The following is a 71,563-nucleotide window of genomic DNA, read 5'->3' on the forward strand; positions in this document are numbered from 1 at the left end:
AACCAAGGTATCAATCCAGTAGGAGGCCACGCTCAAGTCCCTCGTACCTGCACAAAACGATAGCTACTCGCAACCAACGCGATTAGGGGTTGTCAATCCCTTCACGGTCACTTACGAGAGTGAGATCTGATAGATATAATATTTTTTGGTATTTTTGGTATAAATATGCAAAGTAAAAAGTAAAGTCAAAGTAAAAAGCAAAACAAGATTAAAGTGATGGAGATTGATATGATGAGAATAGACCCAGGGGGCATAGGTTTCACTAGTGGCTTCTCTCAAGAGCATAAGTATTCTACAGTAGGTGAAAAATTACTATTGAGCAATTGACAGAATTGAGCATAGTTATGAGAATATCTAGGCATGATCATGTATATAGGCATCACGTCCGTGACAAGTAGACCGAAACAATTCTGCATCTACTACTATTACTCCACTCATCGACCGCTATCCAGCATGCATCTAGAGTATTAAGTTAAAAACAGAGTAATGCCTTAAGCAAGATGACATGATGTAGAGAGATAAATTCATGCAATATGAAATAAACCCCATCTTGTTATCCTCGATGGCAACGATGCAATACGTGCCTTGCTGCCCCTTCTGTCACTGGGAAAGGACACCGCAAGATCGAACCCAAAGCTAAGCACTTCTCCCATGGCAAGAACTACCAATCTAGTTGGCCAAACCAAACGAATAATTCGAAGAGACTTGCAAAGATAACCAATCATACATAAAAGAATTCAGAGAAGATTCAAATATTATTCATAGATAGACTTGATCATAAACCCACAATTCATCGGTCTCAACAAACACACCGCAAAAAGAAGATTACATCGAATAGATCTCCACAAGAGAGGGGGAGAACTTTGTATTGAGATCCAAAAAAAGAGAAGAAGCCATCTAGCTACTAATTATGGACCCGAAGGTCTGAGGTAAACTACTCACACTTCATTGGAGAGGCTATGATGATGTAGAAGCCCTCCGTGATGACGGCCCTCTCCGGCGGAGCTCCGGAACAGGCCCCAAGATGGGATCTCGTGGATACAGAAAGTTGTGGTGGTGGAATTAGGTTTTTGGCTCCCCTTCTGATCGTTTGGGGGTACGTAGGTATATATAGGAGGAAGGAGTACGTCGGTGGAGCACGAGTGAGGGGCCCACGAGGCAGGGGGCGCGCCCTAGGGGGGGGCGCCCCCCACCCTCGTGACCGCCTCTCTGATGCCTTGGCGTAGGGTCCAAGTCTCCTGGATCACGTTCGGTGAGAAAATCACGTTCCCGAAGGTTTCTTTCCGTTTGGACTCTGTTTGATATTCCGTTTCTTCGAAACACTGAAATAGGCAAAAAAACAGCAATTCTGGGCTGGGCCTCCGGTTAATAGGTTAGTCCCAAAAATAATATAAAATTGTAAAATAAAGCCCAATATAGTCCAAAACAGTAGATAATATAGCATGGAGCAATCAAAAATTATAGATACGTTGGAGACATATCATCAGCCGATGAACAAGAAGAACCAAGGCACTAGATATGTTGACTTTTTGCGTAGACTCCCCGGCAACGGCGCCAGAAATCCTTCTTGCTACCTCTTGAGCTTGCGTTGGTTTTCCCCGAAGAGGAAGGGATGATGCAGCAGAGTAGCGTAAGTATTTCCCTTAGTTTTTGAGAACCAAGGTATCAATCCAGTAGGAGGCCACGCTCAAGTCCCTCGTACCTGCACAAAACGATAGCTACTCGCAACCAACGCGATTAGGGGTTGTCAATCCCTTCACGGTCACTTACGAGAGTGAGATCTGATAGATATAATATTTTTTGGTATTTTTGGTATAAATATGCAAAGTAAAAAGTAAAGTCAAAGTAAAAAGCAAAACAAGATTAAAGTGATGGAGATTGATATGATGAGAATAGACCCAGGGGGCATAGGTTTCACTAGTGGCTTCTCTCAAGAGCATAAGTATTCTACAGTAGGTGAAAAATTACTATTGAGCAATTGACATAATTGAGCATAGTTATGAGAATATCTAGGCATGATCATGTATATAGGCATCACGTCCGTGACAAGTAGACCGAAACAATTCTGCATCTACTACTATTACTCCACTCATCGACCGCTATCCAGCATGCATCTAGAGTATTAAGTTAAAAACAGAGTAATGCCTTAAGCAAGATGACATGATGTAGAGAGATAAATTCATGCAATATGAAATAAACCCCATCTTGTTATCCTCGATGGCAACGATGCAATACGTGCCTTGCTGCCCCTTCTGTCACTGGGAAAGGACACCGCAAGATCGAACCCAAAGCTAAGCACTTCTCCCATGGCAAGAACTACCAATCTAGTTGGCCAAACCAAACGAATAATTCGAAGAGACTTGCAAAGATAACCAATCATACATAAAAGAATTCAGAGAAGATTCAAATATTATTCATAGATAGACTTGATCATAAACCCACAATTCATCGGTCTCAACAAACACACCGCAAAAAGAAGATTACATCGAATAGATCTCCACAAGAGAGGGGGAGAACTTTGTATTGAGATCCAAAAAAAGAGAAGAAGCCATCTAGCTACTAATTATGGACCCGAAGGTCTGAGGTAAACTACTCACACTTCATTGGAGAGGCTATGATGATGTAGAAGCCCTCCGTGATGACGGCCCTCTCCGGCGGAGCTCCGGAACAGGCCCCAAGATGGGATCTCGTGGATACAGAAAGTTGTGGTGGTGGAATTAGGTTTTTGGCTCCCCTTCTGATCGTTTGGGGGTACGTAGGTATATATAGGAGGAAGGAGTACGTCGGTGGAGCACGAGTGAGGGGCCCACGAGGCAAGGGGCGCGCCCTAGGGGGGCGCGCCCCCCACCCTCGTGACCGCCTCTCTGATGCCTTGGCGTAGGGTCCAAGTCTCCTGGATCACGTTCGGTGAGAAAATCACGTTCCCGAAGGTTTCTTTCCGTTTGGACTCTGTTTGATATTCCGTTTCTTCGAAACACTGAAATAGGCAAAAAAACAGCAATTCTGGGCTGGGCCTCCGGTTAATAGGTTAGTCCCAAAAATAATATAAAATTGTAAAATAAAGCCCAATATAGTCCAAAACAGTAGATAATATAGCATGGAGCAATCAAAAATTATAGATACGTTGGAGACATATCATCAGCCGATGAACAAGAAGAACCAAGGCACTAGATATGTTGACTTTTTGCGTAGACTCCCCGGCAACGGCGCCAGAAATCCTTCTTGCTACCTCTTGAGCTTGCGTTGGTTTTCCCCGAAGAGGAAGGGATGATGCAGCAGAGTAGCGTAAGTATTTCCCTCAGTTTTTGAGAACCAAGGTATCAATCCAGTAGGAGGCCACGCTCAAGTCCCTCGTACCTGCACAAAACGATAGCTACTCGCAACCAACGCGATTAGGGGTTGTCAATCCCTTCACGGTCACTTACGAGAGTGAGATCTGATAGATATAATATTTTTTGGTATTTTTGGTATAAATATGCAAAGTAAAAAGTAAAGTCAAAGTAAAAAGCAAAACAAGATTAAAGTGATGGAGATTGATATGATGAGAATAGACCCAGGGGGCATAGGTTTCACTAGTGGCTTCTCTCAAGAGCATAAGTATTCTACAGTAGGTGAAAAATTACTATTGAGCAATTGACAGAATTGAGCATAGTTATGAGAATATCTAGGCATGATCATGTATATAGGCATCACGTCCGTGACAAGTAGACCGAAACAATTCTGCATCTACTACTATTACTCCACTCATCGACCGCTATCCAGCATGCATCTAGAGTATTAAGTTAAAAACAGAGTAATGCCTTAAGCAAGATGACATGATGTAGAGAGATAAATTCATGCAATATGAAATAAACCCCATCTTGTTATCCTCGATGGCAACGATGCAATACGTGCCTTGCTGCCCCTTCTGTCACTGGGAAAGGACACCGCAAGATCGAACCCAAAGCTAAGCACTTCTCCCATGGCAAGAACTACCAATCTAGTTGGCCAAACCAAACGAATAATTCGAAGAGACTTGCAAAGATAACCAATCATACATAAAAGAATTCAGAGAAGATTCAAATATTATTCATAGATAGACTTGATCATAAACCCACAATTCATCGGTCTCAACAAACACACCGCAAAAAGAAGATTACATCGAATAGATCTCCACAAGAGAGGGGGAGAACTTTGTATTGAGATCCAAAAAAAGAGAAGAAGCCATCTAGCTACTAATTATGGACCCGAAGGTCTGAGGTAAACTACTCACACTTCATTGGAGAGGCTATGATGATGTAGAAGCCCTCCGTGATGACGGCCCTCTCCGGCGGAGCTCCGGAACAGGCCCCAAGATGGGATCTCGTGGATACAGAAAGTTGTGGTGGTGGAATTAGGTTTTTGGCTCCCCTTCTGATCGTTTGGGGGTACGTAGGTATATATAGGAGGAAGGAGTACGTCGGTGGAGCACGAGTGAGGGGCCCACGAGGCAGGGGGCGCGCCCTAGGGGGGCGCGCCCCCCACCCTCGTGACCGCCTCTCTGATGCCTTGGCGTAGGGTCCAAGTCTCCTGGATCACGTTCGGTGAGAAAATCACGTTCCCGAAGGTTTCTTTCCGTTTGGACTCTGTTTGATATTCCGTTTCTTCGAAACACTGAAATAGGCAAAAAAACAGCAATTCTGGGCTGGGCCTCCGGTTAATAGGTTAGTCCCAAAAATAATATAAAATTGTAAAATAAAGCCCAATATAGTCCAAAACAGTAGATAATATAGCATGGAGCAATCAAAAATTATAGATACGTTGGAGACATATCATCAGCCGATGAACAAGAAGAACCAAGGCACTAGATATGTTGACTTTTTGCGTAGACTCCCCGGCAACGGCGCCAGAAATCCTTCTTGCTACCTCTTGAGCTTGCGTTGGTTTTCCCCGAAGAGGAAGGGATGATGCAGCAGAGTAGCGTAAGTATTTCCCTCAGTTTTTGAGAACCAAGGTATCAATCCAGTAGGAGGCCACGCTCAAGTCCCTCGTACCTGCACAAAACGATAGCTACTCGCAACCAACGCGATTAGGGGTTGTCAATCCCTTCACGGTCACTTACGAGAGTGAGATCTGATAGATATAATATTTTTTGGTATTTTTGGTATAAATATGCAAAGTAAAAAGTAAAGTCAAAGTAAAAAAGCAAAACAAGATTAAAGTGATGGAGATTGATATGATGAGAATAGACCCAGGGGGCATAGGTTTCACTAGTGGCTTCTCTCAAGAGCATAAGTATTCTACAGTAGGTGAAAAATTACTATTGAGCAATTGACAGAATTGAGCATAGTTATGAGAATATCTAGGCATGATCATGTATATAGGCATCACGTCCGTGACAAGTAGACCGAAACAATTCTGCATCTACTACTATTACTCCACTCATCGACCGCTATCCAGCATGCATCTAGAGTATTAAGTTAAAAACAGAGTAATGCCTTAAGCAAGATGACATGATGTAGAGAGATAAATTCATGCAATATGAAATAAACCCCATCTTGTTATCCTCGATGGCAACGATGCAATACGTGCCTTGCTGCCCCTTCTGTCACTGGGAAAGGACACCGCAAGATCGAACCCAAAGCTAAGCACTTCTCCCATGGCAAGAACTACCAATCTAGTTGGCCAAACCAAACGAATAATTCGAAGAGACTTGCAAAGATAACCAATCATACATAAAAGAATTCAGAGAAGATTCAAATATTATTCATAGATAGACTTGATCATAAACCCACAATTCATCGGTCTCAACAAACACACCGCAAAAAGAAGATTACATCGAATAGATCTCCACAAGAGAGGGGGAGAACTTTGTATTGAGATCCAAAAAAAGAGAAGAAGCCATCTAGCTACTAATTATGGACCCGAAGGTCTGAGGTAAACTACTCACACTTCATTGGAGAGGCTATGATGATGTAGAAGCCCTCCGTGATGACGGCCCTCTCCGGCGGAGCTCCGGAACAGGCCCCAAGATGGGATCTCGTGGATACAGAAAGTTGTGGTGGTGGAATTAGGTTTTTGGCTCCCCTTCTGATCGTTTGGGGGTACGTAGGTATATATAGGAGGAAGGAGTACGTCGGTGGAGCACGAGTGAGGGGCCCACGAGGCAGGGGGCGCGCCCTAGGGGGGCGCGCCCCCCACCCTCGTGACCGCCTCTCTGATGCCTTGGCGTAGGGTCCAAGTCTCCTGGATCACGTTCGGTGAGAAAATCACGTTCCCGAAGGTTTCTTTCCGTTTGGACTCTGTTTGATATTCCGTTTCTTCGAAACACTGAAATAGGCAAAAAAACAGCAATTCTGGGCTGGGCCTCCGGTTAATAGGTTAGTCCCAAAAATAATATAAAATTGTAAAATAAAGCCCAATATAGTCCAAAACAGTAGATAATATAGCATGGAGCAATCAAAAATTATAGATACGTTGGAGACATATCATCAGCCGATGAACAAGAAGAACCAAGGCACTAGATATGTTGACTTTTTGCGTAGACTCCCCGGCAACGGCGCCAGAAATCCTTCTTGCTACCTCTTGAGCTTGCGTTGGTTTTCCCCGAAGAGGAAGGGATGATGCAGCAGAGTAGCGTAAGTATTTCCCTCAGTTTTTGAGAACCAAGGTATCAATCCAGTAGGAGGCCACGCTCAAGTCCCTCGTACCTGCACAAAACGATAGCTACTCGCAACCAACGCGATTAGGGGTTGTCAATCCCTTCACGGTCACTTACGAGAGTGAGATCTGATAGATATAATATTTTTTGGTATTTTTGGTATAAATATGCAAAGTAAAAAGTAAAGTCAAAGTAAAAAGCAAAACAAGATTAAAGTGATGGAGATTGATATGATGAGAATAGACCCAGGGGGCATAGGTTTCACTAGTGGCTTCTCTCAAGAGCATAAGTATTCTACAGTAGGTGAAAAATTACTATTGAGCAATTGACAGAATTGAGCATAGTTATGAGAATATCTAGGCATGATCATGTATATAGGCATCACGTCCGTGACAAGTAGACCGAAACAATTCTGCATCTACTACTATTACTCCACTCATCGACCGCTATCCAGCATGCATCTAGAGTATTAAGTTAAAAACAGAGTAATGCCTTAAGCAAGATGACATGATGTAGAGAGATAAATTCATGCAATATGAAATAAACCCCATCTTGTTATCCTCGATGGCAACGATGCAATACGTGCCTTGCTGCCCCTTCTGTCACTGGGAAAGGACACCGCAAGATCGAACCCAAAGCTAAGCACTTCTCCCATGGCAAGAACTACCAATCTAGTTGGCCAAACCAAACGAATAATTCGAAGAGACTTGCAAAGATAACCAATCATACATAAAAGAATTCAGAGAAGATTCAAATATTATTCATAGATAGACTTGATCATAAACCCACAATTCATCGGTCTCAACAAACACACCGCAAAAAGAAGATTACATCGAATAGATCTCCACAAGAGAGGGGGAGAACTTTGTATTGAGATCCAAAAAAAGAGAAGAAGCCATCTAGCTACTAATTATGGACCCGAAGGTCTGAGGTAAACTACTCACACTTCATTGGAGAGGCTATGATGATGTAGAAGCCCTCCGTGATGACGGCCCTCTCCGGCGGAGCTCCGGAACAGGCCCCAAGATGGGATCTCGTGGATACAGAAAGTTGTGGTGGTGGAATTAGGTTTTTGGCTCCCCTTCTGATCGTTTGGGGGTACGTAGGTATATATAGGAGGAAGGAGTACGTCGGTGGAGCACGAGTGAGGGGCCCACGAGGCAGGGGGCGCGCCCTAGGGGGGCGCGCCCCCCACCCTCGTGACCGCCTCTCTGATGCCTTGGCGTAGGGTCCAAGTCTCCTGGATCACGTTCGGTGAGAAAATCACGTTCCCGAAGGTTTCTTTCCGTTTGGACTCTGTTTGATATTCCGTTTCTTCGAAACACTGAAATAGGCAAAAAAACAGCAATTCTGGGCTGGGCCTCCGGTTAATAGGTTAGTCCCAAAAATAATATAAAATTGTAAAATAAAGCCCAATATAGTCCAAAACAGTAGATAATATAGCATGGAGCAATCAAAAATTATAGATACGTTGGAGACATATCATCAGCCGATGAACAAGAAGAACCAAGGCACTAGATATGTTGACTTTTTGCGTAGACTCCCCGGCAACGGCGCCAGAAATCCTTCTTGCTACCTCTTGAGCTTGCGTTGGTTTTCCCCGAAGAGGAAGGGATGATGCAGCAGAGTAGCGTAAGTATTTCCCTCAGTTTTTGAGAACCAAGGTATCAATCCAGTAGGAGGCCACGCTCAAGTCCCTCGTACCTGCACAAAACGATAGCTACTCGCAACCAACGCGATTAGGGGTTGTCAATCCCTTCACGGTCACTTACGAGAGTGAGATCTGATAGATATAATATTTTTTGGTATTTTTGGTATAAATATGCAAAGTAAAAAGTAAAGTCAAAGTAAAAAGCAAAACAAGATTAAAGTGATGGAGATTGATATGATGAGAATAGACCCAGGGGGCATAGGTTTCACTAGTGGCTTCTCTCAAGAGCATAAGTATTCTACAGTAGGTGAAAAATTACTATTGAGCAATTGACAGAATTGAGCATAGTTATGAGAATATCTAGGCATGATCATGTATATAGGCATCACGTCCGTGACAAGTAGACCGAAACAATTCTGCATCTACTACTATTACTCCACTCATCGACCGCTATCCAGCATGCATCTAGAGTATTAAGTTAAAAACAGAGTAATGCCTTAAGCAAGATGACATGATGTAGAGAGATAAATTCATGCAATATGAAATAAACCCCATCTTTTTATCCTCGATGGCAACGATGCAATACGTGCCTTGCTGCCCCTTCTGTCACTGGGAAAGGACACCGCAAGATCGAACCCAAAGCTAAGCACTTCTCCCATGGCAAGAACTACCAATCTAGTTGGCCAAACCAAACGAATAATTCGAAGAGACTTGCAAAGATAACCAATCATACATAAAAGAATTCAGAGAAGATTCAAATATTATTCATAGATAGACTTGATCATAAACCCACAATTCATCGGTCTCAACAAACACACCGCAAAAAGAAGATTACATCGAATAGATCTCCACAAGAGAGGGGGAGAACTTTGTATTGAGATCCAAAAAAAGAGAAGAAGCCATCTAGCTACTAATTATGGACCCGAAGGTCTGAGGTAAACTACTCACACTTCATTGGAGAGGCTATGATGATGTAGAAGCCCTCCGTGATGACGGCCCTCTCCGGCGGAGCTCCGGAACAGGCCCCAAGATGGGATCTCGTGGATACAGAAAGTTGTGGTGGTGGAATTAGGTTTTTGGCTCCCCTTCTGATCGTTTGGGGGTACGTAGGTATATATAGGAGGAAGGAGTACGTCGGTGGAGCACGAGTGAGGGGCCCACGAGGCAGGGGGCGCGCCCTAGGGGGGCGCGCCCCCCACCCTCGTGACCGCCTCTCTGATGCCTTGGCGTAGGGTCCAAGTCTCCTGGATCACGTTCGGTGAGAAAATCACGTTCCCGAAGGTTTCTTTCCGTTTGGACTCTGTTTGATATTCCGTTTCTTCGAAACACTGAAATAGGCAAAAAAACAGCAATTCTGGGCTGGGCCTCCGGTTAATAGGTTAGTCCCAAAAATAATATAAAATTGTAAAATAAAGCCCAATATAGTCCAAAACAGTAGATAATATAGCATGGAGCAATCAAAAATTATAGATACGTTGGAGACATATCATCAGCCGATGAACAAGAAGAACCAAGGCACTAGATATGTTGACTTTTTGCGTAGACTCCCCGGCAACGGCGCCAGAAATCCTTCTTGCTACCTCTTGAGCTTGCGTTGGTTTTCCCCGAAGAGGAAGGGATGATGCAGCAGAGTAGCGTAAGTATTTCCCTCAGTTTTTGAGAACCAAGGTATCAATCCAGTAGGAGGCCACGCTCAAGTCCCTCGTACCTGCACAAAACGATAGCTACTCGCAACCAACGCGATTAGGGGTTGTCAATCCCTTCACGGTCACTTACGAGAGTGAGATCTGATAGATATAATATTTTTTGGTATTTTTGGTATAAATATGCAAAGTAAAAAGTAAAGTCAAAGTAAAAAGCAAAACAAGATTAAAGTGATGGAGATTGATATGATGAGAATAGACCCAGGGGGCATAGGTTTCACTAGTGGCTTCTCTCAAGAGCATAAGTATTCTACAGTAGGTGAAAAATTACTATTGAGCAATTGACATAATTGAGCATAGTTATGAGAATATCTAGGCATGATCATGTATATAGGCATCACGTCCGTGACAAGTAGACCGAAACAATTCTGCATCTACTACTATTACTCCACTCATCGACCGCTATCCAGCATGCATCTAGAGTATTAAGTTAAAAACAGAGTAATGCCTTAAGCAAGATGACATGATGTAGAGAGATAAATTCATGCAATATGAAATAAACCCCATCTTGTTATCCTCGATGGCAACGATGCAATACGTGCCTTGCTGCCCCTTCTGTCACTGGGAAAGGACACCGCAAGATCGAACCCAAAGCTAAGCACTTCTCCCATGGCAAGAACTACCAATCTAGTTGGCCAAACCAAACGAATAATTCGAAGAGACTTGCAAAGATAACCAATCATACATAAAAGAATTCAGAGAAGATTCTAATATTATTCATAGATAGACTTGATCATAAACCCACAATTCATCGGTCTCAACAAACACACCGCAAAAAGAAGATTACATCGAATAGATCTCCACAAGAGAGGGGGAGAACTTTGTATTGAGATCCAAAAAAAGAGAAGAAGCCATCTAGCTACTAATTATGGACCCGAAGGTCTGAGGTAAACTACTCACACTTCATTGGAGAGGCTATGATGATGTAGAAGCCCTCCGTGATGACGGCCCTCTCCGGCGGAGCTCCGGAACAGGCCCCAAGATGGGATCTCGTGGATACAGAAAGTTGTGGTGGTGGAATTAGGTTTTTGGCTCCCCTTCTGATCGTTTGGGGGTACGTAGGTATATATAGGAGGAAGGAGTACGTCGGTGGAGCACGAGTGAGGGGCCCACGAGGCAGGGGGCGCGCCCTAGGGGGGCGCGCCCTCCACCCTCGTGACCGCCTCTCTGATGCCTTGGCGTAGGGTCCAAGTCTCCTGGATCACGTTCGGTGAGAAAATCACGTTCCCGAAGGTTTCTTTCCGTTTGGACTCTGTTTGATATTCCGTTTCTTCGAAACACTGAAATAGGCAAAAAAACAGCAATTCTGGGCTGGGCCTCCGGTTAATAGGTTAGTCCCAAAAATAATATAAAATTGTAAAATAAAGCCCAATATAGTCCAAAACAGTAGATAATATAGCATGGAGCAATCAAAAATTATAGATACGTTGGAGACATATCATCAGCCGATGAACAAGAAGAACCAAGGCACTAGATATGTTGACTTTTTGCGTAGACTCCCCGGCAACGGCGCCAGAAATCCTTCTTGCTACCTCTTGAGCTTGCGTTGGTTTTCCCCGAAGAGGAAGGGATGATGCAGCAGAGTAGCGTAAGTATTTCCCTCAGTTTTTGAGAACCAAGGTATCAATCCAGTAGGAGGCCACGCTCAAGTCCCTCGTACCTGCACAAAACGATAGCTACTCGCAACCAACGCGATTAGGGGTTGTCAATCCCTTCACGGTCACTTACGAGAGTGAGATCTGATAGATATAATATTTTTTGGTATTTTTGGTATAAATATGCAAAGTAAAAAGTAAAGTCAAAGTAAAAAGCAAAACAAGATTAAAGTGATGGAGATTGATATGATGAGAATAGACCCAGGGGGCATAGGTTTCACTAGTGGCTTCTCTCAAGAGCATAAGTATTCTACAGTAGGTGAAAAATTACTATTGAGCAATTGACAGAATTGAGCATAGTTATGAGAATATCTAGGCATGATCATGTATATAGGCATCACGTCCGTGACAAGTAGACCGAAACAATTCTGCATCTACTACTATTACTCCACTCATCGACCGCTATCCAGCATGCATCTAGAGTATTAAGTTAAAAACAGAGTAATGCCTTAAGCAAGATGACATGATGTAGAGAGATAAATTCATGCAATATGAAATAAACCCCATCTTTTTATCCTCGATGGCAACGATGCAATACGTGCCTTGCTGCCCCTTCTGTCACTGGGAAAGGACACCGCAAGATCGAACCCAAAGCTAAGCACTTCTCCCATGGCAAGAACTACCAATCTAGTTGGCCAAACCAAACGAATAATTCGAAGAGACTTGCAAAGATAACCAATCATACATAAAAGAATTCAGAGAAGATTCAAATATTATTCATAGATAGACTTGATCATAAACCCACAATTCATCGGTCTCAACAAACACACCGCAAAAAGAAGATTACATCGAATAGATCTCCACAAGAGAGGGGGAGAACTTTGTATTGAGATCCAAAAAAAGAGAAGAAGCCATCTAGCTACTAATTATGGACCCGAAGGTCTGAGGTAAACTACTCACACTTCATTGGAGAGGCTATGATGATGTAGAAGCCCTCCGTGATGACGGCCCTCTCCGGCGGAGCTCCGGAACAGGCCCCAAGATGGGATCTCGTGGATACAGAAAGTTGTGGTGGTGGAATTAGGTTTTTGGCTCCCCTTCTGATCGTTTGGGGGTACGTAGGTATATATAGGAGGAAGGAGTACGTCGGTGGAGCACGAGTGAGGGGCCCACGAGGCAGGGGGCGCGCCCTAGGGGGGCGCGCCCCCCACCCTCGTGACCGCCTCTCTGATGCCTTGGCGTAGGGTCCAAGTCTCCTGGATCACGTTCGGTGAGAAAATCACGTTCCCGAAGGTTTCTTTCCGTTTGGACTCTGTTTGATATTCCGTTTCTTCGAAACACTGAAATAGGCAAAAAAACAGCAATTCTGGGCTGGGCCTCCGGTTAATAGGTTAGTCCCAAAAATAATATAAAATTGTAAAATAAAGCCCAATATAGTCCAAAACAGTAGATAATATAGCATGGAGCAATCAAAAATTATAGATACGTTGGAGACATATCATCAGCCGATGAACAAGAAGAACCAAGGCACTAGATATGTTGACTTTTTGCGTAGACTCCCCGGCAACGGCGCCAGAAATCCTTCTTGCTACCTCTTGAGCTTGCGTTGGTTTTCCCCGAAGAGGAAGGGATGATGCAGCAGAGTAGCGTAAGTATTTCCCTCAGTTTTTGAGAACCAAGGTATCAATCTAGTAGGAGGCCACGCTCAAGTCCCTCGTACCTGCACAAAACGATAGCTACTCGCAACCAACGCGATTAGGGGTTGTCAATCCCTTCACGGTCACTTACGAGAGTGAGATCTGATAGATATAATATTTTTTGGTATTTTTGGTATAAATATGCAAAGTAAAAAGTAAAGTCAAAGTAAAAAGCAAAACAAGATTAAAGTGATGGAGATTGATATGATGAGAATAGACCCAGGGGGCATAGGTTTCACTAGTGGCTTCTCTCAAGAGCATAAGTATTCTACAGTAGGTGAAAAATTACTATTGAGCAATTGACATAATTGAGCATAGTTATGAGAATATCTAGGCATGATCATGTATATAGGCATCACGTCCGTGACAAGTAGACCGAAACAATTCTGCATCTACTACTATTACTCCACTCATCGACCGCTATCCAGCATGCATCTAGAGTATTAAGTTAAAAACAGAGTAATGCCTTAAGCAAGATGACATGATGTAGAGAGATAAATTCATGCAATATGAAATAAACCCCATCTTGTTATCCTCGATGGCAACGATGCAATACGTGCCTTGCTGCCCCTTCTGTCACTGGGAAAGGACACCGCAAGATCGAACCCAAAGCTAAGCACTTCTCCCATGGCAAGAACTACCAATCTAGTTGGCCAAACCAAACGAATAATTCAAAGAGACTTGCAAAGATAACCAATCATACATAAAAGAATTCAGAGAAGATTCTAATATTATTCATAGATAGACTTGATCATAAACCCACAATTCATCGGTCTCAACAAACACACCGCAAAAAGAAGATTACATCGAATAGATCTCCACAAGAGAGGGGGAGAACTTTGTATTGAGATCCAAAAAAAGAGAAGAAGCCATCTAGCTACTAATTATGGACCCGAAGGTCTGAGGTAAACTACTCACACTTCATTGGAGAGGCTATGATGATGTAGAAGCCCTCCGTGATGACGGCCCTCTCCGGCGGAGCTCCGGAACAGGCCCCAAGATGGGATCTCGTGGATACAGAAAGTTGTGGTGGTGGAATTAGGTTTTTGGCTCCCCTTCTGATCGTTTGGGGGTACGTAGGTATATATAGGAGGAAGGAGTACGTCGGTGGAGCACGAGTGAGGGGCCCACGAGGCAGGGGGCGCGCCCTAGGGGGGCGCGCCCCCCACCCTCGTGACCGCCTCTCTGATGCCTTGGCGTAGGGTCCAAGTCTCCTGGATCACGTTCGGTGAGAAAATCACGTTCCCGAAGGTTTCTTTCCGTTTGGACTCTGTTTGATATTCCGTTTCTTCGAAACACTGAAATAGGCAAAAAAACAGCAATTCTGGGCTGGGCCTCCGGTTAATAGGTTAGTCCCAAAAATAATATAAAATTGTAAAATAAAGCCCAATATAGTCCAAAACAGTAGATAATATAGCATGGAGCAATCAAAAATTATAGATACGTTGGAGACATATCATCAGCCGATGAACAAGAAGAACCAAGGCACTAGATATGTTGACTTTTTGCGTAGACTCCCCGGCAACGGCGCCAGAAATCCTTCTTGCTACCTCTTGAGCTTGCGTTGGTTTTCCCCGAAGAGGAAGGGATGATGCAGCAGAGTAGCGTAAGTATTTCCCTCAGTTTTTGAGAACCAAGGTATCAATCCAGTAGGAGGCCACGCTCAAGTCCCTCGTACCTGCACAAAACGATAGCTACTCGCAACCAACGCGATTAGGGGTTGTCAATCCCTTCACGGTCACTTACGAGAGTGAGATCTGATAGATATAATATTTTTTGGTATTTTTGGTATAAATATGCAAAGTAAAAAGTAAAGTCAAAGTAAAAAGCAAAACAAGATTAAAGTGATGGAGATTGATATGATGAGAATAGACCCAGGGGGCATAGGTTTCACTAGTGGCTTCTCTCAAGAGCATAAGTATTCTACAGTAGGTGAAAAATTACTATTGAGCAATTGACATAATTGAGCATAGTTATGAGAATATCTAGGCATGATCATGTATATAGGCATCACGTCCGTGACAAGTAGACCGAAACAATTCTGCATCTACTACTATTACTCCACTCATCGACCGCTATCCAGCATGCATCTAGAGTATTAAGTTAAAAACAGAGTAATGCCTTAAGCAAGATGACATGATGTAGAGAGATAAATTCATGCAATATGAAATAAACCCCATCTTGTTATCCTCGATGGCAACGATGCAATACGTGCCTTGCTGCCCCTTCTGTCACTGGGAAAGGACACCGCAAGATCGAACCCAAAGCTAAGCACTTCTCCCATGGCAAGAACTACCAATCTAGTTGGCCAAACCAAACGAATAATTCGAAGAGACTTGCAAAGATAACCAATCATACATAAAAGAATTCAGAGAAGATTCAAATATTATTCATAGATAGACTTGATCATAAACCCACAATTCATCGGTCTCAACAAACACACCGCAAAAAGAAGATTACATCGAATAGATCTCCACAAGAGAGGGGGAGAACTTTGTATTGAGATCCAAAAAAAGAGAAGAAGCCATCTAGCTACTAATTATGGACCCGAAGGTCTGAGGTAAACTACTCACACTTCATTGGAGAGGCTATGATGATGTAGAAGCCCTCCGTGATGACGGCCCTCTCCGGCGGAGCTCCGGAACAGGCCCCAAGATGGGATCTCGTGGATACAGAAAGTTGTGGTGGTGGAATTAGGTTTTTGGCTCCCCTTCTGATCGTTTGGGGGTACGTAGGTATATATAGGAGGAAGGAGTACGTCGGTGGAGCACGAGTGAGGGGCCCACGAGGCAGGGGGCGCGCCCTAGGGGGGTGCGCCCCCCACCCTCGTGACCGCCTCTCTGATGCCTTGGCGTAGGGTCCAAGTCTCCTGGATCACGTTCGGTGAGAAAATCACGTTCCCGAAGGTTTCTTTCTGTTTGGACTCTGTTTGATATTCCGTTTCTTCGAAACACTGAAATAGGCAAAAAAACAGCAATTCTGGGCTGGGCCTCCGGTTAATAGGTTAGTCCCAAAAATAATATAAAATTGTAAAATAAAGCCCAATATAGTCCAAAACAGTAGATAATATAGCATGGAGCAATCAAAAATTATAGATACGTTGGAGACATATCATCAGCCGATGAACAAGAAGAACCAAGGCATGAAGAAGAACATGTTGCTACACCCCAACCAACCCTAAAGTTGTTCTCGAGGAGAACATGTCCGTCCCTCCAGCTACTCGAGTGGAGGTTGAAAACTCTGAGGCGGCCACTAACACCCACACTGAAGCCAATGACATTGTCATGGCCGAAGCTAATGTGGCGCCTGAAGCCAATGCTGCTCCTGACGCAAATATGTAGCCAGAAGTCAATGCCATTGCTCATGTACCGCCTCCACGGCCACACACCCTTGAGCAAGCATTCTATCAAGGCCAACTTACCGCCGTCCGCTGGCCCATTCTGGTTCCTCCACCTGCTGTCGGTCCGCAATTTGACTGTCATGTGGAGCACAGGCCTCAGGTCCAGAAGCCAAAGCCAAGGCTGCCAAGGTTTCCAGGTACTGCAACTTCACCAGGATCATTTAATCTGAATGGCTTCAAGGCACACAACACATTCTTTGACAGTGCCAAGAACCCCTACATAAGGCCAAGAATCTCATCAGATCGATTCTGGAGTTATCAGCAGCGCAGTTACTATTCCTGCATCTTATACAATCAGGGGCGCATTTTCCCTCATATGCATCTAGACAACGAAGCCATGGCTGGCCTGCCTTGCCTAAAAGAAGCCCTTGACTGCTTCAGAGATGTTGTCCTTCTACAGTTTGTGACTGCCAAGGAACATTCGAATGAAGAGCTTTTGCTACAAATCTCTTTACTCGTTCCGTAATCCAAGGTAATGGAGCCTCCCACCACCCCCACCCCTCCGGCGCTAGGCTCTCCGGCGATCTCCCATCCCAACCACTAAACCCCCCATCCAATCCGACCATCCTCTCCGGCGTCCTCTCCCCATCAAGGAGATTCCCATCTTTGATGGATTCTCCTTCTAGATCCACCCTTGGCTTCGACTTCTCCAAGGGTTTGGCTTTTGCAGATGCGATCTACAACTCTCTTGGTGTTACGGTGCACCCCGTGGAGGATTCTGGTCATTTCATCATGGTTGTCTTATTTAGTAGGCATGATTTTTGCCTCTCTGATGATTCGGTGGCCGCGGCCTTGGAAGCTGCCCTTGGGGGTTCAGCTATTGAGTTCTTGGTTTCACATATTCAAGGCAAGGTATTCTCCTTCAACGTCTCATGCAAAAAAGTTGGTCTTCAAATTTTAGCACTTCGATCTTTTGCGTGTATGCATTTCAAGTGTTACTTCCATCTTTGGGGACATGGTGGCCCTAATTGGAGAAATGAGGTTTTAATCTGGAGAAAATAATGTGATGCTGAATGGATTTTTGTTAGTCCCACAAAACGTAGATCTACGTTGGGCATGTTGGCCATGCATAAACCTCCAGTCAAATCTGCTTCCAAATCTTCTGGTCAGTCTAGAAAGAGGATCTCGTTTGCTACATTCCAAAATTATCCTGTGTGCAAGGGATATAGATATCCGGCTACGCAGAATTGCATTCAGACGGCAATTGATGGAGGTTACTCGGTTTCTTCTCATGAACGTGTCCTCATACACACGCCGCCGGCACCGGAATTGCAATGGACGGCGGCGGTCCCTCCGATCACCTTCGGTTCTGTGGATCCTTCTTTTTCGACTACCAAGTCTATCCATGCGGTAACTTCGGCACCTTCTTTGGGCGGGTCTAGAGAGATTTCAAATGTTCCCCATTCTGGCCCGTCATCTAGCTCTGGGCCTCCTCTTGGGCCCATAGGACTTGGGTCTGTTCCAGAGCCCATTCGGGATACCCCAATTCCCCCTTATGTTTTATTCCCCGAGCAGGATATTCGGACGAACAACTTGCAAGATCGTAATGTGACCCCAACTCCCGAGCCTAGATTTCCTGAGGCTGATTTGGAGGATTTTCATTCTATGGTTGAGGATATGGCGTTCCGTTATTGGAAATGTCAAAATTGTTTTTCTATGTCTCATCCTACGGTTGCGTGCACCAATCAAACGAGATGCAGACGATGCTTTAAACAGGGCCACAGGGCCAAATCTTGCACCGGATCTGCGCCTGCTGAGGGTTTTAGATGGGTCCCACGCGTCATTGAGGCTACGGATGCTAACCCACCACCGTTTTCCTCGCCCGGTGCCTCGATTTCCCTCCAAGGCTCTGCTCTATGCTCATTGAGCAGTCCCATCGAGCGTGCCCAGCCTGCAACTACTTCCCCCCAATCGATACCCCCGACTCTGCAATCTCCTACAACGCTGCTGCCATTGCTTACGCCGCCTCCGCCTCCACCAGTTGAGCAGAGACCAGAAACCCCACCACCGCCACCTGAACCGACGCCAGAAATCCCACCGCCGCCACCTGCTTCGATGGCCAACTTTCCGCTCAACCCCTGGGAGTATGTTCCGCCAGGCTTCGACATCATCGACGGTGGCCCTCTCCATTTGCCGCGCACTTTCTATGCGCCTGCCACTGCTCCTGATCGGAGGCATGAAGAGTATGCTATCGCCATCATTGAACCTGAGCCCCTGCCTGAAGAAATCCAGTTGTATCGCAACATGGTGAGTGATTTTGTTGTCAATCAGCTAGGTAGAGATGTGCTTGATGCGCAGCCTTGGATTCAGGGGGTAGGGTTGTTCCGTTTCCATAGTGCTGCATCCCGCTATGTTATGGTGAATCATCCTCCCTTCGATCTAGGCAACGATTGTTTTGTTCGATTTATTCCGCATGATGAGGGCACCAACTACAGAGCTACTCAGGGCTTCCGTAGAGGTTGGGTCATGCTTCTGGGTGTTCCTTTGGACTATCGTCGCACTCAGTACATTGCGGGTGTTGTCAGTACCTTTGGTCGTTTCCATGTTTGGCATCAGGATGATCAGATGATGGTTCGTACTCTGGCATATGTTTCTTTTCCTGCGCCATCACTTGTCCCTCGTGGAGTGGTCTATCGTGAGTATGGTGATTTTGGAGCTGTCAGAGTATCGTGGTCTGCCCCGGTTTATGTTCTGTCGGCAGATTTTGCAGATGTTCTTCCTGGTGACGAGGATCCGATGCCTTTCAATGGCAATCCGCACCCTTTACCTGGTCAGATGCAATTAAACAATAACAATTGGGTTATGCCTGAGTATCCGGAGATTGGTTGGAACGATGTTCCTCCGCCTGATGAGAACTTTCATGAGCCTGCTGACAATAATCATGCGCCTGTGGATGCTGTTTTTCCTGATGAGCCTATCGAAGAAGATGTGCAGTCGCAGGAGTCAATGATCTTGCAAGGTTTTGATGGCTCGTTCAACAATGCTGAAGATTTTGACCTTAATGAGGTGCCTGCTGACCTACCTGAAGATGATGTAGTTCTGTTTCAACCTCCTGTTGTTGCTCATCAAGTTCAGCAAGCACCAGTTCAGCAAGTTCTTCACATTGGTCAAGTGCTCACTGTCTTTGGGCCAGTTCTGCCACCAGAGATGCAATGGACTTGTACTTTTTCCAGCATGATGCAGTGTTTTGACACCGTTACAATCCCTAAACCCATGATGCAGCCCCTTCTGAAGTTTCTCATGCTCTCCAATCAGTCCTGGGACTTCTCTGTGCCTGATGATCTGCTTGGCTGTCGTCTCTTGTCTCCTTCTTCTGTTAGTCAGCCTGCAATATGTTTATCCCCTGTCAAGAGGCCGGTGGCTCGTGCTCTCTATTTAGATTCAGTCTCTGACCCTGTCACTGAATCGTTTCAGTTCACTGCCACAGTTAAGATTTCCAAGAAAAGAACTCGCAAGTCTGCAGCTAATCAAGTGTTGGTCGAATCTGAAGTTCGTTGCAGTGCGAGGCTCAGTGCTCTCCGAGATGGTTTTCGTCAGATCCAAAATAAGCCAGCTACTCTGCCTCAGAGTTCCAGGTTCAAGAAACTGAAGAGAGCTCTTCCTACTGATCCTGCTCCACCTCCAGCTGCGTCAGATAATCCTCAAGTAGATGTGCCACCTCCTACATCTATCTCTGACCTTCAGCGTATTGGAGCGCACCTGCAGATTACCCCTGAGAATATCTCCACGGAGAAGCTTGTAGATGATCCGTCCAAGTCTCACACCAGCAGCAACTCCGATGATAAGTGACAACCTCAGCTGCTTGGGTCCTTGGCGTACCTCATTAATCGTCAATTTTATGCTCTTTGTTTCATTTGTGTTGAACTATCGTGTGCACTTGGCTTTTGGGTCGGGTAGATCACTGCGTGGTCTCCTTCATGCTGCTCGTATTTTGGTTTGTAATGAATTGCAACGTGTTTAGAGACTGGAAAGTCCTGTGTTGGAATGTACGTGGACTTAACTCTGAAGCCCGTCAGTTAGCAGTCAAGCAAAAAATCGATGAATCTGGTTGTTCAATTATTTGCCTTCAGGAAACCAAATGCACGCATATTGATCAGCGTTTCCTTAGGAAATTTTGCCCACGGCGCTTTGATAATTTTGTGTATGTACCATCTGTCGGTGCATCTGCTGGAATTGTGGTTATTTGGAATTCCTCCTTTTTTGCTGGAAAGTTAGTTCAAGCTAAACCCTATGGCATCATCGTGGAGTTTTGTTCTATGCATACGTCCGAAGTTTGGACCTTGGTCTCTATTTATGGTCCTTGTCAGAACCCGGCTCGCGATGATTTTGTGCAATGGTTATACAATTTGGATATCCATTTCGATGACAACTAGTTGTTGGTGGGCGACTTTAACTTTATGCGCTCGCTGGATAATCGCAATTTACCTGGGGGTAATGTCAATGATATTTTCCTCTTTAATGAAATTATTGGTGGTCTTGTTGAACTGCCAATTAAAGGTCGTCAGTATACTTGGTCCAACATGCAGTCTATTCCTTTGTTAGAACAGATTGATTGGTTCTTTACATCTGTCTCCTGGACTAATAATCACCCAAATACTTTGGTTTTGCCATTGGCACGTACTGCCTCAGACCATGTTCCGTGTGTAGTTAATGTTGCAACCTGCATTTCAAAGGCAAAGCTGTTTCATTTTGAAAATTATTGGGTCAATCTTCCAGGGTTTATGGAATGTGTTCAGGACGTTTGGACTAAGCCTTCCAGGATTAAAAAATGTGATGCTGGTTCTATCTCTGCCAAGTTTAAAGCTCTCAGAGTTGCTCTTAAAAAATGGCATGTGAATCTTTCCAAGATTAAAGCTCTCATTGCTAATTGTAACACGGTCATTTTATATTTTGATGGGCTGGAGGAACTGCCTCTTTAACTTGGCCTGAGTCGAATTTTCGCCGAATTGTGAAATTGCATTTAGAGGAAATTCTTCACTTACAGTTTATGTACTGGAAGCAGCGTTGCACCATCCGTTTCATCAAGATTGGTGAAGAGAACTCAAAGTTCTTTCAGGCCATGGCCACTGAAAGGTACCGCAAGAACACCATCTCCTCTATTAAAAATACTGCTGGAGATGTGGTCTCTGACCATCAACAACTTGCTGGAATGTTTTGGTCTGAATTCAAAAACTGCATGGGTCACGCTCAAGGTATTCAGATGGGCTTTGACTTGGAGAATCTCCTAACTAGAGTTGATGGGCTGGAAGACTTATCCAAACCCTTCTCTGAGGAAGAAGTGGATGAGGTTATCAAACATTTACCTCTTGATCGTGCTCCTGGTCCGGATGGCTTTACGGGTCTTTTCTTAAAGAAATGTTGGCGTATCCTCAAAGCTGATTTTTTGGATTTGGTTAAAGAGTTTTATGAGGGCAAATGTAACCTGGAGTATTTAAATACATCCTTCATAACTCTTATACCAAAGAAGCTAAGTCCGGAGTTTGTTGGTGATTTTCGGCCCATCTCTCTCACAAACACTTGCTTAAAATTTCTCACCAAGCTTCTGGCCAATCGTTTGCAGAAGGCTATCCTTAGCTGCATTCATCAAAATCAGTATGGTTTCCTCAAATGCCGTTCCATTCAGGATTGTCTTGCCTGGTGTTTTGAATATATCCACCAATATAAAGCTTCAAGGAGACCTATAGTTCTATTAAAACTTGACTTTACAAAGGCCTTTGATACCCTTGAGCATGCAGCCATCCTTAGAATTTTGAAATGCAAGGGTTTTGATGATCGTTGGAGGGGATGGGTTGATAGTTTGCTATCTTCTGGGTCATCTTCAGTTCTGTTGAATGGGGTTCCTGGCCAGCATTTCAAGTGTCGATCTGGAGTTCGTCAGGGTGATCCTTTATAGCCTCTTTTATTTGTCATTGCAGTGGACTTGTTACAGTCAGTAGTTAATGATATGTGTCGACGCAATGTGCTCACTTTGCCAATTCCCACCAAGTCCAATGATTTTCCAATTGTGCAGTACGCCGACGACACCCTTATTGTTCTACCTGCTATTGACTCTCAGCTTATCACCCTCAAGGAGATGCTTGAAGTTTTCGATGTCTCAACTGGTTTGAAAGTTAACTTCAGTAAGTCCTTGATGATCCCGATAAATATGTCTGATGAAGAGGGCTCTAGACTTGCCAGCTTGCTTGGTTGTACTGTTGGTACTCTTCCCTTTACCTACCTTGGTTTGCCTATGGGAACAGTGAGACCTACAATATCTGATCTGCTGCCTTTGGTTGATCGTATTGAGAGAGGGCTGTCAGCTTCTTCTTGCCTCCTCAATCAGGGTAGTAGATTCCAGTTGCTCCAATCGGTTCTCACTTCAATGCCAATATATTTCCTTTGCATTTTGTCGATCCCGCAAGGTATTCTTAAGCAGATTGAGAGAATTGAACGTCAATGTCTTTGGAGAGGTAATTCGGACACGCCTCGACAGCCTTTGGCGGCTTGGGAGCTGGTTTGCAGACCAAAGAAATTTGGTGGTCTGGGAGTACTTGATCTAAGTGTGCAGAATGATGCTCTTCTGATTAAACATCTTTTCAAGTTCTTTAACAAGATGGATATTCCATGGGTGAATTTAATCTGGGACTCCTACTATCATTCCTCGGCCCCTCAAGTTACTCAGATGTGTGGTTCCTTCTGGTGGCGTGATGTGCTTAAGCTTTATGACAAATTTTGTAAACTTGCAGTGCCACAGGTTCATGCTGGCGACTCTGTGGTTTTCTGGATGGATAGATGGGAAATTAGTGGCAATCTTGTTACTCTTAAGGATCGGTTTCCAAGACTCCATTCCTTTGTGATTGATGACTTGGCCACTGTTAAGGATGTCCTTGACCTGCCTAATTTGACTGGGAGTTTCCATCTACCTCTGTCTCTCGAGGCTTTCCAGGAGTTGGATCAACATCAGACCATGCTCCTTCCTATTGTGCTTGATCCTAACAGTAAGGACATTTGGAGATGGCCATCTAAGTCTGGTCAATTCCAGACTAAGATATATTATGACTATGCTTTCTCTAGCATTGTGGTTGATCCCATTTTCAAATGGATATGGAAATGCTCTTGCACTCTCAAGATCAGAGTCTTTGGATGGCTTCTTCTTATGGACCGCCTCAACACAAGAGATATGATGCAGCGCAGGCACTAGATTATCCAGGATGATTCCTGTGTGCTTTGCCAATTCCAATCTCATGAAGACAGAATTCATCTCTTCTTCACTTGTAATTTCAGTTAGACAGTTTGGAACTATCTTGGGATTTCTTGGCAGGTTCAGCCTCATCAGTCAACCTACTCCATGGCTTCTTTGGCTAGAGATGAGTTTGGGTTACCCTTCTTCACCGAAGTGGTTTTTACTGCCACCTGGAATATTTGGACTCAAAGGAATGGCAAAATCTTCAGGAATGAGACACCGAGTTTCAGAGCATGGAGAAGGAATTTTGTACATGATTTAACTATGTTAACTCATAGGATCAAATGTAAATATAGAGATAAACTTCTAGACTGGTTAGCCTCTTTACCCTAGATAGTTAGTTCTTGCCTTTTTTCCCTTGTCTTGTACCTTGGACTTTTATGCTGAGTTTTAATAAAGCACTGTGAGGCTGTTGCCTTGCAGTATATAGTCAAAAAAAGAGCTTCTGCTACAATTTTATGCTACCCTTCACATTCGCGGCTACAATAGGGATCTGAAGACTTGGATCCTTGAGTGGATGACAGGAGATGTACACTATGAAGCTAAAGCCCAAGACAACATTGAGCTTACTGCCCTGCCCACTCCTGGCGAACATTATGAACCAGGTTGTCAGCTACACCAGAATGCGTTGGAAAGCATCTTCCAGAAGCCAGAGCCAAACATGAGCCAAATGCTGAGCATGATGAAGCCACTGCCACAAGACGCTGACTATCCTAAGGAGTTCTTTGTTGAAGACCTAGAGTATCTGCCCCGCACTATTTATCATATTATCAGGCGAACTCTCTGGCCGGTTAAAGGACATTCTCCTGCAGTGAAGCTTGAAGGAGCAATGAAGACATTGGTTTTCTATATTTTCAATGGCATCAGCTTCAATGCTCAAGACTTCTTCATCGGATAATTGGCTGCATCTGGCTCTGATATCTTTGGTCTGAAGTTCTATGCTCCATGGGTAATGCACCTCATCAAACTTCACTCTGCTATCAACTATCAACCGTCTGCGCGCAATAATCTTATATTCTTGCCAGAGGTTGATTTGTCTGTCGAAGCCATTTACCCAAAGCCTGCAAAGGAGCCAATTTATCTTCACAATGTCGATCATCAAAGCTTCACCCAGCCCATTGAAGGAGTTCAGGCCGTTTCTCGTGTTTATCCCTTGGCTGGCAATACACGTGCCCCTCGCACCCAAACTGAAGCCACTGCAAGTACCATCGCCCAAAAGCCTCGGAAGCGATCTCGTGTTCTCAATGACCGAGAGCTTCTTGTCGCTCTACATCAGAAACAAGATAAGCATCATGACTGGCTTAAGCGCCAGATGCAAAGCCTCTTGGTGGATGTCAATCGCATTCGAAATCTTGCCACCAAGAATGCCTTTGTTACACATGAAACCTGTCGGAGGTCACGGAAAAGCTTGACATTGCTCAGTGCTGAAGCTGATCTTCAAGACGATGGCTTCACGGAGAGATTCAAGTTTGACTCAACTCCTCCAAGGAATGCTCTTGCGTCGGACTCCCTCACTTGAAGACTCTGACTATTCCTCCTCAGCTGCAATGGTGAATGCCAGAGTCATAGATGATCAAGATGATGCTACCTCACCACCTCCAACTTCAGCACGTGTCGACACTGCACCAAGTTCTTCTGCACCACCAAACCTCAACGACGAGCCTGCTGCTTCGCCTACTCATGGGAATGAGTAGAAGCTCTATGTCTTCAAACCTTTTTGGTCATTACTGACAAAAGGGGGAGAAGCATATGAGTTGATAGTCTTCAAGCGGGTCCATATGGGTGGTTGCTATACTTTTGCATGGTCGTCTGCTACCTTTTCAACAACTATGTGATGCGATGATAAATTCCGCATGTGCGACGATAAATTCTGCACGGAGTCATTTTGCAGACGTCCATTTTTCATTATGCATGTCATTATCTTCATTATATCCTTTCATGCATGATGAATTGTCTTCATAAGTAGAAGAGGAGCTCCGCAAGTACAACCTGCCGTGTGCATTTGCATTCAAAAGCAAAATACTTATATGCACATCTTCATGGGGAGCCTTTCTGCTACTTACAAAGACAATACCTAAATCCTTTACAGTTTCACATACTTTTATCCCCGTTGAAAACTTCAACCAATTTGTCATCAATCACCAAAAAGGGGGAGATTGTAAGTGCATTTAGTGCCACCCCTAGTTGGTTTTCGAGTATTGACGACAAACCTGATTGAGGGACTAATGTGTTTGTGAGAATTGTAGAACAACACAGGTAGTAGTCCCTCATTGATTCGGTTTACCTACCGGAGATGACCCCTAAAATGTATGAAGACATTGAAGACAAAGGTGGTATGTGAAGATATTCACATTGAAGACTATGACAAGAGAAGACATCGCGTGAAGACTATGGAGCGCAAAGACTTAGTTGTTTCGTTGTTTCCTTTTCTTTTTTGTTGAGTCATAGGAATCACGGTACTATTAAGTGGGGTCCTAGTGAACAAAGTCAGAGTGACTGAAGTGATGCTTAACCACAATCCTATGTCTTCGAGCGAAGATAATGAGAGCAAAACTTATCCCGAGCTGGATAAGTCAGCTTTACTTGTAGCCCAAGTAAAGTTGCCGCGTGTGTTTGAAATCTGACCGTTGGAACACGTGTCAGCTCCTTAGTGACCCGGGGTCATTTCGGACAAATCAGGTCGGGTTGCCTAGTGGCTATAAATAGCCCACCCCCTACACCATAAATTAGTTGGCTACTCAGAGTTAGTACACAGCTTTTGTTGTTTGAGAACAACCCGCCTCAAAGCCTTTGAGAGAGAAATCCTTGCGAGGACAAAGCCCTAAACACCCAGAGCCAAAGAGTGTTAGGCATCACTGAAGTCTTCCTGTCTGTGTGATCTGAAGACTTGTTACACTTGAGGACTGTGAATCCTCCAGCCGGTTAGGCGTCACGTTCTGAGCATCCAAGATTCATTGTGGATCGCCGGTGAACGAAGTCTGTGAAGGTTTGGAAGTCTACCTTGAAGACTTACCTAAGTGATTGGGTTCAATCTTGAGGTGTCCTTTCCCAGTGACAGTAGGGGAAGCAAGGCACGTATTGTATTGTTGACATTGAGGATAAAAGGATGGGGTTTATATCATATTGCTTAGTTTATCCCTCTACATCATGTCATCTTGCCTAGTGCGTTACTCTGTTCTTATGAACTTAATACTCTAGATGCATGCTGGATAGTTGTCGATGTGTGGAGTAATAGTAGTAGATGCAGAATCATTTCAGTCTACTTAAAACGGACATGATGCTTATATTCATGATCATGCCTAGATATTCTCATAACTATGCGCTTTTCTATCAATTGCTCGGCAGTAATTTATTCACCCATCGTAATACTTGCTATCATGAGAGAAGCCAGTAGTGAAACCTATGGCCCCCGGGTCTCTTACTTATTATATTGCATCTCTTTTATTATCGCATCTCGTTTTACTATTTTGCAATCTATACAACAAAAATACCAAAAATATTTATCTTATTATCTTTATCAGATCTCACTTTCATAAGTGATCGTGAAGGGATTGGCAACCCCTTTATCGCGTTGGTTGCGAGGTTCTTGATTGTTTGTGCAGGTACTAGGTGACTTACATGTTATCTCCTATTGGATTGATATCTTGGTTCTCAAAAACTGAGGAAAATACTTACGCTACTTTACTGCAACACCCTTTCCTCTTCAATAGAAAACCAATGCATGCTCAAGAGGTAGCAGTAGATCGAGTCACGCCATTGAAAAGAAGTCAGACCGCTGCTGCTGTTTCTTCTATCTCTATATCAGATCCCAGGGCTGAGCCAGTGGGGCACAGTGGCTGCTGCGTCTGCGGTTTTCTTCTGTTAGTTCCGAGGTTTGCCGTGTCTTCGATTCTTTGTTATTATTGGTGTGTTGTTGTGCTAGATCTGTGCTATTTCTTTTCTATTTTGGTGGATAGTTGGGTTTTGTCTTGCGTTTGTGGTGGTTGGTGGTTATTGATTCGCACTATATTGTCTTTTCTATGAGTACGAGGTTGTACTTTAAGGACAAAAAGTTGATTGGAAGCTGGAGTAGAAAGTGAATGGAGTCACTTTGCGTGAATGGAAGTGCGCGGTCTTTGGCGTTCTGTCAGGGTATTGAAGATGTTTTGATGGTCATGTACATGCACTGAGTGGCTGCTACACTTATCTTTTACTCTGCCAATTAATTGCCATAGTTTCGTAATACTGGGTAATGTTCGTTTTTAATCTTTGTCGTTCTGTGGATTCATGTCCTCTGTTTTTCCCCTTTTCCCCTTGTTTGGTATATCTAGGGTGAGTTCTCTCTGGGTACTCATTGTATTGCAATGGTCATGTACATGCAGAAAATGAGAGGTAGAGTTATTTTCTACTGTGTGAATTTATTGCCATTGTATCGTAATGGTGCGTAATCAACTTAGGCTGAATTTAACTGTTGGAATCATGTGTGTATGGTGGTGTAGGCTGAGAGTTGGGGACAGTATACTGGGCAGTGTGTGCAATATCAGTATTTAGTGAGTGTGCTATTCGGTGCTGCTATGTTTGTGTTGTAGTTTAAAACTATCCATTACTGTTAAGTATTGGCTACATCCTAATTTTATGAATTGCCTTGTTTTGCATAGGGTAACTGGGGCTAAAAACATGTGCATCAATTATGTAAATCACCAGTGAGGCCCTCATATTGGATGATATTGTAAATTATGTTAGCTCCCTGTGAAACAAAGATTATGTACTAATGTCGGCAATGAAAAATAAATCTACTTGTGAAAAAGTTACACTTTAGAGAGTTAGCTTGTTAAAACAATTTCTCCATTTCCATGATCCATTTTATATCCATGGGAATTGCTTCCTGAGCATTATGCTATATCATTTTTGCACATACTAGGACAAAACTACACCATAGAGTTGGTTTATACTTGCTATCTAATCCTCTAAAACTCTAAGCTCCCTTGAGAGGGGGCTCCTGATTGATCGTGGGGGTGTGGCCTGCAGGGTCGGTCCTCCCTGCCAGTTTCTTGGTCGTTTGTCTCGGCATGTCGGTCTACTCAAGTGTACTTGTGGCGCTTTGGTACACATCCTTCCACACGTGTCGGTGCTTCGTTTCGTTTTACAGCTGGGGTTGTGATCAATTATTTCCCTTTCCAATTTGGGTGAGGAGGGTGGCGGCACTGGTTTCTTTTTTGAGAAGGCATGGCGGCGTCGGGCTCTTCGTTGAGCGGGGAGCACGGTGGTCTTCGGCTGTGGATTCGGTTTCTGCCTCTTTGTCGGGGTGGGGGATCTTCTGCTGCCCGTTTCTTCTTCTCCTGCATCTGTTTCATCAGAGGGAGGATGGGCTGCGTCGCCTGGTGGGTTCGGGTCTCCTGTGTCCTGTCCGCCGAGAGGTTTGTGATTTATGTGTTCTTCGTGTTCGAAGTGCCCAGGCAATTCTTTCGCTGGCCATGGAATCTGAAAGGAGGGAAGCAACCATTGATCTGAGAGAGGGGAATCGATAAGCAACTGGCGCTATGTGCACTGCTCCAAAGGAATGCTGGTTAGTATTGGTTTGTGAGAGTCTGTTCATCTTAGCATTCACCTCAGATGCATTCTTTGGATATTTTGAGACTCTGGGAGAAAAATATATTATACGGTCAAGTAATGAGCCTTTGATTTAATTTCTGCTCTCCCTATTTTCATAATAAAATGTTTGATTTATGCTGCTACAGAGTAGGAAGCTTTCATTTCATGGACTATTTGTCGTGCTATGTCCAACTACTCCTTTGGCTTCAGGTAGATGGTATTCAGTCAAGCATTAAACTATGTTTGTTTTAGGTTTTTAGACCAAGTAATCTGTATTGATTTACTATAACTAGCTTTATAAATGGGTGTTTTTTACGTTGGTGTTTACTAGGAAGAAACCAAGGTTCTTATATAAGTGGCATCTTCCTAATATCAGGAAATCTCTGTTGGCGTTAGTACCTCCATGGTAATGATGGCCCTCTTAAAAGAACCTGCTTATCGACAGCTGTGTTAAAGATGTATCTAAGCGCTGTTGGTGTGTGCAAGGAGCATGAGCAGCCCCAGGTCCATATGTTGGTTATCTGGACCCTGCGTGCAGTGATATGCTTCATGATATATAGGATAGCAGTCAAGAAATGCTGCAAAAGTGTACGTCTATTATTGCATTTGTGCATGCGGAAGATCTGCGGAAGATAGAGGATGTTGTTGTTCATGTCTTAGGTCCAGGTCATGCCAAGAAGCGTAAGGATGCAACTATAATCATCACACATATGATCCCTTATAATTGTGATCTCTGCGGCACTGCCAGGTGCACCTGTTCTTTGGGTAATCCAGTTTTTTTTGTAGGCCTGAATGGGATCCAATTCAGTAAAAGAAGCGTGCCACATAGATGCTAGATTGTGTATACGATTCTGTAAATTTTGCTACCCTTAGGTGTGATCCTCCATGGAGCGGAATTTATCTGTATGGGTCACAGAAGGCAGGTTTGGTTGGTTCAGATGAACTTTGCTATGAGTGATGTTTTCAAAGCTAGGTGTAGCAAGTTTGAGGCAGATAATACCTTTCAAAAAAATGTTCGAGACAGATATTCGCAAAACCTTATCTTCCGAACAAGGTGCTCAGAGATTTGTCTTATGTCGTTGTAGTTAAAAATACCATCTTATTACGAGCATACTTCTAATTGATTTGTTTTGGCAGAGATGCAGGCTATACTGTTTTGCAAGAAAGGTTCACCAGTACTCAAGTTTTTTTGTGGCTGAACAGAGTCAAACGACAGGAACAGAGGGTTCGTCAGCAACCGTGAGGCTACTGTGTTTGCAGCAAAGTATCATATAGATGCTAGATTGTCGATTTTCTTCCATTAATAAGAAAGCCTACTATTCACGAGAATGTATGCACGGATTCTGCTGATTTACCAGTGTATTGCTAACTTTTGTTCAAGTGCGTTCTTTGTTTATAAAAGCTCTTATCTGTAGATCCGCTCAGAAGAGGAATGAGCGTTGTTCATGTTTTTTTATCCAGATCGCAAGACCAAACCGGATGGACCAAGAACCAAACCCGCACAAACAAATTCCAGAAAAACAACCAGATATAAAAACCGTCCAGACATAACTATTTGAGGAAGAAAAATATATCAACTCACATCCGAAAGAAAACCCGCGCAGCAAGGCGCGTGTATCCCTCTAGTATATTATTATGCTAAACGTAGCTTCGTGCCGTCATCTGCTTTGGGTGTGTGACATATGGGTCAGCCACCACCTATTGGATCCACATGTATGAACTCAAAAGCACAGAAGCTCACTCCCAATGTCCCATTATGTTATAGGCTAGCAAACCGAACCGTCTGCTATAAAATCCTTTCCGTATTTCGGACCCGATCAAATACTTCAAAGTCGGCCGCCCGTAAAAATAATTGCGGAATCCCGCATCCACGAGTCCAATTCCTCCGTATCTGCAGGATTTCGCCCGTTTTTGCAGGCTCCTCTTTCTGTTGACGGGAGGGAAGTTTCATCACCAACCACCACGCATTGCCTGCTCCCAACAGCGACAAGCCCAGCGCTGCCGCCCGCCATCCCCTATGGTCGTGGAGGTTTGCCGCAGGGTCCCTACGCCGCCACCGCCCCCATCCGCTCCCCTCCGGCGCACACAGACGCAGTCACCAGCGTCCCCATCCCCTCCTTCGCCGCCGTCTCCACGAGTTGCCCCTCCGCCACCGCTAGGCTCGCTGCCAGCTCATAGTTGCTCCTCCCTTCCACTATGCAAGGGGTTGGATGCGTTGGACCTGCTCGCGTGAGTTGGCCGACCGCAACGCTGGAGCTCGTCCACGGCTGCCTACACGCCACAAGAGCTCCTGCACACATGAGCTCATCGAGGGGCAAGAGATCTTCAATGTGTGAGCTCGTCAAGAGCACCATGGCGGTCGCGCTGGAGCTCCTCCACATCGCAAGGTGCATCCAATTGTAATTTAGATTTTGTTTTCAAGGTGTGTTTTGTGCTATTTTATAGGGGCCTGATTGTAAATTTGAATACTTACTAAAATAGGCTCCACATCTGACACGAATTTTGCGGGACGGGTTTACAAGAACTGTTTTGGCGGGGGGATTGCGGTCCTGAAATTATTTATTTATTGCAGGAGCCCTCAAACTAAAACGAGTTTTACGGGCCAGCTGGTTGCGGATAGCCAACTCAAATGAGTTTTACAGGCCAGCTTTACATGCCAGCTGGTTGCGGATAGCCAATTCAAACGAATTTTTCAGGCCGGCTGGTTGCGAATCGTCCTCAAACTCATACGAGTTTTACAGGCCGGCTGGTCGCAGATATGCTAGAGATGCTCTAATGAGTTTAAATCAACTGTAAAGTGATGTCATGTACTACATGTATAAAAATTGTGCTGCTAATGAATCGCTCAGCAGCTCACATATATTTCCTCCAAGGAATCCCCTCGAAACTCTGATCTTTCACAGCACAAAACCCAATTTGGGGACAGAGCAGAGAGCATCACAGATAACTTTATTGGAAGGATGGGCACGGTAAGAGCAGCAAACATAACACGGGTTAACACGCCAACATAGATAGATCAAGTTCAGGTCACAATGTCACATAGTAAAAGAGTGAGACATGCATTGCTTGTGCCAAACTTGAGAAGCCCAGTGGACTCGAGGGAACGCCGGTTCACCTCGAGGGTTATGAGAAAAATTAACTGCGCAGTGTCACGCTGGACGTGTTCTCACGTCAGTCAAGTGATGAACATCAAACTAGCCACAATGGGTAATAACATAGAGTAGTAACATTTTGAACCATCATCAATGAGGTACCAACTGCGACCAAATCGGCACTAGCTACTTCCCCACCGACTACCGACAAGTTTCTAGCTGCGCCGCTCCTCTAGCTGCGCCGTTGGCCGCTCCGACCGCGGCGGCCACCCTTCTCCCTAGATGCCCTGTGGGCCACTCCGGCAGTGGCGGCCACCCTTCTCCCTAGCTGCGCTGTGGGCCACTCCGGCCGCGGCGGCCACCTCGCGGCGCCCGCCAGCTGCTGCCTGCTGGCCGGCATGGGTCCGCCGCGCTCTCGTAGATCTAGCACTAGTGGTAGCCTGCGTGCGTCTTCTCCGGCCTCCCCTGCGTCCTCCGGTCCGCCCGTGGTGCCGGACTCGCAGCTGCCCCGCGATTTCAATGTGCGAGATCCCGGTTCACCGCCCCGGATCCTGCTTCGTGGGGAGTGCTCATCCGTGGCGCCCCCTTCCCTCTCGGCGGATCTGGCCGCTGACCCTACCTCGCTTCCTTTTTCGGAGCGACCACGCCTTCAATCCATCGTAGTTGCTCCCGTTGCTGGCGTTAACTCCCCCCTCCCCTGAGCTGGATGGGAGTTGGACCGAGGTCTCGTCCCGGAAAAACAGGCGCCCGAGCTCTGGCATGGTGGGCTATAGGCCGCGCCCCTCTCCGGCTCGGCTTGGGCGCCGAGGCGACATCAATGTTGCTGCCGTCCGGGCTGCTTTCTTAAGCAGGTTCCGTGGCAAGTGCTTTCGCTGCTTGAGCAAGAAGCACCGTAGAAAGGACTGTCGCGATCCGATCTGCTGCATCGTCTGCAACCACTCCGGCCACTTCGGTCGCGAGTGCCCACAGAATCCCAGGCGCAACCCCGCCGCGGCCACCGCTAGGGTGCCGGTGCGGGATAGGATCCGCTTTACCTCCGCTACTCCCCTCGCTCCCGCGCCTCCTTCCGCCACCGCACCACCACCTATTGCCATGGAGGGCACCCACGTCGCCGACCCCGCGCGCCGCCCGCGGCACAGCTGCAAGGTGGTGATGTCCACCCCTGCGCTGGAGCACGCCACCTTCGTCCTCAAGCGCCAGGCGGTGTTGTTCACGGCGGCGGATGCGCGGCGCACGTCTAGCTCCATGGCGATTGGTCAAGGGCTCGAGGCTCGGCTGCGCATCCCGTCGCACCTGCTGCGGATCACCAGCCATGACCCGGAGGACTACCTCATCATCTTCGATCTGCCGATCCATCAAGACCAAGTTGTCAAGCTGGGCTCGCTGTCGGTTGACGGCGCCAAGTTCTTCATCAAGCGCTGGCATGAGGACGACCACGCGGTGATCCAAACCTTCAACTACCATGTCCGGGTAGTCATCGAGAAGATGCCGCAGCAATTCTGGTCCGTCGAAGGGGTTGAGGAGGCTCTTGGCTGCCGTGTTGACCGCCTCGACAGCCGCACGTTCGAGCGCAGCCACACCAAGAGCTTCGCCTGCTGGGTGTGGGTGTGGGAAGTGGGCCTCATCCCGACCAAGCACACATTCTGGCGGATGGAGCGTGGGGCTGGCCGCGTGGAGGATATGCTCGGCTTCTCGCCGTCGGGTCGTGTCGTCGCCGCGCCTCCGTCTGCAAGCCGCTACGACGTCCTCATCCATGTGGACCGCATCGAGGACTGGTCGCCCTACGAGCCGCGGTCGCCGCGCTCAGCGCACAGCGGCCTGCCTTCCTCGTACTCCGACGACGACGACAGACCCATGCCGCGGATCATCCCCGTTGGCTCTTGGAAGAAAGGAGTGGAGGACGGCCAGCGTGAGCCGCATCCCGGGCGTTAGCTTGCCGTGCTTGCTGACATGGGCTGCCGCGGTGCCCCCCGCGGTGGCGGCGGCCGCAAAGATGACGACAGAGAAGACCAGGGAGGGCGCAGATCCTGGAAGGACACGCTGCTGGGCCGAAGCCATGCCGGGAAGAAGAAGGCGCCGGAGCAGGAGGGCTCCTCTCGACGCCGCAGCCGCTCACCGCCTGGGCACCGTCGCTCGGAAAGCTCGCGAGGCCGGCACAACACCAGCCGTCGCCATGTCACGGGTGCGGGGGGTGCTCTTCTCCAAGCACCGCGCCCCCTGCCCCCGCCTCCGCCGCCTGCCATCGCTGCTGATGTTGCTGACCCCATCGCCGACTTCTTCGCCGGCGCCAAGAGCCAACTGCCGCAGCCACCCCCCTTTGACTGCATGGCTGCGGAGCTGGAGGCCCACGTGGAAGCTACTGTCTCCGCACCGCTGGAGTTCAACGGCCAAGTCAGCACCGTCAACGCACCAGCACCGGTTGTCGGTGTCAAAACCGGCGGATCTCGGGTAGGGGGTCCCGAACTGTGCGTCTAGGCTGGATGGTAACAGGAGGCAAGGGACACGAAGTTTTACCCAGGTTCGGGCCCTCTTGATGGAGGTAAAACCCTACGTCCTGCTTGATTAATATTGATGATATGGGTAGTACAAGAGTAGATCTACCACGAGATCAGAGAGGCTAAACCCTAGAAGCTAGCCTATGGTATGATTGTTGTTCTGTATGTTGTCCTACGGACTAAAACCCTCTGGTTTATATAGACACCGGAGAGGGTTAGGGTTACACAAAGTCGGTTACAATGGCAGGAGATCTACATATCCGTATCGCCAAGCTTGCCTTCCACGCCAAGGAAAGTCCCTTCCGGACACGGGACGAAGTCTTCAATCTTGTATCTTCATAGTCCAGGAGTCCAGCTGAAGGTATAGTCCGGCCATCCGGACACCCCCTAATCCAGGACTCCCTCACCGGTCCTGCCAGATGCCTTCGGCCCAACCCTGGCCGGCCCAAGCGCTGCGGTGGGCCTGCTCAGCCGCAAAGAGCCGGCCCGCCCTGCGGCGGTGGAGATGCAGCTGGGGGCCGTCACCCAGCAAGTCTGTTGTCTTCAGCTTGGTGCAGAAGGTGAGGTTTCAGAGCCAGCCGCGGCCCCGCTGCGCCTCTTCCAAGCCACCAAGCCGCCGGAGGCGCCGCTGCGTCACTCGTCGGCCTCGCCAAAGACTAGAGCCACTCCCGCCCCTGTTCGCCATAGCGCCAGGCAAGCTGCAAACCCGACGACCGTGCCTGTCACGCAGCGGGGGACGCTGCGGCTGGTGCGCGAGCTGGGCTTTCTTGGTCCAAAGGAGAAGATGACTGCCAAGACGGCCGAGAAACTGTTGCGCAAGTTCAACGAACCGCTCACCGATGGTGACATTGACTGCATCGCCAAGCTGACTCGCCTCAACAAGGAGGCGTTGCGTGTGGTGGCCGCCATGGCCGGTGCTGATGGAGCTGCCGAGGAGGCCGCGGTATGATCATGTTAGTGAAATGCTTTAGATGTCCCCAGAGGCACTAGGCCTTAAGCGGGGTTGAGTTAGGATCCTTTGTAATTCTTGTAGGGTTAGCTGTTAGGAGTAGAAGGCGCTGCTGCAATTTGGGGCCTATTGGTGGGCATCAGCGCTCCCTGGTAGAAGAAGGAGTGTGTCGGTCACTGTCATTTGGTTTATCTTCGATCAATGAAAGTAGTAGTCGCTGGAGTATGATCATGTTTCCATATGGATGACAACTTTTGTCCCGTAGTTAGCTGGAATGTGCGAGGGCTCAATATGCCGGCCAAACGTGATGCTATCTGCGAAGCAGTAGCTGTGCATCGACCGGCGATCCTCTGCCTTCAGGAAACCAAGATCGACGTCTGGTCCCCGGCCTTAGTGAAGGACATAGGTGGTAGCAGGTTAGTCGACTGCGTAGTGCTACCTGCGATCGGCTCCGGGGGCGGGGTTGCCATTTTTTGGGACAGTCAGATTGTTTCGATCGTGTCCCAGGCCATAGGAGAGTTTGCCATCACTGTAAAAGTGACCGCCGTCCGATCGGCCACCGTATTTTGGTTAACTGCAGTCTACGGGCCGGCGGACGACGCTCGCAAGGATGCTTTCCTTCTCGAGCTTGCAAGATCTGCACCCCCCCCCCCTAGTGATCCCTGGCTTCTAACCGGCGACTTCAATATTATCTACGAAGCTAGAGATAAGAACAATTTCAACCTGAACCGGCGAATTATGGGGAAGTTTAGGGCGGCGCTAGATGCGGCTGGCTTGCGGGAAATCAAGTGTAAAAATAGAAGGTTCACATGGAGTAATGAACGCCAAAACCCCACACTGGTTAGTATAGATAAATTCTTCTGCACGGTGAGCTGGGAGCTTCTCTTCCCCGCCTATGGCCTGATGGCCGCAGCCACGGCATGCTCTGACCATTGCCCACTGATCCTGGCGCCATACAATGCCCCGATCCGCCGTGCTCGCTTTAGATTTGAATCCTTCTGGCCGAAATTCCCGCACTTTCACACTACAGTAGAGCATGCTTGGAATAGGCCGGTTCAGCAGCGCTGCGCTTTCGCACGCTTGCAAATCAAGCTCAGCAGGGTGGCACATGACCTGAAGATCTGGAGCAGATCCCTGTTCAGCGACGCAAAGGTGCAGTTCCACATCGCCAATGAGATAATTTTGGGGTTGGATGTGGCTCAAGAGACAAGAGCTCTGTCAGAAGCTCAGTTTAAGCTGCACAAGCTGCTCAAGGTTCGTTTGGTAGGGCTTGCGGCCATTGAAAGGGCCAGAAGGAGACAAGCGTCCAGGGTGCTCTGGCTACGGGCGGGTGACGCCAGCACAAAGTTCTTCCATGCCAAATGCTGCTCCAGAAGACGCAAGAACTTCATCCGTACAATTCAGAGCGACGATCGATGCACCATGGCTCATAGTGACAAGGCACATATCATCTATGATCACTTCAGCAAGATGATGACAGCGGACACCGGTCAAAACGTGACGCTGAACTGTAACGAGCTACAGTTACCAAGAATTCAAGCAGCCGGCTTGGATAATCCTTTCATGGAAGGAGAGGTCTGGACTGCCATCATGCAATCGCCGACGGAGAAGCCGGGCCCTGATGGTTTCACTGGGGCATTCTTCAGAGCTTGTTGGTCGATCATCAGCAACAACATCATGGCGACCCTTCACCAGTTCTATCACCTTGCTGGTGGTAATTTGGCTACTCTGAACACTGCCTTTGTTGCACTGCTGCCAAATAAGGACGGAGCCGTGCGGATGACAGACTTTCGCCCAATTAGTCTCATCCATTCCTTCGCTTAGCTGATCACTAAGGTGTTGTCAATTAGGCTGACCAAAGTAATCCACACAATTGTCTCCCCTACATAGTCAGCCTTCCTGAAGACGAGGTGTATACAAGACAGCTTCCTCTATGTTCAGAATGGAGTGCGTGCTCTACACCGCACCAAAACCCCAGCTCTCCTGCTCAAACTAGACATCTCCAAAGCGTTTGATAGCGTATCCTGGGATTACTTGCTGGAGCTGTTGCAGGAGCTGGGTTTCAGCGCTAGATGGAGAGATTGGATTGCCTGGCTGTTGGCTTCTTCACACTCGGAATTCCTGCTTAATGGAGTGCCAGGGAGGAAAATACAGCACCGCAAGGGCCTTCGCCAGGGCGATCCACTCTCCCCTCTGCTGTTCATTTTAGCCATTGACCCGTTGCAACGCCTGATTGATGCAGCAGTCCAGTGACAGATGATGCAACCATTGCCAAGAAGGGAACTGAAGCTCAGGGTCAGCCTTTACGCGGACGATGCGGTCGTTTTCATGAACCCAGACCAAGAGGAGATGGAGGTGCTCAACACCATTCTGAATATGTTTGGCGAGGCCTCGGGCCTGAAGATAAACAGACAAAAATCAACGGCAACACCAATTCGATGTGACACTATGGACATCTAGTAGCTTCTTCGGAGTTTTGGAGGCACCACCACCTCATTCCTGCTTAAATATTTGGGCCTCCCGCTTACTCTGACAAGAACACGGCTAGTGCACCTTCAGTTTGTCTTGGATCGAATCAGAGCTAGATTGGCTGGATGGAAGGGCAAACTCATGACTAATGCTGGACGACGGGTGCTCGTCAGAGCAGTGCTGACTGCCATCCCAGTTTTTGCTATGACAGTACTCCGTATGCCAAAGAAATTCTTCAAGGAAATTGACAAAGTGAGGCGTCGTTTTCTGTGGGCATAAGAGGAGGAGCTATCCGGAGGCAAATGCAAAGTAAGCTGGAGCAAAGTTTCCTCCCGTTAGAGAAAGAAGGGTTGGGCATTCTCAATCTGGAGCATTTTGGCCGGGCCCTGCCTCAGTGATGGCTTTGGCAAACCTGGAAACACCCGGACAGGCCATGGGTAGGAATGGAGGTGCCATGCTCCGACTCTGATCGGCTGTTTTTCAGCGCGGCCACCTCGTTCACGGTGGGCGACGGCCGGACGGCCAGGTTCTGGACTTGTTCCTGGCATCAAGCGGGCACGCTTCGATTGCTCTTTTCGGCGCTCTATAAGCACTCAAGGAGGAAGAATAGAACAATCGCTGATGCCCTTAGCAATGACCGCTGGATTCTTGATCTGGCGCATGGGCAGACAGACCTGATCGTCTGCGACTGTGTGGCCTTGGCGCGGCTGATGCGCCTGATGCCGATCAACCTTACTGCAGAGGTGGGCGACGAGATAAGATGGAACTTGGAGGCCAGCGGCTGCTACACTGCTGCATCGGCATATACGCCGCAGTTCCAGGCGATCCACGCCTCAAATTTCCCTCAGATCATCTGGACGACTTGGGCGCCAGGGAAACTGAAGATTTTCTTTTGGTTAATGCTGCTCAACAGGCTCTGGTGCAATGACCGCCTTCAGCGACGTGGATGGCCCAATTCTTACTTCTGCCAATTCTGTTTCAGAAACCTTGAGACGGCTGATCACATATTCTGGTCGTGCCCTTTCACCACGGCGATTTGGAGCAGCCTGTCATCTTGGTTTGGCTGCGAAGCTCTGAGACAGCAAGCCTCTCGCCAACCGCACAGTGCTGCTGATCGCATTGTGGGTATAGTGGAGGACACAAAACCTGAGTTCAGAAAAGGCATAAGGTCCCTAATGATGCTAGCAGCTTGGGAAATCTGGAGGCACCGAAACGACTGCACATTCAGGAGCAAGGAGGCCTCGAGGCGTGAGGTTTTGCAGGCCATCAGGTAGGGCATTGAGCTATGGAGGCAGGCTGGAGCAACGTGTCTACTGCACCCGTTCACGCTACCACCGGAGGGGATAGGCTGATGGATAAGCTAGTTCTTGGCCGGCTATTTGGCCGGATGTAGTTTTTCAGTTTTCCCTCTCTATTTCTTTTCCTTTGCTCCTTTTGTGATCTTCAGATCCCCACCCATGTATTTTCTCTTTACCCACTGCTCCCTGCTATGATCAACATGAAAAGCCAGCATTGTTGGATCTTTCAAAAAAAAACATAGAGTAGTAACATGCCCATGTTACTACTCTATCTTACTATCTCTATAGTGGGGAGTAACATATGTGTGGTAACATGTAACACTTCATTTATTAGGCTATAGACTCATCTTGCCTTTGTGATGTTACTCATACTAGTAGTAACTAGCTATGTTACTACATATGTCTCTTTTTCTTCATTTATTGCTTGCTACATTATCTATTTTATCTAGATATATGTGTGATGTTACTATCTATGTTACTCTCAGACTGGCCACAATGGGAGTAACATCACTAGTAACATCACACTTTTCAAGATAATTTTGCTTATGTGGCACATATTTAATGATGAAAGAGGTGATGGTGGTAACCTAGCTAGTTACTGTAACATCACACATACCAAGACAATATGAGTCTGTAGGCTAATAAATGAACCATAACATGATAACACACATATGTTACTACCCACTATGGAGATAGTAATATAGGCTAGTAAAATGTGATGTTACTAGTCTAAATTACTCCCCATTGTGACTAGTCTCACATCATCTATTTTATCAAAGTACTTGAGAGAGGAAGTATCATTTAATGCCTTTTTGAAAAGAGATAAATTTTGGGAGGAGCAACAGCATGGATGATTTCGGCCTATCAATTGGGCATGCAAGCGTGATCTACGGGCCGTGCAAAGGGAGGAGTGCAATCGGAATCAGGTTCAATCAACAGATCAATCAACGATATAGTTAAGGAAAACGTTTATATTCAGCCGACTGATTTTGATGACGCATAAACCGCCCATTGCGTCGTTCGATCAGATCAACTCGATCTCTTGTACAGAGTGCACGAGCATGCTGTGCATCTTTCCACATGCCTCCCATTCATTCTCCACAACATGCTATCGTCATTCTTTTGGCTTTGTTTATTTTTTCACACAGCTCGCTAGTGTATTTTGCTAGCCTACTGCATTTAAACTACTGCTAGCATAAGAGCAAATACAATAAGATGACATAAGCAAGCTATAAAGAATAGAATATTATATCTTTACTTAGTTGGAGAAGAGAGAAAAGGAGAGAGAAGAGAAGCGGGCTCTTGGCTAATAGCTGGCTGTAACACGAGACCCAAGACGCTTTGTGAGGATGTAAGGTGGGCCAACAATTAATAAAGTAGTACACATTGAAAACTTACTATTGTACATGTCGGCTATAAGGTTGGCTCTAGATGACATGGCAACTCCTTATAGCCGACCGTTGGCTGTATTATTAACCATGCTCTAAAGCGTAGTTGGCTAGGGTGGCGATGGTTGATGCCGTGATCGGCTACTCGTAACATTGTCCGTGCGGCACTGAGTGCTGGGAGCTAACCGCCAGGTGCTGCGAGACTGGGCGCCGACACACCAGGAGCCGGTGCTGCGAGACTGGGCACCGACACACCATGAGCCGGTGCTGCGAGGGGAGGGTCGCGGACATATGCTCCATGGTGTTGTGTAGGGCGGAACTTGAACAACGTTGCTTCGAGTTGGCCAGCCAGCAATGCTGCTACAAGGACGTCTTTGTGCTATGCCGCGTCGGTGGCTGGCAACGCTGAGACGACAGAGCACTGGTGGGCTGCAAGTGACGGCCGCTGCTACATGATGTCGCAATGGAGGATCACCGAATCATAGGAACCTCTCGGATGCTGCAATGGAGCATCGTCGAACCGCCGAAGCATCGTCGGGCCTCTATAACCTCACGGGTCTGCAGTGTAGCATCACCGGGTCGTCGAAACCTCAGGGGTGCTGCAATGGAGCATCACTGGGGCGTCGGTGTGTTGTCCGGCCATCGGAACCTCACGGGTGCTGCAATGGAGCATCACTGGGGCGTCGGTGTGTTGTCCGGCCATCGGAACCTCACGGGTGCTGCAATGAAGCATCACCAAGCCATCGAAACATCATGGGTGCTGCAATGAAGCATCACCAAGCCATCGAAACCTCACGGGTGTTGCAATGGAGCATCACCAAGCCGTCGGAACCTCACGGGTGCTGCAACGGGATTTTTTTTTTTCAAAACTATCACGTTTTTATAACAAATTCGGAAACTATAGCACCTAATGCAAAAAAAATATCAAAACTATGACCCCGTCGGCCTCGTGTGGGCCGAAGAGGGTGTTTTCAGTCGGCGGTTGGCCGAAAAGGACACTTCGGTCACGCATTGGCCGAAGAAAAGGCCTTTTTGGTCAGCAGTAGGCCGAAAAGTACTCTTTTGTCAACAGTAGGCCGAAAAGTACTCTTTGGTCAGCAGTAGGACGAAAAGTCCCTGGGTCCCATCTTTTCGCGTGAATGGGAGGCCGAAGCTGCATGGCTACGCTCTTCGACATATGTTAGGCCGAAATGGTTTTTTTTAATATTGAGGGAAAGGATTGCGCAAAAATATATCTTTTCAATATCTAAAATGGGCAATGATTGCACAACATTCATAAGTCAAAATAAAAAAACCATTTCGGCCTAACATAAGCTGAAGAGCGCAACCATGCAGTTTCGGCCTTCCGTTCACGCGAAAAGGTGGACCCCAGGGACTTTTCGGCCTACTTCTGACCAAAGAGTACTTTTCGACCTACTTCTGACCAAAAAGATCTTTTCGGCCCAGCTTCAGCCAATACGTGACGGAAGAGTCCTTTTCGGCCAACGCTGACCGTAAACACCCTCTTCGGTCCACATGGGGCCGACGGGGTCATAGTTCTGATTTTTTTTTAATTAGATGTTATAGTTTTCAAATTTGCTATAAAAACGTGATAGTTTTGAAAAAAAAAATCCTGCAATGAAGCATCACCAAGCCGTCGGAACCTCACGGCTGACTGTACATCGTTGACTCATTGTACATGCGGCAGCCGCGCTCTAACTATCTTGTTGAGTGAACAGCAGCGGCACTCGGTGGTCTGAGCAAGGGGACAAAACGTTATCACGAACAATTGGAAAGCGGCAGCCGCGCTCTAGCTATCTTGTTGAGTGAACAGCAGCGGCACTCGGTGAGTGAGCTTGTGAGTCACGAGCCATGCCGAGGCCCACAATAATTAGAGATTTCCAATAATTATACTAAGGCTGCCACAAGTAGGCGCAAATCTAGCATGACACTGAAGGGTAGGCTCAAAACATCAAGTCCTTAAGCTCAATTAACAAATGCATTGCAATTGTTGCATGCAATAAAGCATATCAACGTAATCCCAAATTGTATGTTTAGCTGAAATAATTTTTTTGAAGGGGTAGGCTTAAGCCCTATCGAAGCTCTCCTAGTAGAATCACCACTGGCGCATGTGCGCATGACCCAATGGTCACCAGCGTACGTACGTAGGCTCGTGATCGAGAAGGATATGATGGTGCGTGTGATTTAAAATCGCGTGAATGCTCGAGTCGTTCCAGGGTCGTTCTCTCCGTTCGCTTTCCCGGCGATTTGTTTTTTCAGTTGACTGGCACCTAGGCGGCCCCATATTCCACCAAATTTGCTATCTCGATTGCGTGAGAAAATGCTTTGGGGCTCGGTTGATTTAGTGGAGAAGAAAGGGACTTTGCGCATCGTGACGCGGCTGACCACAGTGTCTCGGTTAAACACTTCCCACCTTGCCATCATGCATGTATTTAAGAGCATCTCCAACAGGCGCCCAACAAGAACTCCGTGCATTAAAATTTTGTTTTTTTGGGCGCCGCACAGCTCCAGCAGATGCTGTAGCGCTAAAAAAATTTGGACGCGTGCTGACAAACGCTATCGCGCGCAGCATATTTTGGGCTTCGGATTGCGCGCGCTTCACAATTTGCACTGTGTGCTTCTTGTGCGTGCGTTTTTGGGCGTCTGCAAAAGCGATGTTGATCCCGGCGCACTAAAAGTGCTAAAGTGGCGCGCTATAATTTTTATTGGGCGCCAACTTTTTGTGCGACCGTTGAAGATGCTCACCATGGCAGATTTGTGCCACTCGCTAGCTCCTTGGAGCCTTATATGGGCCATTGTGACCCTTGCCTGGAGTAGTTTTCATTTGCTCCGCGCGCGCCTGTGTAAGCCTCACCCGGACTACTAAGACCATGGAAGCTGTAGGGGTAGAATCAAAAGGCAAGGCTCACACGGCGACGCCGCCGATCCCGTGTCCAAGAAGGATCATCGGACCTCTTGGGGCTGCGCTTTCATCCTCGGTAACGCTCGCCACCTTTTCGTTTTGTTCTCGTGTTCCCGCTCTGGCATGCATACGTACGTCCGTGTCACTATGCTCGAATGCTTGATGTGTGTGCATGCAGTGAACAACTGCTTTCAATCCGCGGCCTACTTTGGCCTGTCGACGAACCTGGTGAACTACCTCAAGGTCCAGCTGCACTCCGGCAGCAAGGCCGCGGCCAACAGCGTCACCAACTGGCAGGGCACCAGCGGCATCGCGCCGCTCGCCGCCGCCTTCCTCGCCGACTCCTTCCTCGGCAGATACTGGACCATCACGCTCTTCCTCCTCGTCTCCGTCGCGGTACGTGCGTGCGTGCGCTGATGCGCATCATATATCAGGGAACACCTCACCTGGATCTTGATGGAGCAGGGGTACGGCGTCGTGACGGCGAGTGCGTGGGCGGCGCTGGAGAGCGCGGTGTTCTACGCGGGGCTGTACCTGGTGGGGCTGGGCGGCGCGCTGCAGCCCGTCATGGCGTCGTTCGGCGCGGACCAGTTTGACGTGGAGTCCGACGACGACGAGGAGCGCGGGCGGCAGAGCTCCTTCTTCAACTGGTTCTACCTCTCCCTGACCGTGGGATCGCTGGTCGGCGGCACCGTGCTGGTGTGGGTGCAGTCCGCCCACGGCTGGCGGCTCGGCTACGGCATCCCGGCGCTGCTGAGCGTGGTCGCCATCGCGCTGTTCCTCAACGGCACCGGCGCGTACGGGCGCCACCAGCCCCCCGGCGGCAGCCCGCTCACCAGGATCGCGCAGGTGGTGGTCGCCGCCGCCAGGAAGTGCGACGTGGAGACCCCAACCGACGCCGCGCTGCTGCACGAGCGTGACGGCGACGACGGCATGTCCGCTATACTGGGGAGCCGCCGCCTTGCGCACACCAACCAGTTCAGGTCAGTGGCTCAGTGCCCGTGCCCCGGCCGTCGCTAGCATTGCTTCCACTTGCACCGTTCCTATTTTCTGTCCATGACTACAGTCCCCATCAAGTAAAGCGCTGTGCATCCGCACCCGCTTAAGTTCACTTAAAATGGTAGCTTTATCCATTTTCAATTATCTACAACTAATCAAGATTACTTAGTAATTAGGCTTCTCGTAAGGAGAGTATTATATATTATTATCATGCAATACATAATAATAATAATATATAATAACAGTGTATGATATTATTTTGCAATATGTATTATCATTTATTAATGGACTGCAGTAATTGCTAACCTTGTATGTTTGTAAGACAATGGAACTACACCCTTCTTATTACATGCATGCATGTATTAGAAAGACTCTCTTTTCTATCGGCACTATTTCCTCTAATTACATGCATGTCTACACTAGAGGCCACAAACATGATGTCATTCTAAATTTTTCCTATTTCGAAAATCAAAATGTTTTGAAGCTCAAATGTCTGCCTGATTCAAAATCCTTTTTAACATAAAAATATTTGTCATGATGAGACATTCAAAACTAGATCCCATGCTGATATGCTCCGTCAATTTTTTGGGTTAAAAGTTACCACACATGGGCTACATAAGTTATCATGTCTATCGTAGTTATCATGTTATTTACAGAAACTACCAAGGCATAAAAATGATTATCCCCACATGCACATGCATGCATGCACTAGAGAAAAAAAATTGATATCATCCTAGATTCTTCTCATTTCGAAGATTCACGTGTTTTGTAGTTCAAATCATCGGTCTGACTCAAATTCGTTTCACTCAAAAAAATCATCATGATGAGACCTTCAAAACTTGATCACATGTTGGTATGTTCAGACAACTTTTTTTGGGTCAAAAGTTGTCAGCCCAAAGCTAAGTAAAGACACGATGCTTGTGGTGCATAAATTATCAGACTATTTACACAGAAAATGCCAAGGGTGTGTTTTCAACGATTTTTCCGGGGTCAAAGTTAACATGGTGTTCATACGGGAAGTTATTAGGTTCATGATGTGTATATTACCATGCTATTCACACATTAGCTAGTTACATGGGGTATGTTTCAAACAACTTTATTCCAGATACTCTCTCTGTCTGGAATTACTTGTCGCGGGAATTGATAAAAATAGATATCTCTAGAACTAAAATACGTCTAGATACATCCATTTTTGCAACAAGTAATCCCGGACGAAGAGAGGACAATACATGATATGATCCTAGTGTATTCTTTTCATTATTAAATGCTATGAAAACTCAACAACATATCTAGTTGGCATTGCTGTGGTTGCATGATAACCCACTATGGGAGGTCAACCTTTTTGCGCCGGAAGACGTGAACAATAACATTCACTCTCGGGCATCTTCAACGGGGCCTGCTCCTCCTTTGACCTTCTTCTCTCCCTGTTGGACATCCCCTTTGTGCAATCGTGGTGTTCGGATCGGACATCCTCACCGCCTCCCCGCCCCGGTACCACATGGCGCCTGATCCCTTTGAAGCAAGAGTTGCCTCGGGTACTATCTCGATGATGGTGGGTCGCGCGACGGGTCCTCCTCACCAGCGGGCTTGAAATGCCTCATCGAGTTGGAGTTGTATCAGGAGTGGCGCTCGGGAGTGCTCCCCAACACATAGGTGTCGCTGCCCTAGGTCCTCGCAAAAGCTCGGGCTGTCAACCACTCCAAGACCACCATCTAGAATAGCACCCGGCGATGGCTAAATGAGTAGCTCCCCTGCGTCGAGCGGACTCAGTCCTAGCGTGAGAAGCACCTCCAAATCGAGGAGAGGTGGCAAAGGGTGGCGGCCGGGTGTGCGTGCCGCGAGCGACGCTGCGTCTAGGGACGGATGTCGCGATGGCTGGAGCGGCTTCCGACACTGGTGCCACGGTGACAATCACAACACAGACGATGACAACGATGCCTATGGCCTCGGAGGCCATGCCTACGAGGTGACCGGCCGCTGCTTAGATTGGGTTTCGTTTAGTTTAGATTAATTTCGAGTAGTCTGGAAGAGACTTGTTAAATTTCATCAAATTTGCATCTAATATATCAAACTAGTTTAAACTATGTCCATAATTCGTATTTTAACAGTTTGAAATGGAAGAAACTTTGAGGGAGATAGTTGGATGATGTCCGTCCGACAAATGTCTACGAACACATCCGCGCACATTTGAAGGCATCTGTTTGATGAACGCGGTTGGAGATGCCCCCTTATAACTACACCAGAAAGAAGTTTGTGACATGTTTCGCATCATCTTCCTCCCTTCTCCTTGATTGATCTAGATGCCATTTCCATACGCCGTACCCAAAAAAATCTTCATATTTCATGGAAGATCCTGTTCTTTGGACTTTGGACGCTCTAGTGCTTTAGTCAATATTCACAATTATCCAACACACCTCGAGGAAGCGCGTATGAAGAATATGGACAGCCATAACTGGCGAATGTTCGTCGGGAAAGGTGGCACATGCAAACGGTTAGGTGGCAATTTTAGTTTTGTTGAAGTGATGAGGGGTGGCATTTTTCCAGAAGACATGGCAGTTTCTATCTGAGAAGGCAATTTTCATTTAGAAACTGTCAACGTTTTATCTCCTCTCGAAACTAAAACTGCCATCAAATATGGTTCACTTATCACCCTTTTCCCAGCGAACGTTAGCTGGGTAACATTAGCGGACAATATTCCCACACAAAAAACATGGTGCTAGCAACATAGTCGACCAGGCATCCATTTCCGAGCACATAATTATACTACAGGATCCTAGCAATTGACGAAATTTTACATGCAAACATGCCATGTAACCATAATCGGTTGCACCGGTTGGTTGTCATCAATCACTCAGGTTCTTGGACAAGGCGGCCGTGGAGATGGCAGGCGACAAGGCACGGCCAGCGAGCCCATGACGGCTGTGCACGGTTACGCAGGTGGAGGAGCTCAAGTGCCTGCTCCGTCTGCTACCGGTGTGGGCGTGCGGCATCATCTTCGCGGCCGCCTACACTCAGGTGTCCACCACCTTCATCCTCCAGGGAGACACACTGGACCCGTGCATCGGCAGCTTTCGCATCCCGGCTGCAGTGCTAACCGTCTTCGACACACTCAGCGTCATGCTTTGGGTGCCGCTTTACGACCGTTGGACCGTGCCATCGTTCCGCTCGCGCGCCGCCTCACGAGTCACCATCGCGGGTTCACGCAGCTGACACGCATGGGTGTCGGGTTCGCCATCCTCACGGTCGCCATGCTCACCGCCGGCATGCTTGAGGTCGCACGGCGTCGCGTCCTCGCGCGCAACGGCACATACAGTGGCATGGGCGGTGCAGTGTACGTGCCATTGTCGATCTTCTGGCAGGTGCCGCAGTACGTGGTGTTGGGCGCGGCGGAGGTGGGCAGATGGAGTTCTTCTACGACCAAGCGCCAGACGCCATGCGGAGTATCTGCTCGGGGCTTGCCCGTGCGGCTTTCGCGCTGGGCAACTACGCGAGCTCGGTGCTTGTGTCCGTCGTGGTGAGTGTCACGACGAGCGGCGACCGGCTCGGGTGGATCCCCGACGACATCAACGACGGGCACTTGGGCTACTTCTTTTGACTGCTCGCCATGCTCTGCGTCGGCAACTTCGGCGGGTACCTGCTCGTCGTCGCACGGTGGTACAACTACAAGATCACCGCGAATTAAACTGGAAATCGCTGTACGTGTAGATTCCGAACGTGTAATGACTAGTAACTTCCTCGGCTTCTCTATAAAAGAAGTTTGAAAGCGGTTGACTGTTTTTTTATCAAATTATATTCAGTCGATTTGCATGCATGTTGCAGCGCATCGGCGCTTCCAGCAGCGGCACCAGTCCGCGCGCCATCGTGGATGCCTTCTCACTAACTTTGATTCAAGCTGCGAAATGCATACAATGTGCATGCATCAGCAAACAGAAAAAACAATTGCCTCCTACGTTGAATACAGGCTGCTATAGTATAGTGTTCGCTAAGCCTTTGTAGGTGACCTAAATAGCACTCTCACACTGTCACACATAGTTGCATGTAGTAAAAGTTAGTGACTATATGTGCAATCTCTCAAACATTTATAATTTTTTTATATATGCATACAATACATATATGCATATGTATTTACCATTTTGAACAGAGAGAAGAGGGTACTTAAACACATATTCCTAACTCATTTTTGTTATCATCACACTAAACAACATAATATTAGAATTATTTCGATAAATTACACGGGCCATATTGTATAGTCTTAAAGAAGCCACACAATTGGACCCAAATTGGGGATCGGTTGTTCTAGTAAAGTCGCCGCGAAACCATTCTTCACCTTTAAGCCACTACCGACAACAGCAAAAAAGGAAGTATGCGGAAGATGAAGTATTAAATTCGAAATCTAATACTTGTGTTGGCTTTACCTTAAAGAATAAAGTAAAAAATAACAATAAATATAAATAATAAAGTTTCTAAGAAATAATGAATTAGCAGCATTGTTATTACTCTCTCCACTCCACAATGTAGTGAAGACAAAGAAAGACAATAATATAATTTTTCACACAATTGTGGCATGGAGGGAGTACCGTTAAAGAACAAAGAAAATAAAAATATTTAAAAAATAAGTAAAACTTGCCCATAATTTACACATAAATTGCGCTATCTAAAATATGCAAGAATATGCATATAATAGAGGAATTTTCACAAACAAGAAAGTTTAAAAGAAGGAATGAATTAGTCGCACATCTAGTATTTAGTACTTGCATTTATACTTACACACATGCAAATAAAATAAATACTATGTTTTATAAGATGGAATGACTTAGTTGCATTTCTATTACCCTTTAAGAAGAAATAAAGTGAAAACAAAAATAGACAATAATATAATTTTGCACATAATTTACACAAAAATTGCTTTTTATATAATATGCAACAGTAAGCATAAAATAGTGGAATTTCACACAAAAAAGATGTTTATTAAGAAGTAATGAATTAGTGACATTGGTATTACCCTTCAAGAAGAGATAAAATGAAAACAAAACTCAAAAAATTACATTTTCTAAGGAAGATTGAATTACTGACACTTTTATTACCATTTAAGAAGAAATAAAATGGGAAAATATTCTTAAAAAAACAGTGAAATTTTTTGCACAAAATATACCTAGAAATCGTGATTTTTAAAATATTGCAAGAACAAGAATATAAAAGTGGAATTTTCACCAAAGAATTAGAACAATTGAATTAGTGGCAATGGTATTACCCTTAAATTAGAATGAAAATGAAATAAAAAAAACTAAAACAATATCAAAATAATGAAGTTTTGTAAGTAATAATGAATTAGTGGCATTGGAATTTCTATTTAAGAAGAAATAAAAATAAAAATAAAAATAAAAATTGCACACAACTTTGCCCTAAAATTGTACTTTTCGTAATGTGCAAAGAATAATCATATAATAGTTAAATGTTGGCACATATTATTATATTCTATTTGTATGCATATATTTACACACCCAACATTCCAAAATACCTACATAATAAATAATAAAACCAGCTAACAAATAAAATGAAAAACACAAAAGCAAAAACGTATATAAACAGAAAAACAGAAAAAACAAAGGAGAAAGCAAAGGGTTGTTGCACTAGAATGGGCGTTGGCCCGTTAAAGAATTGGCTGACCCAAATATGAGATTAGTCAAAAAGAAACAGTCCCAAAAGACCACACAAACCAGCCCAGAAAAAAAAGTTGCATGAATCATGAAGCAGAAATCAACGGCCCAAAAACTGACTGACCCAAAATTAATTTTCACGAAACTTACATATAGCTAAAGTGAAAAAGTTTCTTCGCATCAGGATGGAGGGATCTGAAGCCGGACCAATTTTGAGGTGAGCAACTCTCAGTGTCAGTGTTCGTGGTAATAGTTTGAGATTATTTTTTTGAGGGAAATAGTTTGGGATGGGCCATGGATTGGAAGCCTAGAAGAAACTCGCCCGTGTCTGTCAACAAAAGATGGGCCACCACATATTTAGCGACTCCTTTCTTTTTGCGCTAGTGATTTCCCCATTTATCTGTTTTTAAGCTGATTATCTTTTAATTTATGGCTGGTTTTCTATTTCATACAGCTTTAAATTAAATTTTCCTAATTTTATTAAATGTACATTGATTTTTAAAAATCTTTGTGAAGTTTTAAAAAAATTATCAAATTTTAAAACTGTTCATGAATTTATAAAAAAATTCAATTCTAAATTTAATACCGTCCTTCGATAATAATCCTAAATACAATGCTAGTAGGGAACTTTGGGAATTTGTACTAACTGCGGTTACAATTGAGGTGCTAGTCAGAGGCGCATAAAATATCCAAAAGACTATAAATAGCACCTCACTTAAAAAGGTCTGACCGTATATGAAATCAATTCTTCACTATTGCTTTTGAGATTTTTAGTGATAACCCTTATGCAAACCAATAGAAGAAGGCCTTTGCTGAGGCCAGATATCAAGAATCTATGGAAGTGCAACTTTTGAGCAGTGAAGAAAATGAGCATGAACAAGGAGACCCTCCGATGCAAGAATCGGTAAGATCAATAAATGAAACACATACATGTCAAACTAACTTGCAGGAAAATAGTGAGGTTGATCGAGAGCACATGTCCAACATGATGGCGTGTGTTGATAAAAAGAATAATGCGGGGAATAAGAGGAGGGGGATGCTACCTTAACATGAATATGGTGATCTCATGGAGCTCATAAAAGTTCTACACAAAATAATAGCGATGCAAAGCAATTGTCTATAGTTCATACTAACAAGCAAGGAACATCAAAACACACAAGTAATCATGATATTGTTGTTCATGAATCAATGTGTTAATTCAATGTTCCCGTTGCCAGAGTTTAGAAAGAATGTCGGGTCAACTCATTTGAACGGCTTGAAAAATGAGCTGCCTTTTTCCTTCTTAGAAAAAATAAGCCATACTCTAAATCTGACTTTTAAATCAATTAATTCATAAAATAGTTTAGAAGCCCTAAAGCATAAAGAAAGACAGCTTATAGGAAAATTTGGAGAGAAGAGGACTTATTTTTTTAAGCTGCCAAAAAAACTGCATGTTGTAGGGTATACCTGGCCATGGGGAATCCGGCCTGCCGGGCCGGGCTTGTCCGCAGGTCAGGCCTGGGCCCAAATTTTGAGCCCGAAGGCCGGTCCGGGCTTGGGCCTAGCATATTTACATTTTAGGGAAGAGGCTCGGCCCAAGGCCCAATGGGATTTTCCATTGATGGGCTGGGCCGGGCCCATGCCTAGGTTTTCTCTCACGGGCTTTATCAGGCCTGGCCCGGCCCGACTTATGGCCAGATATATGTACGGTTTGTCTGGCAAGCGGGTCCACCTCTCCATGGCCCCAAAGACGATAACGTAACGGTCCGGATGTCACCGGCGGGCCTGGCCGCCCAAACCACGCCACAGGATAAACCCCTCCCGGACGAAACAGCCCCGTCTCGGCTCGGCCGTCCACACCCACCCACCCACGCGCCCGTCCCCAACCCGTTCGGCGAAATGCCGCCGCCGCTCTCCGTCTCGCTCCCGTCGCCGCAGCCCCTCTCCCTCCTCCCGCGCCACGCCAGGGCCGCCCACACCCACTCCCTCGCCCTGGCCCCGCCCCTCTCCACCAGGGCGCCGCCCTCCTCCGCCTGCTCCGTCGTCCCCGCGCGCCACTCCGACTACTTCGACCCCCGGGCCCCGCCGTCGCAGCGCGACGCGTACGGGCAGCCGCCTCTGGAGAGGGATCCGCCGGTGCCGGGCGGCCAGGCCGGGCGGGTGTTCGCCAGCTACAGCATCTACAAGGGCAAGGCTGCGCTGGCCTTCGACCCCAGGCCGCCGCAGTTCGTGCCGCTCGAAGTAGGTAGAGTGTGGCGCGCCATTGGGCGTCGTATGCCGCCGTGCTCTGTCATTTCATTTTGTGTTGATGGGTGTTTCGTTCGGAATTCGCAGTCTGGGGCGTACAAGGTGGCCAAGGAGGGGTTCGTGCTGCTCCAGTTCGCCCCCGCCGTGGGGCCCCGGCAGTATGATTGGACTCGCAAGCAGGTGATACTGGGTTTTCCTCTGCCTTGTCCAATTTTCTGTTGAAATGCTCGTTCATTCCCGCGTCAAGTTAGAAACTTCCAAGATAAACTAGTTAGAGAAAGGTGTTGAGATTCACAATTTTTTTTCAACACAAAGAAGCAAATGTTGGCATGTTGGAAGCTGTTAGCCTGTTCATGCCATTTTGAGCTGACTCCTGACTGGGTAGTTTCTTGGTTTGTAAGTTAATATTTCGAAACTGGGAGCATGTATTATAGGTTCTATTTGTTTGTCTGGTTTCTTTGTAAGATCTTCATTCTTCCGTAAACTCGGATGCTTTATGTTTGCAGTTACCAAAAACTAGTGTGTATGCACGTCTTAACAGTATGGTGTGGTTCCGACAAAAGGAAAAAAAGACATACATTACTTTGAAAAATGAATTCCGAGCGAAAATTTATATTGTTGATGTACGCGAAATGAAGTTTAGAAATTTACTAATTGGCACAATACAACCACTACCCGGTGTCACCAAGAATTTTTCTAAAAGAAAAGATGTACGTAGTGGAACCCACAAATTGTTTACTACTCCCTCCGTATCAAAATATAAGACGCTGACACTACGATTGTGTCTAAAAACGTCTTATATTTTGATACAGAGGGAGTACAACTTTAGTTTCTCCTCCCGGACCATCTCCGGCATCGGCTCACAGCCTACACTTTCTTTTATTCATCACAACCTGACAATTGCAACATGGCAGAGGGGGGCATAGTTCTTCTTTTCTGGGAGGTATGATGTGATGGTTCCAGAACCTAGTAGATTCAGCTGTGAGCTACTGTTCATAGCGAATCCCTCTAATCCCAGTTGTTCGATTTTAGGAGAGCAGTCGCTAGGATTGATGCTCTAGGTGCAATCAAACACTGCTACACTATATAGTACTCCCTCTGTAAAGAAATATAAGATCGTTGAGATTACTAAAGTAGTGATCTAAACGATCTTATATTTCTTTACAGAGGGAGTAGTATAGATAAGCAAATCTATATTGTGTTCTTTACATGAACTTATTTCGTTGTGGTGCAGGTGTTCTCATTATCTGTCTGGGAGATGGGAACCTTGCTTACTCTTGGTCTAACAGATTCGTGCGAGTTCTTTCATGACCCTTTCAAGGGGAGGAGGTTAGTCTTGTGTGCTATATCTAACTACAAGCTCCTTCTACAGAAGCGTGTGAATAAAACATGTGTGGATCATTATCTTAAATGCAACCTTTTGTTATTGCTATGGGCATCCTCAGCATGATTATTACCTTATATTGCCAATCCAATTATTTAGAAAGACTTAAATATCAGCAATCAAATTTCTCCATTTCTGTGTATTTTGCATTGAAGTAAAATAGTCTTGGAACTTTACAAGTGCGCCTTATGCTTAGTAATTCCCTTGGCCTACCATATAGTTGAAATAGGATGGCAATATGAGAAGACGCTTTATTTTCTTCTTTTGATCAAGATTATTAATTGCCAAAAGAGAGACTTTGTTCAAGATACCATTGTGTTAACATGTCTATCAAGCCAAAAAAGGTTGCTAGTTAATAAAATGCTCTTTTACTTCAATGTTTGTAATAAAGTTTTCCCAAAATTCATTATCTGTAGCATAACTTACCAGGGCTTCAATAAATTTCATATTCTTATGTTATTTGTTTATGTATTTTATTTTGAAATATACCTGTGTATTTTACTTCTCGAATTGTGAATAAAATAGCCTTAATACTTAGTATTGTTCTATACAAACAGCGATGAAGGTAAAGTGCGCAAGGTTCTAAAGGTTGAGCCAACACCAGATGGCAACGGTCGCTTTTTCAACCTCAGTATGTAGTCGCCATTGCTCTGCTACAAATTCTACTTGCTTGTGAATCTATGTTCCCAAATTGATCTGATCATCTTTTTTGCTTCTAGGTGTTCAAAACCGTCTTTTGAACGTTGATGAGAACATTTACATCCCTATAACCAAAGGAGAATATGCGGTCATTGTATCGACTTTCAATGTACGCATCATTCTGCTAGAGCTTTTCCTTTACCATTCAGTTATAGATCATTGAGGTAGTTTGAGCTAACTGCACGAATTATAGTTTGAACACCACTTGATTCTACTTCCATCAGAAATCACACTGTGTCCTCACATATGGCATGGCCTATTTTCCGCCACGATTGTTTATGGAGGAGCATGTCAGCATGTAACAAACTGGCAGTAGATGTGTTTCGGTAACAACTAGATCTAACGTGTGTTGATGCTTGCTGTATTTCTTCCTTTAGCCCACCATTTTGTGGTATATAATTTGTGAAGCGTGGGACCAATAGTAACATTTCGGTAGACAGGTTGCCCTTTTTAGGTAAATGCAAAAACCAAACCTGTTCCTTCATAATGTCTGAACACATTGTTGTATTTGCAGTACATCATACCGCACATCATGGGCTGGAGCACGTTTACAAATTCTATCAAGCCCGAGGAGTCGCAGCCATACAATAGGCCGCAGTCCTCTCCCGAATTGGAGTGGCGAAGGTGAAGAATGACAACGCTCTCGGACGGAGATGGCAGGAAGAATGATACTTTTGGTGGTGTTCCTTCCAGAAAAGAAATTCTTGGTGGTGGTGTTTGGAAAGTATTTTGGTGCATAATTTGGCTGGTAGTTTCTGGTTTAGTTATTAGGAAATTAATCCTTTTGGTTCTGCCATATTCGTTTGGTTTCTCATTACAGCAGGCTGGAGTTGTGTTAGTCAAATACCTAGTCCTCACTTCTTAATGCAGGAATGGCTTACATGAGACTTATTGTAGCAATTTTTGCCTGGAGGTATTGCAGTACCCCGTATGGATCATGGATACCTGCATCAGATACCCGAAGCTCTAAAGCCTGAACTGTTTTGCATTTGCAATCCAAGTTGTTCATTTGCTAATTCTGAATTCAATATTGTGAACTTCTCATATACTGAAACTCGAGTCACATATTCCCAACATTTCTTGCGTCCTTATTGAGTAAGGTCTGTGCTACCCTGCTCTCTGATTTGCCTATTTAAAAATTACTCCCTTCGTCCCATAATGTAAGACGTTTTTTGACATTACACTATTTATTTGTGATCCTTGTGAACCAAACCAGTATTTGTAATCCAAGATGGTTGTTGTATTTCGATACTGGCAAAAGTCTATTTCAGAACAATCTCAAAGGAAACTTTATGACATACTCCCTTCGTCCAGAATTATTTGTCACAAAAATAAATGTATCTAGATGTTTTTTAATTTACATTCATTTTTATCCATTGCTATGACAAGTTATTCCTGACGGAGGGAGTAGATTTTTTCACCTGCTGAGATGAATAAAATTGGTTGGATCATCTCAATTCTAAAATATATGCATACTTTTGCCCCGTTCGGATCCCCTCCACTCCGCCGCTCCGCTCCGGGAGCTGGCGGAGCTGTAGTTAAAAAGGATGGAGTTGTAGTCCTTCAACTCCGCAGCTCCTCGTATTTTGAGGAGCCGGCGGGTTGCCGAACAGTCCCTTTATGTCTGAAGTACTAAATCTGCACTTAGGAGAGAGGACTTAGTAGGTAACTGGATACGATGCAAGAAAAAGAAACATATCATTTGCATCTAATAAACAGTGATTTTGGTGTAATCTGTACTGTATTTCCTTGCAATCTCTGGTGATAAGGAAGGTTATGGATCATCACATCCATGTGGGAGCCCTGGGATTAGAGAGGAGATCAAGATAATGCACGGGCTAAAGTTATTAATCATCTTCAATCTCTAGCAGTTACATAACGTCATCCACCAAGCAACATTCATAGCTCCATTCCTTACAAAATATGAATAAGCCCATCTGCAAAGTGAAACCCAAGGAAAAATAAGGGGAAGAAATTGCCGCGCACGGCGTGCCACATCTCCGTACCACGCGCATTCCATTCCCCTAGTTTCCTCTCATTCATAACCTATATATTTCTGTTCGGACCTTTAGCTGTAATGGATAGTGCTTTGTTTGATTAATTTATTGTTTGGTTTAGGTATATTTATTTGTATGTATTTTCATGCATAGATCAATCATTAGTGCTGGCTACCAAAGCCTCATCTATCAATATAGGTCACTCAGGTGCATCGACTAGATTCTATTCGATTAGTCACTAGGGGAACCACAATGACCGAAGCTACGTCAAAGTTTCTGATCATTTGTTTGTTCGAGTCATGAAGAACAATGATTGAACTAGGATAAATAAAGTGAGGAAAGCGGCATCATGAGATGATTATACAACTATCAAAATTTTCAACCATCCCTATGTGCATATAGAAAACTACTCACACATATATTGGAGAAACATCAGAAACAACATAGGAATGGTGATGATGTGATGCTTCATGAAATGGAAGGAGACGAATAATACTGGTCTAATCTGCTCCGAACATTGGAGGTGTGCTAGGTATTCATAATGATGAAGTACTCTCCTACAAAGTGGAATTGGTGGCTCCTTAGGTGGGCAGACTATGAAGTCAAGTCAGTCGCCTAGTTATGCCGCCTAGGCCCCTGGGCCTCTGTCGGATGACCCAATTCTCCAACATGTTTCTCCTCCCTCTGAAATATTCTAGTATGTCCAATTTCCAGTAAAATTGATGTTTCATGTACATCGACAAATAAAACATGGTTTATCATCGAAATGGTGTCAGTAACACACTTTTAATTCATACCTCAATAAATTCAGTAAATCCCCATAAATAAATAAATCAAAATGATGATTTGTTCTTGACATACCATTTGTTTGCCATTTAAGAAAAATAAAACAAATGCTTTCATAAGCATGTACACCATCGTATATGTGAGCTCTTTTGTATTGGCACTCATTCATTTTATTGACTCACTAATACCATAGCTCGTGCCGGATTATTTCACTAGTATTGCACATTAATTTTGTACTAGTGCTTCTTAAAAATTTGTATTCGTGTCCAATATTTTAGAGATATGTTCATGTGCATGCACGCTATTTGACTATGTGCATTATTAGAAACTAATGGACCTTGTAACAAAATTCTCTTGTTCTAATCAAAAGACCAATTTCTCAAAATAATAATTAGAAAGTAATTGAACATAACTACTAGTCTCTATATTTTCCCACAACTATTTCATATTGATGATGTAGATGGCTTGAACGAGAAGTATCCCACCCAACTCGTCCTCTCTTTACATATGTAATATGAGTATGAGCATACGTTTCAGTCGTTCACATCGTTTTCATTTACATGTAAGCTAGAGGATTCATGCACTCTAGAAACCTTTGTTGAAATATTTGTAGATGGTACACTTTAGAGCTCTCGAGCAAAATATTCAAAGATACCATAATAGACATGATCATATACATATATAATAGAATTCACTAACACATAAATTAACCTCGAGGTATGCATTTTTTTTGTGGGCTAAGACGGTAGGGGACTTTCAGCTTGTGTTTGGAGTCGTGGTGTAGTTTGGTGATCCAACTGCTAACCAAATTTGGCCTATTTTTCTACTTTGCTAAGTAAATTCTCCTTTTAGAGTTATTTTCTCAAAACATATTATAATCGAAGTTTGATAACCATTAATCAAGACTTAGTGAATGGTTTTTAGGAGCCACATATCAAACTAAAACAAGTAACACAATGTCTTTATGTAAACTATTATTTAAATTCATTGCAATAGTAATGAGAACCATATATACTAGAATTATGTCACAAGTAACATTGTATTATCATATTTAGCAACAAAGGATTGTATTTAATTTTGCTAAGTGTAATAGAAGACGACCTAGGTAGAGGCTATAACTTCACAATTAATGAGGAATCAAAATCACCAAAAAAATCTCACGAACTGCATATTTTTATACCTTATTTTTATATGTATGATATGTAGCTTAATGCACTACATTGTACTTTTCATGTTGTAATATATATTAGAAATCTGTTCATGACACTTTTTAAATTATTGCTTAATAAGCTTATCAATAATGAATATATATGTTTAATAATTTGATTTAAGAGGATTACATTTGTTACTTGTTAGTTGATTTTGTCAATGATTCTCAACCAATAGTATGAAGAAGCCTTATACGATATTCAACATTATATGAGCCTTGAATATAGAAAGGGGCTGTAGAGATGTGGTGTTATCTAAATGGAGTTCGTTGTCAGAAATCGAGGCTTTCCTTGTATAGAGGGTTCAAGATTGGTTAGCGAAAGCTCTAATTTGATTGTGATTTTTATTAATTTATCCATAAATCAATTGCAATTTGTATTTCAGCCCATGATGTTAGAAATGTTTCCTATGCTTTGGTTACATGTTGTAGCTAGTGTTATATAAGGTACCGATCCTTAGGAGAGGAACAATGAATATGATTGTATAACGTTGGCATTTTGTAAGTTATTTCTTTATTGCGGTGGCATTTTTTGGCGAGGTGAAATTGGCAATTTCTTATATCAAACTAAGCCAATATAATAAATGTTGCGTCGATCGAAGTTCTTGAAATGAACAAAACTATCTTTACAATGCATTAGCAATTGTTGATTAACTTCGATCTAGTTTCAGATGTACATATAGCCTTCTTCCGTAGAGGCCCTGTGACTTACCGAATCCAACAAGTAAATTAAGTTTGCTAAAAAATATCTGCAAAGATGTGAATTATAATTTAATACATTTATTGTTTCAATAAAAAAACATCTCCTTTTTTGTAGTCTACGTAACACCGCAAATGGTAATAATTCCAAATCCAACCAGTTTGTTTGAATTTAAGCAAAACTCTAATATAAGAAAAAACACAATCATGCTCAGTCACTTCATAAAACTCCTCATTCACAACCAAAACTCTAAAAATTAAAGGCCTGACATTTGAGGAAAGGTTTATATATAAAGCAGAACTGCTGCAGCCAACTTTACTAATACTTCTACAACCAACAAACTGCTAAGCCTCTAATTATACCTTCTACTTCTTCACAATCACCATTGGAATCACTGTTATTAGAGCTAGCAGTATTTGAAACATGACACTCTCGTGAGTACATGGTCCTTGTTTTGTTTTGTTTCTTGCTTTATTTTTCTGTTGGCATAGATACATACATGTTTTCTAGTCTTTTTTCTATGGTTGTCTTTTTAGAAATATCCGTTTGTCTCCAAGGGGCACTACATGTAATTTGCTTTGCTTTCGGCCCAGCTTTGGAAGATTGCACTGGCCAAACAGATCGTCTAAAGCAAGATTCTTTGCCAGAAAGAAGGAAATGAGATGTTAATATCCAAATAAGTGTCTCAACCTTAATACAACTTTATACCGGGTGTAGATGATTAGCTTGTCCATGCCATCCTCCAACTATATAATAACAATAATTACAAATGTTACAATGCAATGATGTGTTGATATAGATGATCGTAAACCTAAATGTATAGCTTTTTTCTACCAGAGTTATCTCCCAATCTTCTATGTGCATTTTGTTTCGATCTTCTTCACGACTTCTGTCCTATGGATTGCGCTAGTGCACTGAAGAATACTTTGCCCCCATTCTCCATCCTATTCCTCACGCTTGACTGCTCGAGCACAAAGCCATTCCGTCCTCTGTTGTCCTTGCACTCTCGAGATGGTCACCGCCTCGTGCTACCGCCGGCTCGGCACGCCGCCAGAGAAGGGAGAAGGAGTGAGGGGGGGGGGGGGGGGGGGGGGGGGGGGGTTACCGTGTAAAGGGCACACACTGTTGAGCTTTATTCTGAGCATCAATGGGGATGGAGGACTGAAGGAAGCGTCTGCGTGCCTTTGATGATTCCTTTCCAAAAGAAGACGCCTACGGGCACCCAGTCGCCATCATCCTCGGGCGGGCTGGGCGGACCGCAGCAGCATATAATATCACTGTATGTCACTGTACCACACCGCGCCGATCATGGATACTGCTACTACGCCGGCCGGAAAGGGAATCACGGCGGCGAAGCAGCAGAAAGAGGACCTCGAGTTCCTGTGGAAGTGGCGCAAGTATCTGCTGCTGCTTGCCACGCTGGTCGCCAGCGTGACCTACGCGGCCGGGCTCAACCCGCCGGGCGGCGTCAGGTCCGACGAGGTCCCGCCGCTGCCGGCGGCCTACCCGAACCGCGTCGGCGACCCGGTGCTCCTCACCACCAACGAGCGCCGCTACACCGCCTTCTTCTACTGCAACGCCGCCGCCTTCATCGCGTCCCTGGTCGTCATCATGTTCCTGCTCGACCGGCGCATCAGCGACAACAGCGTCGGCCTCACCGTGCTCCGCTCCGCCATGCTGCTCGACCTGCTTGCCCTCATGGCCGCCTTCACTGCCGGGAGCTGCCGCGACGTGGCCGCGTCCGCCTACGTCTCGGCGCTCTTCGCGCTCGTCTTCGCCTGCGTTGCCGTCCACGTCCACGTGCACAAAGCCCGGGAAAAGCAGGCGGCCGCCACATCCCTCGCGGACAAAGCTCGGGGAGAGCCGGCGGCTGCCACATCCCCCTCGGACAAAGCCCGGGGAGAGCCGGCGGCCGCCACATCCCCCATGGAGAAAGCCGGGGAAAGGCCGGCGGCCGCCGCCACATCCCGCGCGGACAAGTTCCTGCTGCTGCTCGCCACCTTCGCGACGCCGCTGACGTACGGCGCGGGGCTGGTGCCGCCGGGAGGCTTCTGGAGCCAGACCGAGGCTGGGCACCTCGCCGGCGCCCCGCTGCTGCACGACGGGCCCTACAAGATCCGCTACAACGTCTTCTTCTACGCCAATGCCAACTCCTTCGTGGCGTCCCTTGCCATCATCATGCTGCTGATGAGCCGGACGCTGATGAGCGGCAGCCTCGCCCGGTCGCACGCTCTGCCGGTGTGCGTCCTGGTGGAGCTGCTCGGCCTGATGGCCGCCTTCACCGCCGGGAGCTGCAGGAGGATCGACACCACCGTGTACGTCGTGTGCCTCGCTGGCTTGGTGCTCCTCAGCATTGTGCTACAGGCGAAGGCCATGTACACGTTCGAGCAATGGCGTGCATACGTGCGCCGCGCGCTCACGTGCGCCAACTTGGAGCTAGAACAAGAGCCAGACACGCCGCCGGGTAATTCTCGAGGTGACTCCGGCGAGGTCCGTGTGGACAGGACAAGCACCATCCAAAATTGGCAGGTAGACAAGGTGGAGGAGTCACGGTCACTTCTACTCCTGCTGGCCACCCTCGCGGCGACGGTGACCTACCAGGCGGGGCTGAGCCCGCCGGGCGGCGTGTGGCCGGACAACCACGACCCGGGGCATCCGGATCACATCCCCGGGAACCCGATCCTCCTCGACATGCACCCCAAGAGGTACAAGGTGTTCTACTACTGCAACACGGCGGCGTTCGTGGCGTCGGTGGTCATCATCATCATCGTCCAGAGCAAGGAGCTGAGCTCGCCCGCCACCATCAGACGTGCCGCGCTCAAGACAGCCATGATACTGAACCTATTCGGCCTCATGGGCGCCTACGTCGCCGGGAGCTTCCGGGACGCCCCCACGACCATCTACGTCTTTTCCCTGGCCGTCGCCGTCTTTGTCTACTCCATCATCAAGGTGGTGGCCTACACTCATGGACAGAGCAGGCGGATGGACTGGATGCACCGGATGTCGGACAGGCTTGCGAAGCTGCTGCATCTATCATCTGACGGCCAACCTGGGTCCGAGCCCGAGGGCAGTGAAGAAGATCGCAAAAGGCTCGAGAGGCGGCGCAAGTTCTTGCTGCAGCTTGCCATCCTCGCCGCCACCGTGACTTACCAAATCGGTCTGAACCCGCCGGGAGGGTTTTGGCCGGAGAGCAAAGGCGAGGGGTCGCTTATCGCCGGCGACCCTGTCCTCCTTGACCACTACTCGATCAGGTACCAGGTGTTCTTCTATTGCAATGCGACGGGATTCATGGCGTCCATCACCGTCATCCTCCTGCTGGTGAACCAGAGGCTGTACGAGCAGGGCATCCGGAGCAATGCGCTCCGCGTCTGCGTCATGGTCGGGCTTCTAGGTCTCATGGGAGCTTACGCAGCCGGCAGCTGCCGGCAACTGCGGACCTCCATCTATGTCTTTGCGCTCGTGGCCGCGGTGGTCACCTTCCTCGTCCTGCAGACCCTACTTTTCGTGTCGGCGGGGAGAGTCAATTGTTCAAAGTTGCCGCCATGGCTTCCCGAGCGGCTAAAGCGGTTGTTCGAGCCCCTAGGATCATCGCCGTCATGGCTGTCCACCCGAAACAAAGGTGATGATGAACAGTACGCGAAACGCAAGTACCTGATGCTGCTCGGCATCCTTGGAGCGAGCGTGACGTACCAGGCGGGTCTCGCGCCTCCTGGCGGCACATGGGGCGACGACGATACCGTGTCGTCCCCATCGCCGTCGCCGCCCCCATCAGCAAGCCCACCCAACGTCGCCGGCAACCCGATCCTGCTTCACTCCAACCCGGCACGGTACCAGGCCTTCTTCTACTGCAACGCGACGTCGTTCATGGCCTCCATCGTCGTCATCATGCTGCTGCTGCTGCAGTACACCGTGAAGAAGCAATACGCCGTGAAGAAGAGCGCCGCGCCGCTGTGGGCGCTGCAGGCCGCTGTGGTGTTGGACCTGTTCGGCCTGCTAGGCGCCTACACCGCCGGCAGCTGCAGGGACCGGGAGACATCCGCGTGCGTCATCGCGCTCGTCGGCGCCGTGGTCGTCTTCATCACGATCTATGCGCTGCTGTCGTTCGAGGCCGTGCGAGGGAAGGTAAAGGAGCTCCCGGTGTGCAAGTACTTTTCTAACATGATGGAGAAACGGGTGTGGAAGCCCTTGGGAGTTAGCAATGGTGACGATGATCAGTCGGCCGCAATCGGTAGCAGCGTGTAATCAATTGATTCTTCTTGTTTATTACATTCCCTTGATTTGTTATTTCTTACTATTTGTCAGCATAACAATGCAGATGAACCAACAACTTTGTATGGTTCATGTTACATCTAATGTAGTCCTGCTAAATAGACAAACCAAAACAGAGCATGTATTTTTGCCAAATGAACTAGTTTCACAGGAAACTATGTGCTGAGAATTTTTAGCTCCACATGGAAGCTCGCATAGGTTATGATATGAATGAAATAGCACAGGATACAATCCTCACAGATATCAATGGGTGCATCCATGCTGGATGAACCCGATTGAACAACTGCACAGCTCTTTTCACCCTGCGGACAGAGCTGGGGCTGGAAGGCCATCCATCTCACTACTCACTAGTCAGTAGAACAATACTTAAGCAAAAACATGCAGAAGTTCAGAAAAACTCAAACACTGGAATGCAAGGGGGTGATGATGCTAGGATAGAAGTAATTGTCAAACCAAACAGGGCCCAGTAATCTCCCTCCTAATGCGACGGTGGCAGTCTGGCAGAACTAACTGGTCCAAGTGGCAAGAAATATGAAGCACTAATAATGCATAACAGGAGATAGATAGTGTATCACCCTTCACACACGCAGCCTGGAGATTATTTATGCCAGATGTTCGACCCGACATTTCTTTAGTTTTGTGGACTTTCTTTTTCATTTTTCACACTGAACATTTTCTAATAATTAACACCCACCTATATGAGTATGTTTACATTTTTAAAGCTGAAAGTTGCGACATATTTCTACATGAGAATGCTCTCCTGAATATGCACAGGGTGATTGTCCATGACAAATTTTAGATTAAAAAATATTTAATGTCAGTAACAGTTGTCAGTGACCCAATATTAGCATTTTGCAGATAATTTGCATTTAACAACTTTAGCAGTTGCCCAATTGTGTGCTCACTATTGTCAGACGAATCAACAGAAATTCATTGACTCTTCAAATCCATAACTCACAAGTCAAGAACCACATAACATATCTCTTACGTTCTATTTTTGTACAAATGAGTTCCAAATAGATATCTTCACTTGCCTTCTTTACACTGTTCAAGAAGGACCAACACACTAAGCAGGCAGCAGCCCTGTACCTAGGGCTTCTAGATGACTTACTTATTTGTCCTGATCTCATCCATTTGTCATGCATTATGCTAGCTAGGCAAGGCCGAAACTAGGCTGCCTTTTAGAACATTTTATCTTTCAGGAAATTAGACAAAATCATGTACACTACTCACTTATCCTTAGACTTATTAGAACGGACCATGTACACTATTCTTACACTTGTACGGTAGTATCATAACTGATTTATGGGGAGTATCATACATGCCACTCCGACTTTGTGAAATTTTAAATCTGCCATCTAAGCTAGCATGTAGTTATGTATTTGCCATCAGAAACAAACATTAATGTTGCTTGATGGCACTTGCAATGGACAATGCTAGGAAAGGATAACAACCCATGTTTGATGATTACTCAATGGTGACGACTTGATTTGGTAAACACAAAAATTGCGACCAAAGCATTAGCCTACACAAGCCCTTATCTGCCCATGCTCACAAGCCCTTGGCTCCAACCAGGCTATGCCATCAAATAAGGGTATAGTAGTGTTTTGTGCCAATTAGAGTTTAACGTGGCATTGAACAAAACTTATATATTCTTCCAATGGCAAACACAATATGATGCAAACTCAAGTGACAAAAGTACACAAATTAGCAAACTGTGTATAAAATATATTCTCCAGTGAAGTATTGGGTCAATTGAACATGAAGCTTGAGACAAACCCACCTAAGTTTTCAGTCAATTGAACATGAAGCTTGAGATTGAAATGATAAAACAAATAAAAAGCATTGGTACCTAGATTAAGATTACCACATATCACAAACTAGTTATTAGAGATGTTCTGAAATTGCACAAATACAGCAAACAGAAAATGGATCTTCATAGCAACAGCTTAGTATCATTCGAAATAGATAGTCCTCAGATCACCAACTGAAATTTGAGTGCAACCCAACATCCTATGGTAACATAACTTAAATTGTACACTAGAGTCATCAGCAACAGCTTAGCATCCTCAGATCTGACGACGGATCTGGGCATAACGAAGTGGGGAGATGATTTTTCTGCCTCACCATAGGTACCCGGGTATCTTGATGCGGAGGAAGAGCATGGCCATGGCGTAGGCGATGACGATGGCGGCGACGCCGGCGCCGCCGAAGGAGACGCGCAGGCTGCGGGGCCTGGTGCGGTCGACGGCCAGGTCGAGGAGGATGACCCCGACGCCCCCGAGGAGGAACATGAAGCCGGAGGAGAGGCCCTCGATGATGTACTGGCCGTTGACGCGGCCGGGGAGGAAGACGACGGGGCGGACGGCGCCGGTGGCCGGGTCCTGGGAGCTGCCGATGCCGGGGGGCTCGACGATGACGTCGTAGACGAGGCCGGAGACGACGGCAAAGTAGGTGAGCAGGATGAGCGAGAAGACGACCATCGGGGACGGGAGCGCCAGGTTGGACGGCAGCTTCAGGCGGGTGCGCGGCGGCTGGAGGAAGGCGAAGGGGACCACGCGGAGCGCGTGGAAGAAGGGGTCCATGGAGTCGAACCCGGATCCGTGGCTCTGGGCGGCGGCCGCCGCCGCCGCCGCTGCCGCCGAGGCGCTCCCGCCGGCGTGCTCCGATCTGGGGGCCATGGAGACTTGGGGGATTTGGGTCTGGTGAGTGCGGGGATGGCCAGTGGGGGGATGAAGCCGGATCGCACATACCCCGTATTGTTTTTTTTAGGGACGGATCGCACATATCTTAAAGCAAAACACAATCTTAGAGCAGAGGTGACTAGCAAAGGAGAAAAGTGTTTTTTTTATGCTTATTATACATACGCACGTACACTCGCCCTTATAAGGGCAATGCCCAGCGCTGGACCGGTGCCGCAGCCTTCACGTAGGTTCAGATGGTCCATGGACCGCTTAGTATGCAGCTTGCAGAGAAAAGCGGATGCTTGCAGAGGAGACTCCCTCCTCCCTGATAGAAAAGCAAAGAAGAAGGAGATGCAAGAGAGAGCACTCGAAAAGAAAGAAAGATGAGCAGCACAGCATGCACTCTAGCTCGTAGGATTGGTTGTGATTCAGTAAAGCAAGAGAGAGAAATACAAGAAGAGGGAGAAGGTGGGTCCGTTGAGGTCAGGGTGTGCGTTTGGTTTCTTTGGTTTGATTCGGTTCGGTTTATATGGTTTTTATACTTTGATTTATATGATTTTATACATATTTACGGTGCGGTTTCAGTAATAATCAAATTAACTATAGTTGGCGCGAATTTTTGAGCAACACAATGTTTGGGCACATGACACAGACATGAAATTTATTCAATGTGACACGTACATGACAATACATGGCCTCGATGTCCTGTACCAAGAGCCTCAAAGTCAAAGGCCAAAGCCTACTCCATGGTGAAACTGCTCTTTTACTTCCTTTTTTATATCTATATATCTATATCTAATATTAAAGGATGAAAGCTTTCATAGTTCTTCATATGTCATCCCGTTTATATTCGTTAATTTTATTTTAACTATAAAGATTGATGGCTGAGATCTCTTCTATTTTTTCTTATCAAAAAGGTAAGCTTTCCGTTCCACTCTTTTAATTGATCACATCAGACCTAGCAATCAATTTGTTTTTTGGAATCCTAGCGATCGATCTCTTCCTGTCCTAGCGATCTATTTTCTCTCCTATCTGAAAAAGGTAGCGTCTCTGATTGAAGCCGGACTGGATCGATCTCTTTTTTTTGCCTAAAAAGAAAAGAACAACGATCTCTCCATCTCGTCAAGCTGTCCTTCGCTAATTGCTAGCGATGTTGGCCCAGGTAAACTCGTTAGGGGCAAGCCCAGTCATCCAGCCCACATGTTTGATTTTGACATATTGGGCAACCGTTCCAATCCTAAGAGACACTAAAAAATACAAAAATTCAATTTATACTTCTATATGGCAAGACGCGCACAACTGGCTATGAAATCAATCTTTTTTCCAAAAAAGAAGTAGAGCGTTCACACACGTACAGTTTTGGTGGGCTTTTCTTGGGCTAGCTTTGCACGTAACATGTGTCAATCGTGAGGATCTAATCTTGTGAACCAGGCTAGCACCACCTCTCGGCTTTTCTCTTTCTCTCGGCGGCTCTCTGTATAGCTGTATCATCGAGCCGGCGTGGATTATTTATAGCTGCAAGGGCACATCAACGACATGACGGACGACGATTATTTGCAAGGTAAACGAAGGCGCTCTATTTGTTTATTACTTTTTATTTATGAAGTGTGATTGCTCTTCGTACAATACATCTTCATATAACGCGGTGTCCATTGATTACATGTCTCATTATCTACGTAATGCAAGGTAAGGAGCGGCGTGCCATTTGTGTGTTGTTTTTTATGAAGTGTGATTGCCCTTCGTACAATACATCTTCACATGACACAATGTCCATTGAATACATGCCTCGTTACCTTAAGTTAATCTTGTATATGCGTCTGACTCTGTCTGACTCTCTCCTCAACTCTAACCCTAAGAGCAAGGCCGGCCTCGCACACTTCCTCTGTCCTCCAGCCACCTCTTCACTGCAACTTTGTGCCTCGGATTCGATGACAACAACGAGCGAAATGAGGATGACATCTACGGGGGCAACTAAGATGAGAGAGTGAAAGAGATAGATGGCAGTAAGGGGTAGAGCGGCCGTCAAATGCCATGTCTTCATCCTTTACCGCATCCCCATCCTCGTAGCCATCACCGAGTCATGTGCTAGAGGAGGTCGTGCGGGTTGAGATAAGCGAGAATTGAGTCGTCATCCTGTTGAGCCCATCTACAACATATATGTGGTTCATTATGTAGCCTCATGTCCACACTGGGAGCCGTGTCAACCAATTAGTGCCCTTAATGACGCAAAACTCTCATGGGCACCACCGGGCAGAAGCCCGCTTTGCTCGACCATCTAGCGCTTGTCATCAATGCTTAAGCTGTTGGACCCGGAGTCTCTGGTGTCACATGATGGATGGCGTGTTATGTTTTTACTCCCGTTGCAACACACGGGTATGTTTCCTAGTTTATTATAACCAACATAAAGTAGCACACGTTTGTCCATGTGTAGTGTACTGTGTAGGCCTTGAAAGTTTGATCAGACTCACACGCACACAATTTCTAGCATCACAGCCCAATACTTGTTGATCCATCGGCCCATGTAAGTAGAAGTACAACACAGCAACGGCGAGAGGCGCTGGCGCCGTGGCGCGCAGGCAATTCATGCACTAGTTTAGTACCACCTCGGGTAGCTAAAAGAAATAAAGGAAGGTGAGTAGTATAAGGCTAGCAGGTGTCCGTTCATTGTGCTCAATCCCACAAGTGTGCAGCGCACTGTGTAGGAGTTTCTTCTCTGTACTCTCCAGTACGAGAGAAATTATATTTTTTTTATTTCTTCGGCTTAACCATATGGTTTTTGGTTATTAACCAAAAAAACCAAATTGAATATGGTTTGCTATTTTGCAAACTGAAACCATAACCAGAACTTGAAAAAACTGAAATTCTGGTTTGGTTTGGTTTTTTTGGTTCATTTTATGGTTTTCGGTTTGGTTTTGCACAGGGTGACGTTGAGGCTATCATGGCATTGGGTACTAGAGTTTGAGACGGTGACACAATTGTGAAGGAGCATGGTAAGAGAAAGGAGGAGGAAAAGAACTGGTGCCATTTCAAATATGAGTACTTACCGGACTTTTGTTTCACGTGTGGAATTATGGGTCATACTGACCGAGAATGCAAGAAGAAGTTGAAGAAGGGGGAGGAGGCACAGTATGGACGTTGGATGCGGTATGTACCAGATGGCAATACTAACCTAGGTGAGAGAAGAAGGGGAGGAGGAGAGTTTGGGGGTGGTTTCACAAGGAGGTACGGTGGGTCAAGCAATGGGAGCAAATCTGGGAGTGATGGACCGTCATGGAGGAGGGACAGGCAACTGTCTATAGGTGGAAAGGAGAAGGGTAAAGTTGATACTGAAGGTGAAGTTACTAGCCCTCTAAAACTGAAGCAGGCAATGGAGGATGAGAAAGATAGGGAAGCGGAGGGGGGAGCAAAAAAAGCCCTATTCACTGGGGGTGAGAAGGCAGAGACCCTGTCACAGAAGCAGGATGGAGTCAAGGAGGGTGTGGAACCGGAGGTGGCAGCCCCGGTTGTTATAGTACCGCAGGGGAAGGGAGTAAAGGAGGGTGTTGAGCAAGGGGGGGAGGGAAGGAAGTGGTAGCCGGAGGTGGGGGTGTAGAGCATAACCCTACGGAGAAGGAGAGGGCGAAGGGGAAGGGAGGGAAATTCAAGAGGATCCCTAGAGATGAAAGAAATAAGGGGCTGCAAGGAGTAAGCTTGGAGAAGAAGAGAGGGGTCGATGCTATGGAAGTGGAGGACGGTGGAAACCCAAAAAAGAGCCGTGGTGCTGGAGTACAGGGTGTGGGGAAGACATGGCAGGAAAACGATGATGTGGGGCTGTCGGAACAGCCCTGCGCGAACCAATGAGGCTTATCTGCTGGAATTGCCGGGGGTTGGGGAACGGCCTGACAATTCAGGGGCTTCTAGAACTCCAGAAGAGGGAGGACCCCGACATTCTTTTCTTGTCCGAAACAAGGATGGAGCAACGTAGGCTAGAATGGCTAAGATGGAAGATGAATATGACGTGCATGGTAGCGAAGGGTAGCGAGGGACAAGGAGGAGGTTTGGCTTTGTTCTGGAAGAAGGAAGTGGACCCGCGGGTGGTAGGTTTCATGTCAAAATATCACATTGACGCTGAGATTACAGAAGAGGATGGTTTTAAGTGGAGGTTTACGGGGATATATGGGGATCCGAAGTTGGAAGAGAAAGGAAGAACCTGGGAGCTGTTGAGAACTTTAAGGAACCAAAATAATAAACCTTGGTTGTGTGGGGGAGATTTTAATGAGGTTTTACACGCCTGGGAGAAAGAGGGGGTGTGCCGAGGAGCCAAAGATGTATGGATAACTTTAAAGAGGCACTAGAATATTGTGAGCTAGGTGATTTGGGGTTTGCTGGTGATGCATTTACGTGGAGGAATAATAGTCACACAGCATGGAAGTACATTAAGGAAAGGTTAGATCACGTTGTTGCCACACAAGACTGGTGCATCCGGTTCCCTGCTTATCGGGTCGTCAATGGTGACCCACGCCATTCGGACCACCGACCTATCATCATTGATACTGCAAGTGCAGCAGCTGTTAGAAGGGATGCTAACCATACTCATAACCCACATTTTGAGGCGGGGTGGTTGGAAGAGGAAGGATGCAAGGAGCTGGTGAAGATGGCGTGGGAGAAGGAGACGGAAGTCGAAGGGAAGAAGGTAGCAGGGGTAGTTAAAGGAGTTATGAGGGGTTGGTTGAATGGAGTAAAAATGTCTTGGGGGACTTGGAGAAACGCATACACCGGCTCAAGAAGGATCTAGAAAAGGAGAGAAGAAAAGATATTAGTTCAGAGCAAGTGAGGCGTGAGCAGATGCTGCGTTTTAAGTTAAGCCGACTGGAGGAGAAGTTGGAAACATATTGGAAGCAGAGGGCTCATGTGAACTGGATGAA

The 71,563-nt window shown here is 46.2% G+C and overlaps 5 protein-coding genes and 1 pseudogene across 6 annotated transcripts; 5 read left to right on the forward strand and 1 right to left on the reverse strand.

The window, feature by feature from the left end:
• The first annotated feature begins 36,234 nt into the window (after window positions 1-36,234).
• On the forward strand, window positions 36,235-37,818 carry LOC147957941 (uncharacterized). Its single transcript, XM_087531889.1, has one exon. It carries the CDS (start codon window positions 36,235-36,237, stop codon window positions 37,816-37,818), a length of 1,584 nt encoding a protein of 527 aa, XP_087388015.1.
• Window positions 37,819-38,906: 1,088 nt separating this feature from the next.
• LOC147957942 (uncharacterized) lies at window positions 38,907-39,737 on the forward strand. The gene has a single exon (XM_087531890.1). The coding sequence runs from the start codon at window positions 38,907-38,909 to the stop codon at window positions 39,735-39,737; it is 831 nt and encodes a 276-aa protein (XP_087388016.1).
• Window positions 39,738-44,019: 4,282 nt separating this feature from the next.
• Window positions 44,020-48,854, forward strand: LOC125525507 (protein NRT1/ PTR FAMILY 8.1-like; annotated as a pseudogene). Its single transcript, XR_015611591.1, has 4 exons — window positions 44,020-44,127; window positions 44,230-44,447; window positions 44,517-45,034; window positions 47,906-48,854. The product of XR_015611591.1 is annotated as a protein NRT1/ PTR FAMILY 8.1-like (transcript).
• A 3,632-nt stretch (window positions 48,855-52,486) lies between these two features.
• LOC125522003 (single-stranded DNA-binding protein WHY1, chloroplastic) lies at window positions 52,487-56,062 on the forward strand. The gene is made up of 6 exons (XM_048687065.2): window positions 52,487-52,927; window positions 53,021-53,113; window positions 54,168-54,262; window positions 54,875-54,948; window positions 55,037-55,125; window positions 55,531-56,062. The coding sequence occupies exons 1-6, from the start codon at window positions 52,586-52,588 to the stop codon at window positions 55,642-55,644; spliced, it is 807 nt and encodes a 268-aa protein (XP_048543022.1). The 5' UTR covers window positions 52,487-52,585; the 3' UTR covers window positions 55,645-56,062.
• A 4,765-nt stretch (window positions 56,063-60,827) lies between these two features.
• Window positions 60,828-65,725, forward strand: LOC125522119 (uncharacterized). The gene has a single exon (XM_048687195.2). The coding sequence runs from the start codon at window positions 60,988-60,990 to the stop codon at window positions 63,946-63,948; it is 2,961 nt and encodes a 986-aa protein (XP_048543152.2). The 5' UTR covers window positions 60,828-60,987; the 3' UTR covers window positions 63,949-65,725.
• A 107-nt stretch (window positions 65,726-65,832) lies between these two features.
• On the reverse strand, window positions 65,833-66,741 carry LOC125522121 (uncharacterized). The gene has a single exon (XM_048687196.2). It carries the CDS (start codon window positions 66,654-66,656, stop codon window positions 66,099-66,101), a length of 558 nt encoding a protein of 185 aa, XP_048543153.1. The 5' UTR covers window positions 66,657-66,741; the 3' UTR covers window positions 65,833-66,098.
• Window positions 66,742-71,563: the final 4,822 nt, after the last annotated feature.

This window comes from Triticum urartu, chromosome 7A (genome assembly GCF_056163025.1).
Source record: "Triticum urartu cultivar PI428250 chromosome 7A, HENAU_Tu73, whole genome shotgun sequence".
NCBI lineage: Eukaryota > Viridiplantae > Streptophyta > Magnoliopsida > Poales > Poaceae > Triticum > Triticum urartu.

Coding starts and splice junctions, on each gene's coding strand:
- LOC125522121 (XM_048687196.2), bottom strand. CDS start 66,656: ATGGCCCCCAGATCGGAGCACGCCGGCGGGAGCGCCTCGGCGGCAGCG.
- LOC147957941 (XM_087531889.1), top strand. CDS start 36,235: ATGGATGACAACTTTTGTCCCGTAGTTAGCTGGAATGTGCGAGGGCTC.
- LOC125522119 (XM_048687195.2), top strand. CDS start 60,988: ATGTCACTGTACCACACCGCGCCGATCATGGATACTGCTACTACGCCG.
- LOC147957942 (XM_087531890.1), top strand. CDS start 38,907: ATGGAGGTGCCATGCTCCGACTCTGATCGGCTGTTTTTCAGCGCGGCC.
- LOC125522003 (XM_048687065.2), top strand. CDS start 52,586: ATGCCGCCGCCGCTCTCCGTCTCGCTCCCGTCGCCGCAGCCCCTCTCC. Junction 53,114..54,167: donor ATGATTGGACTCGCAAGCAG/GTGATACTGGGT, acceptor GTTGTGGTGCAG/GTGTTCTCATTATCTGTCTG. Junction 55,126..55,530: donor TCATTGTATCGACTTTCAAT/GTACGCATCATT, acceptor TTGTATTTGCAG/TACATCATACCGCACATCAT.